The sequence below is a fragment of the Oryza glaberrima genome, chromosome 5, assembly GCF_000147395.1.
Source record: "Oryza glaberrima chromosome 5, OglaRS2, whole genome shotgun sequence".
NCBI lineage: Eukaryota > Viridiplantae > Streptophyta > Magnoliopsida > Poales > Poaceae > Oryza > Oryza glaberrima.
Window position 1 is genome coordinate 25,586,764 of NC_068330.1, and position 61,848 is coordinate 25,648,611.

Consider the following 61,848-nt stretch of genomic DNA (forward strand, 5'->3'; position numbering starts at 1 on the left):
CGTGTGGGCGTGGACGGGCAACCCAAGCTCCATACCCAAGCGCATCTGGCTGATCTTCACCAACAGTACTCATGGCAAAAAGCCTGACTTGGTGTCGGTCTCTGACAAGCCGCCGGAGCGGTGGCAACACGGTGTCAAGTACTGTGTGTATGTCCACCTTGAAGAAATCCACGACTACACTTCGGCCACGGTGACTCTTGATGAGAACACGGCTGTCACCCCAACGAAGCGTTGTCTTCCACCATGGCACCTTGGGGTGGCCGATGGTGAACCGGCGCCGGAGCGTGTGTTCCCGCAGTTCCCTCACCACCCGCCGCCGCCGCAAGGCCTCTTCCGCCCCGGAGCTGGTCGCGATGAGGGCGGCAAGATGGAGGAGGACCGTGGCAGCCGCAACAGGGGAGACCGGCGTAACGTCGACCGGCGCGACGTCGACCGTCATGGTCGTGATGACGACACACGCGAGAGGGACGACCGCGACAAGGATAGCCGGCGTCATTACAATGACGACCACCCCGACTTCGATCGGGGACTCGGCTGGCGTCGCCGAGACGACGACGACGACGAGCGTGACGACAGAGCCGGTCGCGGCCGGGATTCCGGGTGCGAGCGTAACGCGGCCAAAAGAACTGGCCTAAATGGCCAGCGAGAACGCGACCGCTCCCCAAGGCGGCGCAACTGGGGAGAAGGAGGCAGCCGCATTGTGCGGCGCCATGGCGCGTTCAACGACGACCAGCGCGAGGACCCGACGGCGCCGGCTTCGAGTCTGCATCCTCTCCGGCCGTCCACATCACCATCGCCACAGGTAGCTAACTTAAAGTTGCTTGTTGATTTAAATGGCTCGAACGTGCAGGCAGATGCCCAAAATCTCTAGTACATGTATGGGCTACAGTCGACGCCGATTGTTCAAGACAAGCTGCTGCCGGTGCTGGACGCCACCTTCCTGTCCAAGGCGCATGTCCTCGACAATGTGTTGCAGATCAACCATCCTTCGGTGCTCCTCGCAGCAAGCGCTGCCAGCACAGGGAAGGAAGCCTGGTCCGTGGAGGAGATGAGGCGCCGTGGCAAGGAACGGCTCGTCGACGCGTCAAGGCGCGGCGAGGTCGTCCCAATCCACCAGGTGTTCGACCGCATCCGTCAAGAGACACAAGTCACCGCGCCGGCAAGTGTCGTCGACGAGATCGACAAGGTGTTCAAGAAGCTGGAGCTCGCGGCCGCGACGACCTCCCTCGAGCGTTGGCCGGAGCTGCCATCTCCGCTCTCCCCGCTGGCCAACACCACGCCATCGGAGCTCCAACTGGACTTCATGACGGGCCACAAGAACCCGTTTCAGGTTGGATCGCAGGCCGTGGCGACCCAGCCAGGACCTGGCGAGCTCGTGTCCGGCCTGGCAAGCAAAGCCGCCTCGGGCGACCTGTTGGGGGCCTCAATTCTCGCGGCCCAGGACGGCGGGACGTCGCCAACACTGCCAGCCGTGTCATCGCCATCAGGCAGGGCGCTCCTGTCTACGTCGCCCTCGTTGCCGGCGCTGGAGCTGCCGCCTTCATCGCCGGCGCCAGAGCATTCGCCATCACTATTGCAGGTCGCGGCTCGGTCGCCGCCAACGCCGCCGCCGCTGGCACCGCGGCCGACACCGAACAAGCTGGATGCACTCTTCACGGAGGTCACGCCGCCGCTCCTGACCCATCCGGCTTCGCCGACGCCCCCGACGCGCCCAACGTCCCCGCTGCAAGTGAGGCGTCGTCTCTCGCTATCCAGGTTCGGCCGCATGACTCCCAAAACCAAGGAGAGTGAGTTCAGTCTCACTAATCCTCGTCGCAGCTCCAGATTTGCAGGGAAACCGACCATGCCGACGATGCAGAAGTGCAACGGTGTGTTGATGAAGCGGCTCGGACTGTTGCGCACGGACACCCCCCTAGACGAGGTGCTCGCGGAGTACGTTGCAATGTTTGATGGTCCGTTGCCGCCACAGACCATTGCGGCTCTCACCTCCATCTTCGAGTTCAACATCGATGATGATGGAGATCAAGAGCAGCCACCGGAGGAAGCCCTGCTCGCGGTGGTAGGAGAAGGCGTTGCGGACCTCGCCGATGAGGTCGAGGAAGCTGCGGCCTAACTGCTGGCCAGGGTCTGAGCAAGCTTTGCTTGCATGTATTGTCGTCGTCGTCGTCTTCTGCTTATGTCGTCTCTTAAGTTGAACTGCGTCATTGGCCGTCGTCGCCTTCTGCTTGTGTTTTCATGTATGTTGAACTGCGTTGTTGCTCTTCTTTTGCGGTGCCGTGTGATGCACTGGATGAACCAGAACCGTCAGGAAGCTTCGGTGGAAGTCGACTATCTTCTGATGTTTGGTCTGTACTGTGAAATGGGAACTTCTAAGACTACTACTTCGCTTCCTCTACGTGGAAATATGCATGCGTCAGGCTACAGCCCCATTGACTGCATTATTTTACTTCTTTTCTGCTTGCTTTACTTGAGACTTCATGCAACTGCTTCAGCGCCTCTGCCTCTGGGATTTATGTTGCATTGTGTTGCAAGCCGGGCAACATCTGAGAGCAAGCCACTTCTTCATGATTAATCAAAATATCGAACTCCTCAACTGGAACGTCTGCGGCCTAAATTCCCCTGCCAAATGCACGGCGCTACACGAACTAATGGTGGACACGGCCTGTAGTATCGCTTGTTTTCAAGAAACTAAACTGAGAGCAGTAGACGATGTTTTGGCGAGATACCTAGGAGGATATAAATTGGATAGTTACGCTATCAAGCCGGCGAGGGGAACTCGAGGGGGGATCCTCCTACTTTGGAACTCCAACTCGATCAACATCACAGAAGTGAGGCTGCGTCGCTACACGATGACGGCAAAAGTCAGCCTCCTTCATACGGCGGACACCTTCACCATTTCCGCGGTCTATGGGCCAACGAGACATAGAGAAAAAGAGATTTTCCTTCGGCAAATCAGACGCTTAAAGCCGGCTAACAACGAACCTCGGCTCCTAATTGGTGACTTCAACATGATCTACAGGGCATGTGACAAGAGCAACAGTAATATTAACTTAAGGCGTATGAGGCGGTTCCGCGCAGCCATTAATCATTGTGAGTTGAAGGAAATCCATCTCCAAAATAGAAAATTCACCTGGACCAATGAGAGACGCCATCCAACCTTGGTCAGACTAGACAGATTCTTCTGTAACGAGAATTGGGACCTCGCCTTTGGTCACCACATCCTTCATGCTCTCTCTTCGGGAACATCGGATCACTGCCCACTGCTTCTCTCAAACCCCCAAGGGCCGCGACGCCCAAGGACCTTCAAATTTGAAAACTTTTGGACAAAGCTTCCGGGATTCAGGACTGAGGTTCAATTGGCTTGGGAACGAACATCGACGCATCATGAGCCTCTCCACCGTCTGGCAGACAAACTGAGTCACACTGCCCTGGCCCTAAAGAAACGGGCGCGAGGAATCTACTCAGAAGTTAAACTCAAGTTCCACTTGGCATTGGATGTGATTCAACGCCTAGACGCGGCTCAGGAAAATAGAGATCTCACACAAGCAGAGTTTAAGCTACGGCTGGGCCTAAAATGAAGGCTGCTCGGGTATGCGGTCATTGAAAGGGCAAGGAAGAAGCAGGCATCGCGCATAACCAACATTAAAGAGGGGGACGCCAACACGAAGTACTTCCATCGCAAAGTAAATGCAAGGAAAAGAAGAAACCACATTTTCCGTTTAAGGAGGCAAAATGGATGGGCCGTTACACATGCAGAAAAGGAAGGGGTCATTGCCGACCATTTCGGACAAGTGATGGGGCGACCAGAACCTAGAACCGGTGACCTGAACTGGCCCTCCTTAGACGTTGCCCCGACAGACTTGACACGGCTAGAGGAGCCTTTCTCCGAGGCAGAGATACGCAAGGCGGTGAAAGAAATGCCAGGGGACAAGGCTCCAGGCCCCGATGGCTTCACTGGCAAATTCTTCAAGTCATGCTGGGACATCATCAAAGTTGACGTAATTGCGGCGTTCAATGCTCTTCATAACATGAGAAGTGTGCACCTTAACCTTCTAAATTCCGCCAACGTGGTTCTCATCCCCAAAAAGGATGGCGCCGAAGGAATCAATGATTTTAGGCCAATAAGCTTAATTCATGGCTTCGCCAAGCTCTTCTCCAAAGTGCTCGCCATTAGACTAAGGCAACTAATGCAGTCACTGATCTCGCCAAATCAAAGTGCCTTCATTCGCGGGCGAAGTATACACGACAACTTCATGTATGTGAGGAATATGGTGAGAAGATATCACAGGACTCGGCGCCCGATCCTCCTCTTCAAGTTGGACATCTCCAAGGCTTTTGACTCGGTCAGATGGGACTACCTACTTGCGCTCCTCCAAAATAGGGGTTTCCCGCAAAAATGGCGCGACTGGATATTCGGGCTGTTGTCCACTTCCACCTCAAAGATCACCCTGAATGGAATCCCGGGCGAAACAATCAGACACGGGAAGGGTTTGCGGCAGGGTGACCCCCTATCCCCCCTCCTCTTCATCTTGGCTATAGACCCCCTCCAGCGCCTGTTAGACAAGGCTACCGACATAGGAGTTCTAAGTAAGCTGCGAGGAAGAGCTGTGCGCTTCCGCACATCTATGTACGCGGATGATGCGGCCTTCTTCATTAATCCGACCAAAGAGGACGTGAGCGCCTTCGCCGATCTGCTAAATCGTTTTGGGAAGGTATCAGGATTATGCACGAACTTGCAAAAATCGCAAGTGGCGCCGGTCAGATGCGATAATCTAGACCTCGACGACATCCTGCATGACACGCCTGCAACTAGGGCAAGCTTCCCGATGAAGTATCTGGGGTTGCCTCTGTCCACTAGCCGTCTGCACAAAGTAGACCTTCAACCTCTCTACGACAAATCGATGAGTAGAGTAGCAAGCTAGCGAGGAAGACATATTGGCTTGGCAGGGCGATCAACGTTGGTTAAATTGGTGCTCACTTCACAACCTGTTTTTCTTCTGACGGGCCTAAAAACTTCAAATGAGTCCCTAGAGGTCATCAACAAGCAGAGAAGGAAATTCCTATGGGCAGGCGGTGAAGCTCTGACGGGGGGCAAGTGCAAAATAAATTGGACACGGACCTGCCTCCCTACAGCCTCAGGAGGATTGGGCATCCTGAACCTGGAGGAATTTGCAAGAGCTTTACGATTGCGGTGGCTTTGGAACGAGTGGAGATCACCGGAAAAAGCATGGGTGGGGTCGGGAACACCCTGTGACGACACGGATAGGTTACTTTTTGCAGCAGCAACAACCATAACTATAGGGGATGGAGCGAAAACAAGCTTTTGGGATTCAGCTTGGCTGGAAGGGAGAAGACTAAAGGATGTAGCTCCCCTGATCTACGTGACCTCCAAGAAAAAGAACAGCACACTACAACAGGCCTCAGCCACAGACCAGTGGCTGCTCGATCTGGACCTTCCTCCAGCCTCAGGCTGGACAACGGAGCCGGTCAGCCAGCTAATCAATGTCTGGAGTGCAGTGCACAACGTGCATTTCACAGAGAATGAAGAGGACAAGATAGTGTGGAAGCTCACTAGCCACGGTGAATATACGGCAACGTCGGCCTACAAAGCGCAGCTCCTAGGTACTACTGCCACCAACTTTAACATCCTAATATGGAAGCCGTGGGCACCGCGCAAGTGCAAGACCTTTGCCTGGTTGATCATCCAAAATAGAGTTTGGACCTCCGACAGACTGGCAACCAGGGGTTGGCAGAACAACTCTTTCTGCCCCTTATGCAGACACACCCAAGAAACTGCTCTCCACCTCCTCGCAGAATGCAAATACACCAGGAAAATTTGGGCGGCGTTATCTGATTGGACTGGGTGTGGTCAACTGAACCCTGGACAATGGCAACCAGCTCAATCGGTGTCAGAGTGGTGGGAGGCCACCGCCAACTTGAAGGAAGTCCCAAAGAAAGCACTCCGCACGTTAACACTTCTGGTCAACTGGGAAATCTGGAACGAGAGAAATCGTAGAATTTTCCAGCACAAAGAGCTATCTATAGGAAGTCTGTTGGCCAAAATTAAAGAGGAGGCCAAAACATGGTCTTGGGCGAGGGCGAGGCATCTTGGTAGCTGGCTTGCTTTTTATTTTTAGCTCAGTAGGACCGAAGGTCCTGGGCCTGGTTTTTCTTACTTGTAAAGTTTACTCCTTCTCTATTCAATGAAATTGGCAGCTTGCCGATTCGTTCAAAAAAAGAAAAGGGGAATGGAGGGGTACCAGAAATGGAGCTTGCTCAGAGGCATGCCCCGTTTGGTAGGGCTTCAAACTCCAACTCCAGCGGAAGCTAGCTCTAGTGGGAGCTAGAGCGAGCTGAAAAGTGTTTGGCTAGCTTTGTCAGCTCTAGAACTCCTGAAAGAGAGTATAGGAGGGAGGTTGACAATAGTACCCTTGTGATTTTTGCTGTTTTCGTGGTATATAACTGATAATTGTTTATTTTCTTTAGAATTTTAACAAAATTGCAAGTTAAATAATAATTGATAAAATAGTTGGCATAATTAGCAAATAATACAAATGTTCAGTACATTAACAATAGTAGCGTTGTCATCAAAACATAAAACAAAGGTCCAGTACATAACTCGCTCGATGGTATAGATCTAACATTAATAATATGCTCTGTCACGATCCCTTAATATTTCAGCAGCAAAGCATTGAGAGGTCTTTTGTTCACAACATACAATCAGTTCACAACATACAATTAGCTACCAGCTGGGTATCTTTAGGCAACAAAAGGTTCTTCCAGATAGAGGATTGACATAAATTCTTTTTTGTTGTCCTGTCAATTGGCATGACTTTGCTGCATGAAAAACAAGCAACACTCTGAATCAGTGGTGAATGAATCCAATAGAAAAAAGAACCTGCGGTGTCAAACTAAAATACAAATACATCTATTAGGATGAGATGAAAGCAGGGGAGTAGAATGACTAGCCATCAAGTGGAGCTCAAATATTCTCTAAACTTTTGAAGACATTCTAGTGGCAAACTCATAACTTGCGTTTTTTCTGACCTGGCTGCATATGTTTTACTTGTGAACATATAAACAGTCCAACCAAATTCAGACTTCAATCAATTCATCCTAGAGATCTATCTGACATTTGACAACCTTTTATTGGTCAATCTCATGCTAGAGATCTATAATAGAGGTTCATTGCAAGCATAACATATGGCATATCACAGATCCAAAACTGAAAGGCAACACATTTGTCATTTTCAATCAGAAACTGAAATTGAAATATGTTTTGAAACTGAAACGCAAATACATTCTGAATAGAGGTTACTAGTTCTCATATGATACATTCAGACACTCACATCACACTTGTGCTTATATATATGCAGCACGCATGGTTACATCCAAATATGCATCACAATGAACTTTAGACAACTGTATGCATCCATATATACATCCATAGTTATCGTAAGATTAAGTACATCCAAACATCCATATATGCATCCATAGTTAATTTTCTTGTTTCATTTTCTACCATACAGATCTGGACACCTTGCACACAGATTTGGAAACATGCACACCGATGTGAAAACCTTGCAAATATGAACAATCAATCCACATAGTAATGAACCAAATCACTAGGGTTTGGAAAATACCTTGCACACAAATCTGGAACCTTTTAAGCCACCGCCGTCCCCGTGCTCTGATTCCGCTACCATCGCCGTGCTGCATCACCCCGCTGCTGTGAGCTGTAACAACGCCGAAAGCCGCACCACGCCGCCGCCGTGCGCCTACGCCGCCGCCGTGCACCACTCCAACCGCCGCGTCGAGAGGACGAGGGAGGCCTCCGTCGCCGTGCGCCTACGCCACCGCTGTGCGCCGCCGCCGCCGCCGTCGTGTGCTTCCGCCGTCTCCTCTCACGGTATCGCCTCCCCTATCGCTCTCTCGAGAGAAGGGGCTGCGGCTCTAGGGGTGGAGGGAATGGGCGGTGCGGTTCGGGTGGGTCGGGGTAGGGCGATGGCATTTTCTTGTAATTTTGACGAAAGGGGATGGGTAGCTCTGTAATTAATTTTGGAGTAGAGCTGCGGAGCGACGTTTTTGCCGCTCCATCTCGGTAGTACAATTTTTAGGAGCGATTCATCCCGCTCCGCTCCATTTTTGGGTGAATCTAGACCGTTTGGCACAACTCCAGCTCTAGGTAAGTTGGAGTTGAGAGCTGGAGCTGTGCCAAACGAGTAAAAGCAAGGGTCTTGCTTGGAAGTTGGGCTTCAAGTCCAATTTAGATAGGCCGCATGGGCCATGGGACCTTGCAGACGATCTCTCCCCTTCTCTCCATCCTCGGAAGGAGTAAGTCCACTTTGACTCCCTTAAAAATGACCCGAATCTAATCCATGACCCTAAACCACAAAACCAGATATTTTGACCCCTAAACTGCTAAAACTGGTGCAAATTGACTCCCTCGGCGGTTTTGCTGACGTGGCGTCTACGTGGCAATGTTGACCTGGTCTGCTGTTGACGTGGCGCTTAGGTGGCATTAGAATTAAAAATATACATGTGGGACCCATTTGTCATTCGCACGGAAGAAAAATTTGTGGGGCCACATGTCAGTCTATCCCTTCCTCATCCTCCCCCTCTCTCTCCCTTATCTCTCTCTCTCCCTCCCCATTCGGCAAGCGGCAACCACAGCCATTTGTGCCACTGGATGAGCACTGCCATGGCCGTGCCTTACCGCGATTCCGTCTCGTCCTTCTCCATTCCCAGCAATGCAACCACAACCGTCGCCGCCGTTGTGCGGCCGACCTCGCGTGGTTTCGCTACCTCAACCCTCAGGGCACCGCCCACCACCGCACCACCATTCCCGACCACTCCGACCTCCAAGGTCCCTTCTGGGTGTGCAGCAAATGAAAGGGAAAACTTGATTCCTTTTGGGGAAACTTGATTCCGCCGCTCACACTTCTTGGTGTGCAGCAATTATTCCTTTTGGGAAAACTTGACTTTTTTTTATAAAAAAAAAGAAAATCGTCCGGCTGTGGAGTGTGAACATCAATGTTTTCTCCTTCCCTTTCATTTGCTGTGAATTCAATCCCCTCCTCACGAACACTCGAACACCATGAGGACTCTCTACAAGACTCAGACTCCATCGCCGCATTCTCGCATGGCTTAGCCGTATTCTCGTTTATCTCTAATGGGTCCTCCGTACACATGACCTAACCAAATTTTTCAACGAATTTTTTCCACTTTTCTGACTAGCCGATGCGTCCGTTCTTGATTCTTGTACGTATTCCTCATTCGTGCTGCATAGTGAGCAGTAGAGATTCAGACTTTTTTTTTGTTTAAGGATCAGAGAATTGAGGGGAGTAGAGATTGAGATCAGAGAATTCGGCGGCGACGGCAGGCCTCAGTCAGATTTGGGCGGCAGCGGAGGAGCTCCGGCGAGCTCCATCTCTCCCAGGTGGCCGTCGTCCCCGGCGCCGTGAGGTGGCCACCACTGAGGTGGAGGCCGAAGCCGCGGTCCGCCGGCGCGCGCCGCCCGTCATTTCGCCAAAGACAACCCCCGCCGGTCGACTTCCTCCACGACGCCGACCCTATCTCGCCGAGTGCTGCCTCGCCATCGTCGACTCCTCCACTCCGGGGACCGCCGCTCCAGCTAGCTCCTGTGTCAGCTCCCGCCACCGCCCGCCGCCACCACTCCGGCCCATGCCCGCCGCCGGCCGAAGGGGAGAGAGAGAAAGAAAGAGAGAAGGGAGGAAGAGGGGAGGAAGAAGAAAGAGAGAGATGACATGTGGGGCCCATATGTCAGTGGGCCCCACAATTTTTTTAATGTGTGTGAATGACTAACGGGTCCCGCATATATGTTTTTAATTCAAATGCCACCTAAGCGCCACGTCAACCCCATAGACTGGTCAATACCGCTATATCAGCGCCACGTCAGCAAAACTGCTCTATAAAACCACCAAGGGAGTCAAATTGCACCGGTTTCAATAGTTCGAGGGGTCGAGATATCCGGTTTTGCGGTTTAGGGTCATGAATTAGATTTGGGTCACTTTTCAGGGAGTCAAAGTGGACTTATTCCTCCTCGGAAACGGCCAACATTTCAAATCTGGGATTCTTCTCCACTGGTTGTGTTTGATTTTGTTGTGGTTCAATGTGATACTAAAGGGTGTGTTTAGTTCATGCCAAAATTGGAAGTTTGATTGAAATTGGAACGATGTGACAGAAAAGTTGGAAGTTTGTGTGTGTAGGAAAGTTTTGATGTGATGGAAAAGTTGAAAGTTCGAAGAAAAAATTGGGAACTAAACCAGGCCTTTGAGAAAGAACTCGTCGGCTCAGAAAGACACTCCAGCTCATCTGTCCTACTACATAAGATTGCTGCCAGTTCCTACAAGGGAATGAATAAAACAATTATGCACATGTGTTTCATGTTAACTCAGTTAAAAGGACCCAACACTACCAATATGGACCATGTAAACCAAGTAAACTTTGCACTATGAAATGCCTTTTCAATCGCAAGGCTGGGGTTTTAATTTTCAAAACAGCATACCTGCACCTTCAAAATTTGGTTGCATCCAAATTGGTCGTACACGCAAAGTTCTTGGTTAAATTTTCCAATTGAACACAAATGTCCACCAAGTTTTTTTTCTTTCATTTTTGAACAAGGGTAGAGCGTGCCTCATTCTTCAAAGATAATTCTTGTTCACCTTTGGCTTGTGCAGCACTGCAGCTTCTACTTGGTCCATAGGTTCAGGTGCCAAGTTAACCTCAAGACCTTTGTCATGAACAGAAACAATTTCCAAGCCCTTGTCACAGATAGAATCACTTTCCAGAGCTTGCCCCACTAAAGTAACGGCAGAACCATCAACTACAGATGTTTCATGTGAAGTTAGTGGCTTGGAAATTGGTAGTGTGGAGAGAGATAGTAAACCTGAGCAAGGGTTTTGCTCAAACCAAGTTTCACATAGCAGAGCCTCTGGCTGTGCAGGACGAGTCTGCTCGACCAGAGGGCGCTCAGACTATCTTTTCCTTGCCAGATTAGATTCTATTTCCCTGGCCAGCTGCTTTCATGTCGACAAATAACTTTGTAAAAATAGCTGAACATTTCTGAAATGTTCAGTAGCATAAAGGCACAGGATGCCAATAAGCACCGACCTTTATTTTGCAGAAAGTGCTCTGTGCATTTATCTTCCGTCTTTTTGCTGACTATCACTTTTGCTTGCAATGAAGTTCTGATGGTGCCCAGCAAATGACCGTACAGTTTCCTATGTTGCAATTCAATACATAGATATCAGCATACATCCATTTGAAGATGTGTTTCCTTGTGCACCATCTTTCGAAATTCTCAAGAGTCAAGATAGATATAATTTCACTAAGGCATGCCTTGCTACCTACACAAAAGAAACATTAGCAGAACCTCTCAATCTTGCCTTGGCATCCAATAATGCCTGGCAGATCGACTCACTTGTTTGCAAACCAGCACGCACCATGTCATCAAGCAGAGCCTCAGCTTCCTGACATTTATCATCCTTGCAAAGAACACGGATTGTCAAGCCGTAACTTGCAGAATTTGGAATCAAACCCTTCTGCCTCATCTCCATGATTAACTTCAGAGCCTTGTATGAGCTCCCTTCTCTCCCATAGCCATAAATCATCATGTCATAGATCACATTGCTTGGCTCAACACCTTTCTCTCCCATTGACTGAAACAGCTTTCTAGCATCCTTCATATTCCCTTCCATGCAGAGTGCACGGACCAGAACACCATAAGTGTGTGCATCCACCTCTAGACCTGCCTTTTCCATCCCTGCGAGAATCTCAAAAGCCTTATCCATGTGATTTTCTCTAGCAAATGAATCAATTAGTATCGTGTATGTCACTTTGGTCGGTTCCAAGCCTCGTTCCTTCATGTCAGATAAAGCCCTGTTTGCCCGGGTCATATCTCTAGCACGACAGAAGCCAGCAATAAGCATGTTGTATGTCACTGCACTTGGCTGGAAACCAGCCGCTTTCATCTGGTTGAAGAAATGCAAAGCATTGGACATCTTGCCAGCTTTGCCGTATCCATCAACAAGAAGATTAAATGTAATGATGCTCGGACGGGTACCCTCCGTGCGCATCATATCCAACAGCTTGGCAGCATCCCACAACTTGCCATGCCTACATAGGCCGGCAATGAGGGTGTTATAGCTGACAACATTGCGCACAATGCCCCTCACAGGCATTTCGTCGAACAAGCTACGAGCGCGCTCGAACTCCCCTGTCCTGCACCACTCCCCAATCAAGCAGTTGTAGGTGTAGAGATTTGGCTCGACTCCACCCCTCCTCATCTCCTCAAACAAGGCGAAACCCTTCTCCCTTTGTCCATGAGTGAAGTAGCCATGCATCAGAGCAGTGTAAGTGACCTCGTTAGGTGCAAGCCCCAGGAGCGGCATTTCATCGAACACCCTCCGGGCCTCCGCCACATCGCCGCCCTTGCAGCAGCCGTTGACGAGCGCCGTGCACGCGGTGACGTCCAGCGCCGCATCGCCCGACTTGGTCCCGCGGGCGAGCATCGCGAGCGCCGAGCGGACATCGCCGGCCGCGCAGAGCCGGCGCACGGCTGCGGCCGTGGTTCCCCACATCGGAGTTGAGGGAGGTCGGCGGCGGCGGCGGTTACGCGGGATGGGGAGGGCCGAAGCTAGTAGGCCGTAATAAATGGGCCATTGTATGGCACGGCCTCATTTAGGCCCATTTATCTCGGACATCACGCCTACTGGCTGATTTATTTGTGAAGAATCTGAAACGAGTCATCATTTGCCTTTACAGCTGATAAACAGTAAAAAAATAAATGAAGATAAAAATAATTTATCTAAAATTTATATATACGCATCTATCTATCTATCTATCTATCTATCTATCTATTATCTATCTATCTATTATATTATTAAAACAGCCTTGAAAGGAGGCACCACGTTCGCTGTGGGGGCTAGAAATTCCTACATTAATCGAAGAAAAAGAAAAAAAGAAAAAGAAGAGTCCAAGTAGAAGTCCAATTTAAAAATAGCTGAAATTCGGAATTAAAAATAAGCAATATTGAAAGAAATTTCCATATAAGAACCCAATACGAGATTAACCAAAAATAGCTGAAATTCGGAATTAAAAATAAGCAATATTGAAAGAAATTTCCATATAAGAACCCAATACGAGATTAACCAAAATTCGAAATAAAAATAAAATAAAATCCAAAATTAAAAAAGGAAAGGAGAGTCTAAGTAGAAGTCCAATTTAAAAATAGCTAAAATTCGGAATTTAAAATAAGGAATATCAAAAGAAGAGTCCATATAAGAACCCAATACGAGATTAATTAAAATTTAAAAAAAATAAAAATAAATCTGAAATTATAAAAGGAAAGGAGAGTCCAAGTAGAAATACAATTTAAAAATAGCTGAAATTCGGAATTAAAAATAAGCAATATTGAAAGAAGTTTCTATATAAGAACCCAATACGAGATTAACCAAAATTCGAAATAAAAATAAAATAAAATCCAAAATTAGAAAAGGAAAGGAGAGTTCAAGTAGGAATACAATTTAAAAATAGCTTAAATTCGGAATTAAAAATAAGGAATATTAAAAGAAGAGTCCATATAAGAACCCAATACGAGATTAACTAAAATTTGGAATAAAAATAAAAATAAATCAGAAATTAGCAAAAGAAAATAAAAGAAGAGTTCAAGTAGGAATACAATTTAAAATTAGCTGAAATTCGGAATTAAAAATAAGCAATATTGAAAGAAGAATCAGTATAAGAACCCAATACGAGATTAATTAAAATTTCAAATAAAAAATAAAATAATATCCAAAATTAGAAAAAAATAAAAGAGAGTTTAAGTAGGAATACAATTTTGAAACAACTGAAATTAAAAAAATTAAAAACATTAAAAGAACACAATACGGTATTAACTATTTTTTTAAAAAAAATAAATTCTGAAATTAGAAAAGGAAAAATAATATTTAAATTAGAAATACAATTTATAAATAACTAAAATTTGTGATAAAAATAAAGACTATTGAAAGAAAAAAACCATCTAAAACACATGACGAGATAAATTAAGTAACAGGCCTATAAAAGAGTAGAGTGATGGCGGTTGATACGCTATATAAAAATTGTTAATAAAACAACAAATAGAATCCTAATGACGATTATAAGGAGGGACGTCAGGCATGCTGTGAAGCAAACAAGTAATACAGTAGCCGGGACTTCTAGAAAGTAAAAAAATAAACCCATTGATAATCATATTCGATTTTTAAAATCTCAATGACAATAAAAAGGAGAAGAAGCGGGCGGGCGTATAAGAGTATGGTTGCAGAGCCGCCGACGGTTAACGGGACTTCTAGAAAATAAAAAATGAATTCCAACGATAGTTATGTTTGATTTTTAGAATCACAATGACAATAAAGAGTAGGCGACGGACGGGCTGTAGAGGGGCATAGTGGCATCGTTCAAATTTTAAAGGTTAGGAACTTCCAAAAAGTAAAAAAATCTAATGATAATCATATTCGATTTTAAAATCTCAATGACAATAAAGAAGGGAGGCAGCGAGCGAGCCGTAGAAGAGTACAATGGCAAAGCCGCTGACGGTTTGACGGGATTTAAAGTAAAAATGAACCCAAACGATAATTATGTTCGATTTTTAAAATCTCAATGACAATAAAGAGAAGAGACAGTGGACGGGTCGTAGAGGAGTATAATGGCAATGTTTGACGGGACATCTAAAAATTATAAAAACGAAACCCAATGTGACAATAAACTCTAAAACTATAAAATCCAAATTTTAAAGGTTCCAAAAAGAATGAATAGAAATAGTGATAGATCGAGTAAGCAAATAAAAGAGATGACATAAGGGGTAGCAATTGGTGTGACTTTTAAAAACTATATAATTAGAAACACGAGGATGATAATGGTGTGACTTTTAAAAACTATATAATTAGAAACACGAGGATGATAAGGTTTGGTCTTTCAAAGTCTTAAGAGAATAAGATAGCTATTTAATAAATTTTAAGTAAAATCATACTAAAAATATATTATTTTGTTTGGGTGCTAGCCGCGCAATTACGCGGGCCACCCAGCTAGTTGTTATGATTTAAAGGCCAATATCGGGAATTAAACAACAAGTGAAAACCCCTTAAAAATTAACCGTAACCTTATGTTTCAAAATTGAAAATTTCGGTTGCGGACTTGCGGTTGAAAAGTCAAAAGGCAAATGTGGTGGTTATATTAAGTCAAAGCCTGACGCCTTTAATAATGGAAGCGTATCGATCCATTGACCGGAGCAGTGTTTGACAAGAACGACACTACAGTGTCACGGACTCAGTTGAAGCCATGCGCATGTCAAGTGACGATAGTACTCGCACTCTCGATCGGCCCTGTTCCGATCAGAAACCGACGTCCCCAACCCAAAGTGAGAAAAACACAAACCATGTATAAAAATCTCTCGCGAATATAAATCGGCAGCGGCCTGGGACGACGCGTCGTTGCTAGACGTTTTCAAAATCGATTAAAGCCAAATTTTATCGCAAAATAGCCGCCGTGCGAGTCGGGCAAAATCCAAGTTGCACGCGCGTACAGACAGACACGGCACGCACATCTCACTCGAGCTAGCAGTGACCCGTCGCAAGTCTCTCTCTCGGTCGGTCCCAAATCTTAGCCAAACTGATGAGAAGGAACGCGACGGCGCCATCCTATATATGCTACGCTCCGATTCGCTCATTGGTGTCACGCGTGTTGCATCTGTACGTATCACCGCGATTTTTTTTAGCTCGCGGGTTGACCCGATCTTGCGTTCACAAAAGCCGGCGTGCCAAAACTGACCTTTAGAGCGAACTAACCATCGGCATCCCATCCACAGTAACTTCGCTGTATCCCCATTCGCTGTCAAAATTCAATTCACTGTCTTTTCCTATAAACAAACAGTGCGTCAAAAACTCAAACTGGAAACTGTTTCCTTTAATTTGACTCTGCAGCTAGCAAAGCCCGGTTGCTTGTGTCTCTCGTGTAGTACTACAAAAAAAACTTTTTTTTACAGGCGCGTGTCGGCATGCAGATACGGTGGGTAAGCCGGTAAAGGGAAAGAGTTGCCAAAACGGCAGAGGAGGATCGATCGTATCGGCGACGAGATCCTCCGTCTACGCGTCGGATCGATCGCACGATGGGTGCGTGCATGCATCGCCAAAATCCCCCCGAATCGACAGCTCGAGGCGCCCCAACCCAACCCAACCCAACTCCCACCACCACGCGGACACGCACACGCACGCGCGTTCGCCTGTAGCAAGCAACCACGCGCCGACGCATGCAGCGCACGGAAGAGCCAAAGCCGAGAGCGCACCACTACTACCTCCCATCGCTGCGGGTTCCCTGCCACTTTTGGAACTCCTCCTCCATAATACTAAAAAAAAATTGGCCAATAACCAAGTCGCAAAGATTCCGATCGAGACAGGGACATGTCTCACAAGGGTATATGCTAGTATCTTTATTTATTAAAAAGGCTTACGATAGGATCGATCGACGTTGTTTACTTGTTTGCACCTTATTACGGTTCTGCGCGCTCTCTCTCTCGTTTGACATTAACGGAAGTCAATCCAATAACAAATGGGATAATCGAGCTTGATGTCAATGTTGACATTTTTGCGCTTGTTAAAAAACTCACCAGCGTATGGCATAATTCCAGGTTTATTCCGTACTTCATGTAGCTGCGCCAGGTGTGCCAGATGGTTTCTCTGTTCCTCACCACAGCTCGGTTTTGCACATCCGGTTTTCTCTCTCTCTCTCTCTCTCTGTCCTTTGACATTTGGATGAAAGTCAGATAAAGAACAATAAGAAAGTGGTGGCCAGTGGCAAGCGCACACACCCCGGCCTCATAAACATGTCAGGCGCCCGCCTACTAATACTAAATACAACACGTGAAAACGGGATAAAATTAGGCTTAGAAAGCTTAAGACTGCTGGTTACGTGCAGATCCTGACGCGATCTACCTAGCATTCTCGCTAGCTTGGTTATCCTCAACGGCCAGTGCATGCACTACTGATCGATCCATCCATCGTCCGTCGATCAATCGCCGCCGCTTTTCGTGCCCACCACTTGCGCACAAAAAAGCGCCGTTGTGTTTGACTTTCTAGCTGGCTAGGCTACGACTTCCCTTCATCTCGCCGCTATAAGTATCCCGCTGCTCGTCGCAAAGTCAACCCCCTCCTCCTCTTCTCATGACCATCACACACGCTAGCTCTCTTTCTCGCTTTCACCCGCTCCTCAAGAAGCTGATCATGGAGTACTCCAACGATTGGGATCTCCAGGCACTGGTCAGGAGCTGTGGCACGGCCGTCGCCGACTCGGAGCCGGAGCCGCCGGCGGCGCCGTCGACGACGCGGCGGGCTGAAGCCGAAACCGTCGTCGTTGGCCGTGCTGGTGGGGTGCCGGAGTTCGTTGGGCAACCGGTGAGGTCGGCGGCGGCATCGTTTTACGACTTGGAGTACTTGGACCTGTACCACGAGCTGCCTCGGGCGCCGTTCTTGGTGACGGCGCCGTCGACGAGCCGCGAGCGTGGGGAGGGCGGCGAGCATGAGGTGCTCATCTCCTTCCCGGCGATTGCCTCGACGTCCGGGCAGGGTAGGAAGCAGCCTGGCCGGAAACCGGGCGTTCGTACTGCCAGGCCCAAAAGAAGGTACAAATATATATACACAGCCCATGCTGCACTGAGAAAAATGAATATATTTCATTGTTGATTTGATGAGATTATTAGCACTAACAGCTGTGGTTAATTTACATGCTCGATCGATGCAGCAAGAAGAGCCAGCTGAAGAAAGTGGTGTGCGAGGTGCCGGTTGCCGACGGCGGCGTCTCCACCGACCTTTGGGCATGGCGCAAGTATGGCCAGAAACCTATCAAGGGCTCGCCGTATCCTCGGTAATTAACTAGCTAGTCGCATTACCAGCAGTGCCACTGCCAATTGCCATTAGCGTTTGAGTTCAGTTGATTGATTGCATCGTGTATATGCATGCGTGTTCCTCTTGAACAGGGGATACTACAAGTGCAGTAGCCTCAAGGCGTGCATGGCGAGGAAGATGGTGGAGCGGTCGCCGGAGAAGCCCGGGGTGCTGGTCATCACCTACATCGCCGAGCACTGCCACGCCGTGCCCACGCAGCTCAACTCGCTGGCCGGCACCACGCGCAACAACAAGCCGGCGTCCCCTGACCACCAGCAGCAGCAGCAGCCGTCTCCCGGCGGCGCGTCGACGGACGAGGCGGCGGCGGCGGCGGCGGCCAAGACGGAGGACAGCGCCGACACTACGTGCTCCATGGCGGACGACGAGAACGACCTCTGGGCGCCGGTGGAGATGGATATGGACGATTTCTTTGGCCCCTTCGACGATGATCTCGACCACTTTTTGGATGACGACGCCGTTCTTGGACGCCGGCTGTCGCTCTAGTTGGTGGCCTGGAGCGCTAATTGACTACACACATGAACTGTCATGTTCTTCTCTTCCATTATACAGTATTGAGGAAGAATGGAAGATAGCTAGTAAGATATACACTGGTCAGGTCACACGTGTTGCCCGTAGGATGATCAAAATCTATGTTCTGTACAGCATTTTTGCTCGGTTTTGCACGATCTTTGCACTGATGATTTTTTATAAGCTTGTGCTTATTATTAGGTGGTCGGTCAAGATCTGTCACATTTGATACCTTCCGAATTCGGATGCCAGGATAGCTAACAATTGTAGGAGGTGTTCCCAAAATAAAAGAAGGGCGCAACTAAGGATCGGTCATCTGAATCTAGCCAGAATATATATCGAATGATATATATATATATATATCACTTGAAAAGAATGTCTGATCTCTTGGTTAAATGTTTCACTTTACTTGTTTATAAACTGAATTAAGAGATACAACATTTAAAAAATAATGGATGCAACACTAAGAAACAAATTAATATGTGCAATATCCAAGAAAACCAACTGCAACATGAACAGAACAGTTTTTTTTTCCCGGCACTTTCTAGACGGTTACTTGTTATAAAACCGGCCCCAAAATCACATCAAAAACCAAACGCGAAAAAAAACGTATCCAAACATGATGACGACACAGAGGCCCGATATTTGATAACGGAGTTCAACCGAGGCCTACATCTTCGGGGCACTGATTATGGGCCGCCGGCAGCCGCTCCCTCTCACTATGCTAAGTCGTCATGCGGTTTCAACAGGCACGCCCCTCTATTTACGAGAGATCCTAGGAGTTCAACCGAGGCCTACATCTCCGGGGCACTGATTACGGGCCACCGGCAGCTGCTCACTCTCGCTATGCTAAGTCGTCATGCGGTTTCAATAGGCATGCCCCTCTATTTATGAGAGATCCTAGGAGTTCAACCGAGGCCTACATCTCCGGGGCACTGATTACGGGCCGCCAGCAGCCGCTCCCTCTCGCTATGCTAAGTCGTCATGCAGTTACAACAGGCACGCCCCTCTATTTATGAGAGATCCTAGGACAGAGTCCGACTCTTACTCTAGTCCTACACCTAGTACAACTCCAAGTCCTAAACTGTAACCGACTACGTACACATATTCGACACAAACTCTAACAACTTGTTAGAGTGCGCAGCCCGGCCCACAACCGTGGGCCACCCATGTCACATTAGGCATGCTCCACCACAGGCCTAACCGAAGCCACAACTTTAGGTCCTGGGCCTACACAACCCAAAATACTAGTCTGATGGGTGAGGACCGCCCCCACCTTTTAGGTCATGCTCCCCTATCATCAATTACCGATGTAGGACTAAACCCAACAATCTCCCCCGGGCCCAACAATCTTCCCCGTCACATCAACCCATGTGACCCCGATGATTTGTTATCTAGCCTCAGACCCAACAATCTCCCCCGTCACATCAACCCATGTGACCCCGAAAACTTGTTACTGGGCCCTCTCCACCATGTGACCCATGGAAATTGTTCCGAGTTCCAAACCTTGGGCTCTGATACCACTTGTTATAAAACCGGCCCCAAAATCACATCGGAAACCAAACGCGGAAGAAAACGCCACAGGAGATCCAAATATGATGACGACAGCGAGACACGATATTTGATAACGGAGTTCAGCCGAGGCCTACATTTCCGGGGCACTGATTACGGGCGCTCCTCCCCGATCCAGCATATTACAACGTATCAGAGTTACAACGGCTCACGGCCGGTGGCCGCCGGCAGTCGCTCCCTCTCGCTATGCTAAGTCGTCATGCGGTTACAACAGGCACGTCCCTCTATTTATGAGAGATCCTAGGACAGAGTCCGACTCTTACTCTAGTCCTACACATAGTACAACTCCAAGTCCTAAATTGTAACCGACTACGTACACATATTCGACACAAAATCTAACATTACTCATACGACAAGATTGTGCAGTTACGTGCAACGTCCAATAAACAGGGAGTGAAACACTCAAATACAGCGAAGTGAATCGACATATGCAATGGAGCGCAAAAAAAAATGCCATAAATCTCCAATAATGACGTACCAGTTTAGATATGCTTTCTTCCTCTGGTCCGGTGCGCATGGTTAGTCTAGGCATCCATGGTTATGGGTGCATCTTGGGGGATCGGATGGCTGATATACACAGTTCAATTCCCAACAATGAAAACCGGCGCGGCTTGTGGGACGGTGGGACAGTTCAATTTCCTTTCACGCAGGGACGGAGCTAGAGCGAAACAGAGGGTGGTGCCACTTGTTTAATTTATTCTACTTTAAATCAAGTTTAAGCTGATACGGGTGTCTAAGTTTGTATTTAAGGGGTGCATATATGGTGAAAATAGATGATGTATAGCTAAAAAATTTAGGCACCCCCCTAACATATACTAGCTCCGCCCCTGCTTTCACGGCAGGCTGGAAGCTCAGAAAAAGGAAAAATCTGCCAAGGCATCTGCATGGGCCAAGCAAGGTATGGAGGCTGGGCTATAGGAATAAGTCTATTTTGCCTCCGTCAACTTATGTTAAATCATATCCCTCAAACATAAAACCGGATATAATATGTTCCTCCGCGTGCGGCCCAGCCAGCAAGATCCTCCCCCGCGCGCGGCCGTCGGCCGGCGAGGTCGAGGTCCTGCCCCGCGCGTGGTGCGGCCGGCCGGCATGGTCCTCCCCCACGCACGGCCGGTAGAGGGCAAGTTCCAACCCTGCGCATGGCCTGCTGGCAAGCGGGTCCCACCTATGACTCAGCGAGTCAACTGCCACGCCAAACGAAACCACCTACGAAAGTGAGAAACCGCTTGGGGAGTATATTTGCAATGGTTATATCCCCTTTTTCAGTTGAGGGATGTCATTCAACTAGGGACATGAGTTGAGGGACGTACAACAGACTTATTTCCTGGGCTATATGACCAGCTAGGGCCCTGGGCTTGGCCCATGTACCAAGCTCCGTGCTGCTTATCGGAAAGAGCCAACTCATCTCGTCAGCGCGTCCTGTTCTTCGTGTTGGAACCAAGTCACCAACCAACGGCGGCGTAACGTTGCGACTTGCAATCGATTGGCCGATGCATTCTGACTTCCTGAGCTAGCCAAATGCAACCGCTAACATGTAGACGCAAACAGTTCTTAATAGTGGTGTGTTTTCGCTGAATAAATCGTGCCAATGCGCTACAATTGAGTCATTTTGATCGCGAGACGGGTGCACTCACGAATTAAAATGCATCGCCTACATGATTAAGGTAGGATAGGGACACGACATAACCTGGCACAAAACGGGTACCATTTTCCCCAACGTTCACTGAACAATTCGGCCATGCCAATCACAAGCAATCCCACATAGCACATAAACAAGCAAAAGTTCAGTTCTCTAGCTTATTATTGCAACCATTAGGAATAGAGGTAATTTTTCAGCTGCTCATACAGCCATGCTATACTATGCAGGGCAAGAAGAACACAGGTGCAGAGCAGCTGCCATTATTCGCGAGACACATCACACATACAGAGAGTTCGATCGATCGGAGTTGGTTGATGAGATTAGAGATAAGATAATTAGAACATGTCCTTGAGTGTGGGGAGCTTCATCTCGCCGCTGGTGGAGAGCGGGATGGTGAAGTTGCCGACGATGGGGAGGTCGATGGTGAGGCCGACGTCGAGCTGGTAGTCGATGTCCCAGTCCCGGCCCACGTCCTTCACCAGCGAGATGAGGAAGTCGTAGGGGATCTTGGCCGGTATCTCCAGCTTCGTCGTGTCGCTCGCCGCGATCCACCCCGGATCGGGCATCGTGCCGGACGCCACAACGCTGATGATGACCAATCAATCCAAATCGACCAATACACAATTAGCACAATTCGATCGAGCGTGAGATGGATGGATCATCGATCGGACAAGCAAAAGCTAGCTGTGACACGTACTTGCCGGCGCACTTGAGGGTGTAGGTGAGCTCGCAGATGGGGAGGCGGTGGTCGTAGGGGTTGGAGACGTTGACGTTGCTGTGCACGGTGATGCACTCGCGGCTCATCCCCTTGAACGACAAGCTGTCCAGCGACGCCTCCGGCTTTGGGATGTGCGCGATCTTCTCCGCCACGAACCCTTTCGCCTTGTCCATCAAGCTCGACATGGCCGACGCACGCTGGAGTGAAATTATCTTGGATCGAGAGGAGCAGGAGGCCGTCGACTCTCGGGGGGAAAGCAAGCAGATGATGATATAGTAGCGGGTAAGATCAGGAGGAGGAAAGCGCGGTGCCGATCGATACGGGGGCGCGTCGTGGGCGCCCACGTGCAGTGGCTCGGCCGCGTGGAATCCGAGTGGATTTTTGCGCTTTTGGTACGTGAAACCTCGCGATTTCGCGTGGCCGCCTGAGCTGTAGTTTTGTTGATAGGCAAGTTTACGCTGAACTTTTGGGTTGCGTGGGGGCGCGGCGTAAATCTGCGTGGCTGCAAGGGGAATTTGATAACTGCAAAGGGGAGAAGCTTCGGCGCGGGGCCCACGCGGCACCACGTCCCGAAACGGACGGTGCTGAGTCGGCGGAGAGATCCTCCCTCCTTATCAGTTGCCTGCACCGAATCGCTCACTGATCGGCGATCCCATCTCTGCACTACGCCGCAGACGAACTGACGTGGTCGTATAAAACTGTGCGAGATGCTACTACAACTACTACTACTACTACTAGTACTAGTACTATTATTATTAGATCTGGAAAAGCTCGTTTCGTGTAAAATGTGTTAGTACTTGTGCTGGAAGTTGGATCCAACCGCTTTTCTACCACTCTAGAAAAGTCAACGGCGATAAGAGGAGCGAAGCGATCGATGGCATGTGATATGATGACCGCGACACTAGTGGTTCCGTGATGTTGGGCTTCGCGATGCCATGTCCTGCCGACGGCCCCGCATACTCGACAGACGTTACATTTCAGCCCAGTAACTAGAGGAACTCCTAAAAAGGCTCAGCCCGTAAGCGACTAGAAAACGAGCCTGGCCCATACCATACGCGTTTAACGTCAGGCCGTGGCCGTTGGCAGTTACATCGCGGGAGGCGTCTGTCCGTGTCACGCACTGACCGAATTTAAGCCCGACGTTCCCAAACAGCGACCCCGAACTCCCCAACTACCAAACCAAACTGTTGCATTTGCCGCTGCGACACCGACCCCGCCTTAATAACTCTTCCCCCCCAACGGCCAACCACCTTTTGGCGTTGCATTCCGCAAGGCCCCGCAAATTGCAAAATGCTGCCGACTCGGCCAACGCCACGCACACACACCACAAACACGATCGATTCATGGCGGAACCCGAGCCCAAGAAACCCAAAGCCAAAGATCATGTCGACCTCGTCTTTGACGCCGCCAAGGTGAAGGCCAAGGCCAAGGCCAAAGCCATCGACGGCGATGCTGACGTCGAGATCGCTAAGCCGGCGGAGCAGCACGGCCACGGCAGCCGGCTGCTGCGGCGCGCGTGCTGCGCCCTGGGCGTGGTCGCCGCGGTGGCCGCCGTGGCGATGCTGGTCCTGTCGCTCACCGTGCTCAAGGTGAGGGATCCCACCCTGTCCATGGACTCCGTCACGGTGGAGCGCTTCCATGTGGGGTTCGGCACGGAGGCCTCCCGGCCGCTGCGGATCAACGTGACGCTCGTCGCGGGCATCGTGATCAAGAACCCCAACTACGAGTCCATGAGGTTCGGCACGAGCACCACGGAGTTCTACGTCGACGGCGTGCCGGAGTACGTCGGGCTGGGGAGCGCGCCGCCGGGGGAGGTGGCGGCGCGGGGCACGAGCCGGGTGCGGGTCGGGATGGACGTGTTCGTGGACAGGGTGGGCGCGGCGGTGGTCGGGGAGGTGCTGTTCGGCCGCGGCGAGGTGCGGCTGGCGAGCCACACCGCCGTCGACGGCAGGGTGAGCGTGCTGGGCGGCCTGTACGGGCGCCGCGCGGTGCGCGTGGCGATGCGGTGCCGCGTCGTGCTGCGCGTGTCGACCGCGGTCGTCGTGGCCGGCTCGCCGTCGTGCGTCGCGGACTTCAGCGGCCACTGATCTCGCAACGGTGCAAGGCGCGACGCGATCGAGAGCGATCCGCCATAGTTTTCAAGTTTTTCTTTGCCTTACTGGAGACGAACGGATCGGACTAGTGAACCGTTCGCTAATTACTCTCCTCTCTAGTCTCTCCCTTGTCAAATTATTTCTGTTGATCATATCTTCTTTTTGTTTAATTAATTACTTTCGTTTTGTACCATAAGATGTACCACGTTCATCCTAACTTTGAAAGCTGAGTAAAGTACGCCGAGATTTTTCGTACAAAACGTGGGCAACTAAGTTTTGCTTACTTGTGATCAAGCTATTGATTGTTCATGGATCACGCAATGCTATGAATCTTTGCTGGCAACTAGCAGGCCATGTAGAATTAGCCAGTAGCATTGACTCCCGTCACAAATCTATAATTGCAGTAGGTTGCATGTACTACGTACCACAATGTCTTGCACGCTTGTTGAGACGAATGTTCGTTCCCCTTTCTTGTCCTACTGGATAGGGAAAAAAATATTTACCTCCTCAACTATAGTTCATGTATGATTTTCATCTATGAACTGGAAAACCGGACATGAAGGAGGTAATTGACCCAGTTTTAATAGTTGAAGGAAATTTTATATCCGTTATTTTAGTTGAGGATACAACTAAAATACTGGATATAGTTGAGGGATATCATATAGACTTTTCCCTACTATACTACACAGTTTTTGCGTATGCTGAATTTCCTGATCTACAAAGACCGGGCCATCAAACAAGCCTATATAGCATGTGGCACCAAGGGAGAGCTGGTTAGCGGAAGCCCCAGCCCACCAACCCAAAATACCCCACCGAGCTCACTAGCTAAGCCGCCTCTCATAGGTTACTACTGTTACTACTGTTGTGAAACAAATTCTTAGGAGATAAGTTTCTTGTAGGCCAATCCGAACCGGAGTATAGATAATATCTATCTCCTCCTAAGACCCCTATATACACGGGACAGGGTGTGACATCTAAAATTGGCTCGTACTTTAGATGAGATCTATAATAAAGAGAGAGTTTCACTCTATATCTGTGTTCATTGTCTACTTCTGCAATGTTCTTAAGGGCAAATGGATAGGCACGGGTATTCTACATTATCTCACGTCTCTACTGCTATGGAAGAGGGACAGGAAACGGATCTAGTGATCTGCTAATAGATACGTTGATTTACAACTACAAGTAACTAGTAGAAATTATAAGGAGACAGGCATATCTACTGGTGCTCAACATCTCGTCCGTCGAAATCCCAGGATGACTCAAAACGTGGCTCCTGAACCAGATAGATTTCAGGAGTAGCATAGTAGCAACACTCGCGTCCCAAAAATTTGGCCGAAATCCCAAAAATGACTCAAAACGTGGTTCATGAACCAGATAGATTTCAGGAGTAGCATAGTGGCAGCACTCTTGTGTAGACTATACTTAGGGTGTGTTTAGTTCACGAAAAGAAATTTTTTAGGTGTCACATCGGACGTTTGACTGGATATTGAAAAGGGTTTTTGAACACGAATGAAAAAACTAATTTCATAACTCGCCTAAAAATCATAAGACGAATTTATTAAGTCTAATTAATCCATCATTAGTACATGTGGGTTACTGTAACACTTATAGCTAATCATGGACTAATTAGGCTAAAAGATTTGTATCGCGATTTACATGCAAACTGTTCAATTAGTTTTTTTATCTATATTTAATAATATAATACTTATGCATGTGCCAAAGATTCGATGTGATATTTTTAGACAAAATTATTTTGGGAACTAAACAAGGCCTTATTCTCAGTTTGTGGTATAGTATCGCTGGAGTATACACGAACTTGCCGGAGCTTAGGGCCTGTTCAATTTAATGTCATTTTCAACCTTACCAAATCTTAATAAAGTTACTAAAAAAGTGGCTACATTTAGTTTGCTACCAAATTTTGGTAACTATATAAGAAATCATGTCAAAATTTTAGTAATGCCGAAATTTGGTAAGGTTTTTTTGGCATTAAAGTGAACAGTCCCTTAACCTCAGCAGTTGACCACCCCCTCCCATAGTCCCATGGACAAAACTAGCACTGTACTACTACTGTAGCATGCCCCAAGAGGAAAAGGAAACAAGCATGCATGCTTCCCTTTCTCCAGAGGGAAAAAAAAAAGATAGGCTCATGCAAAAATAGCACTGCGCTTTGGTAAAGCAAAAGCAACGAGAAAAAACTCTCTTTTTTTCCATGGCAAAGCTCAAAACTGAAAATGCATGCATGCTTCTTCCTGACCCAGCCCCTCATGTGGAGGAGAAAACAGCCATTCACCCTGTTTCCTCTTCCTCCTGCTGGCTGCTTGACCTTGGAAGGTATCCAATGCATCTGCACTGAACAATGGGATGCATGGAACAGAAATGCAACAGAGCTTGGAACAATCTCTTGGTTCTGTACAGATCAGATCTTCTCGTCCCTATCTGTAAACATAAGATCTACTCATAAACCAAGTGCAACTAGTGTACGTCCATGCACCTCTGAATCCTAAAAAACGGAACAGAAAATATGTACTAGTAGTACTCCATACGAAGGCACATCATATCCAGGGAGAAGGAGAATGCATATGCATATGCTCAGTGATCTCCAAGCAAGTTGGTGGTCGGTTAATTATACCAGCGGCAACAACAGTGTCCTTCGACCGCTGTCAAGAATCAAATATGCAGATTCATGCGGCGGAGCTTCACTCATCACCCAGTCGACGTGAGGCACCACGGCCTTGAGATTCTTGGCATCCTGCCGCACTGATAACTCCACATTTATTCTGCTCCATTTGTGCAGTAGTATATTCAATGGCCAGTTTATCCCTAGTACTACTACACATCCGGTTGCTGCAGCAGAATTTCACAGTGCAGCAGTAGCTAGCAGAGGCCATTTTTCTCTTGGCATGTTTATCTTGTTACAGTCAAATATACTCCTCCCTGTCTTGAGAACTGAACTATTCCAGCACTGAAGTGCACCGTTCGTCCAGCTAAGTCCCACCCACAAAACAAAACATTGTCGGTCGCTTTTGTTTTTGGGCGGCTACGAGCAGATTAAGGGCCCTTTAAATCGTAGGAATAAGAAAATATAGGAATAGAAAAAACGCAGGATTTTAATAGTAATGTAAGTGTAAAATAGAGGATTGCAAAACACAGGAAAAACAGAGGAATAGTCGTTTGATTGGACCGCAGGAAAAACGCATGAATTAGAGGAGAGATAAAGACTCAAAGGAAAGTTTCCAAGAGGTTTTACTTCATGTTAGAATTCCTCCAAAACTTACATGGCATTAGCCAATCCATAGGAATTTCATAGGATTCCATAAGATCCATTCCTTTTATTCAAAGGACTATATAGAAAAAAATCCTATATGAATGAAATCCTCTAAAATTCCTATTAATTTTCTTTTAATCAAATAGGGCTAACGAGATTCACAGGAGTCACAGGATCAGAGCGAGGGCCCGCGCAACGCTCCATAGTCCACCATCATTGCAGCCGCGAGCCTCTGCAGGGGTATGCAGTTTTGTCATCGGTAAAAGCAAGCAAAAAAACTGAAAAACATACTCCTACTACTCACTTGAAGAACGATAACCCAAGCAATCATCTCAACAACATATATGTACACTTGACTGAGTAGCGAGTGCTGGCAAATAGTAGCAGCATTGGCCCATTTGAGCCTCGCAATGAAACCACTGACACTGCACTGGAAAAATCTGTAATAACCGCAATCAGAGCTGAGCACCACCTCGGGGTCACCGCTAAATGCTGACGGCAGGGCAGGGCCAGGGCACACTTAACTTTTGATAGCTTTGCTCATCTCATCCCCTACCTTTCCGTCAGAATTAGGCCGGATTAGGGCGAGGTAATTAAAGAAAGGCGGTATATATAAAAGTAAAGCGAAACGTAACCCGTGGTCAGATTAAACAAGTAAAGTCTTTCCTTTCCCCCGCTGCGTGCTGGCTGGCGCGCAGTCGTCAAAGCTTCGGTCTCGTTGCATTCCATGCAAGATGCAACTTTTGCCTGTGGCCAGACGACGAGAGAGAAGAAGGTAAACGAAAGGGACATACTTACTCCGTCTCAAAATGAAGTTATTTCTAAGGTTGGTACGAATATTAAGAAAGTAGATAAAAATGATTAAAGAAAATGTGTGATTGGTTGAAAAGAGAAAGTATGTGAAGAAGAATGGTTGTGATTGGTTGAGAGGAGGAGGTAGGTGAAAAAATAACTTTATTTTGAAACAAGACACTGTACTAAAAATAGCTATATTAGCTATTTTAAGAGGGAGGGAGTACATACATATCCCCGAGAACAGCAGCAAACGGAGGAGGAGGAGGTCACGGAGAACAAAAGCAAAGGCTGCACTCGTAAGATCAAGTTCCCACTACTTTTTAAATTATTTAAATTATTTATAGTCAATTTATATAATAGTTTTTTTAAACAATTTATATAATAGTTACCTATAAATATATGATACCCTATTAGTATATGATCCAACTTGTCATATATATATATATATATATATATATATATATATATATATATATATATATATATATTATATTTTGGAGTCCTCTCTCATATTTTAATTTCTCGAAATGTGTTTATTGGGGTGGTTAGATTTATGGGTGTAAATTTTAGCATGTCACATCGGATATATGGACACATATTTAAAGTATTATACGTAGACTAATAACAAAATAAATTATACATTCCGCCTGTAAACTACGAGACAAATTTATTAAGCCGAATTAATTAGTCATTAGCAAATGTTTACTGTAACAAAACATTGTCAAATCATGAAGCAATTAGAGACAAATTTATTAAGCCGAATTAATTAGTCATTAGCAAATGTTTACTGTAACAAAACATTGTCAAATCATGAAGCAATTAGGCTTAAAAGATTCGTCTCACAATTTAGATAGTTATTTTTTTCGTTTATATTTAATACTTTATACATGTGTCAAACATTCGATAGAAGGGTGAAAAATTTTGCCAGCTGTGTAAACATGCGCATAGTCTACGGGGCGGCACGATTCCCGAGGGGCACACCACCCTCGGAATCACGCACAGATCTTTGTCTTCTCTCCGGCCACCCCGCGTCGTCGTACGAGCGAACCGCGCGTTTCGCTTTTCTTTTCTCGCTCTCTTCTCCTCTCATCATGGCGCTACGCCATCAAGGCCCCCCGAGCTTTTCCTCAGCTTTTCCCCCACTACTACCCACATGAACGCCTCCTCAGCTTTTCAGAAAAAAAAAAGAAGAAGGGCATCAGATTACTCTGCTCATTAACACAATGAGCTTGATCGATGTGTTACGTGGTTAAGCATAGGGTGATTGATTTGCACTTGCACACATTAGGTTTGAGTGGATAGACGGTTCTGAAAAAGGGCGACGAGAGAGACATCGGTGAAAGCCAGAACTAGCCAGTCAAATGGCAAGAATGTACGTAATTACATGTCGTGTTGCGAGTCACTTGTACAAAAGCAAACTAGAAAGACGAGAAAAAAAATCACGGAAAGAGCGCGAGCACACAAAACAATCCACGCTTCTACACTAGATGAGGGATAAAGAAGCCTAAAAAGAGCACTTTTCCCACTCTCCTATAACAAAGAAAAATGAAAAAAATAAACATTCACCAAGGCTTAAAGCCTTAAACTAAAATTAAGGACGTGAAACACACACACTCACCCACACCCATAAAACAAAAGAGATGAGAAATCTTTAGCAACCTCAAGCGCCGCATGTTCATCAAACTTCAATAATTTGTACTAGTGCTTTGAATTCTTCTCCGTCTTTTCTGAAATTTAGGTGGAAGCTTCGGCCGTTCGACCACAATTTCATTGAGACTTGTGATGGGTCGTTCGTTAGTCTTGGTAACCATCAGGATTAGTAGTAAGCTAATGGCAACTCTGATCAGCTTCGCGTTTTCCTGGGTCACTTCTTGACCGTGACAGCGACGAGTCGCACTCTGACACGGACGCTGAAAAATGGAAGAAATTTTTTGCCAAATTAGCGCATACAAATCGGGCATAATTTAGAAACAGTGTTTGGTTTAACGAACTGTTTGAATGAATGATGACACGTACGCACCTCGGTGCAGAGACTCCTTGCAGTGGGCGATGGCGCTGGCAATGCCGTCCTGCTTCTCGAGAAGGGAGTCGTCTCGCCCGGACGGCGCCGAGCTGGACGCCGACAGGCTCGTCGCCGCCGACGCTGACCGGCTCTTCCGTAGAAGGCGGAGCCCCCTCGCCTCGCCGGCGGCGCGGGGAGCCGTCCTCCTGAACCGTCTGGAGATCTTGGTCAGGTACCGCCGGATGACGTCCCTCGACGGCGGCGCTCTCCTCGGCTCGTCGACCTCCTCGCCGTCGTCGTCCGCCGGTGACTCCATGAACAGACGTAGAGACCGCGCGCTGCATGAGCTCCGGGCGAAGCTGTGGCGGCCGCCGTAGAACGCGGCCTTCTTGGCGCCGAAGCTCAGCGTCCGGAGGCCGCCGCCGCCGCCGCCGCCGCGGCGTTTAGCGCAGAAGTGATGCGACGGCTGGAAGCTGGCCTTGGTGCTGGGCTCCGACGCGGCGGCGGCAAAGAAGAGCGTGTCGTAGGAGGGCGAGGCGGAGCGGCTGCGGTGGAGGGAGATGATGAAGTCGAGGTCCGTGCAGTCGTCGTCGGAGTCGTCGGAGCCGGACATGCTGCCGGAGCTGGAGGAGGCCCCCCGGACGGAGGAGAAGTCGAGGTCGAAGAATGGGCCCTCGTCCTCGCTGTCCCGGCCGGCGTCGGACGACGCCGCCGGCGCAGCGGCAGCAGCAGCCGTGATGGTCGACACGGCGCGGCGCCGCGCCGCCAGGAGGCGGAAGATGTGCATGGTGTAGCAATGGCAAGAGGCGCGCGGTCGGGGGGACGAGACACGGACACGGGCACGGGACGGGTGGGTTTTAAACTGGTTTGTGTTCAGAATGTTAGGAAACGATAAGCAAATAACCGATAAAAACTAATAGTTCAATCATACAATCATACAAGACACGAGATTTAATGTGGAAAATGCTTTTAAATTAGGAAGAAAAAAACACAGGCGTCAGCCAGTAAACATTTTTACTATATCGGAGGGTAAACGCTGAACGACGGCTTACAAGAAATATATATGAAGGTGGAATCTTAAAAAAAATAACGATAAGCTGGTCTTTATATGTGGGTAAATGAATTTGGACGACGACTCAACACGAGGAAGTGGAGTAGCGGAGTGCGTAACACTTGAGCCCTATTTCTTTCAGCTTGGGATTATTATAATCTAGATTATTGAGTCAGATTAATATAAGCTAGATTGTTATAATCTGTAGTATAATAAACGGTTAGTTGTTTATTTACTAGATTATTAGAATCTAGATTATTGGGTTTGCCAGTCTAAAGAGGGAGTGGGGTGGCAATGGTGGGTAATTTTTTACCCAATAATCTGAAAAAAGCTCACCTAAATGAGTTTATCAGATTATAATAAGCTGGGCTCCAGATTATAATAAGTTACATCAATAAGTTGACTGTTTCTTTCAGCTTACTCTCAATAATCTGAATTATAATAATCCTAAACTGAAAGAAACATGCCTTAGGCGTTTGGTAGCGGCGCGGAGATGTGCACTGCTTGGTTCGGGTGGTTGAGTTCGGCGTGGCAGGTGTTGGGCCGCGCGGGTAATTTTTGCGAGCGATTTTTGTGGCGCGGGCGGCAGGGAATCATCAATCGGCAGCGCATCCAGGGTACTTGGGTGGTGTTGGGTCCGGACCAACCACGATGGCCATTGGATTGGATTTTCTGCCATTCCTGCCTTTTATGCCAGGATACAGTACTCCTATTTTTAAAGTCTCCCGTGGTTTTATGCTAACGATGTCAAAATGGTGAGATTTTGTGATAGTACTGAAACTGACAAAACGTGTTTGGTTTCGTCAACTAATGCTGGTAAACCGAAAAGAAAGACTTCAGGTAGTACTGCTAGTAGTAGAATTTCTTCCTGTCCAGAGCCCAGGTGCACACTCGCATTACATGCAAACGATGGAAAAAGACTAACCCAGCAGGGTCCCAACCCAAACACATGCGGTAGGAAACAGAAGCTTCATAAAAGTCAGGAAAATGACGGTGGAAATGGGCTCGTTGGCAGAGAAAGCGAGCAGAGTCATGGGCGGCTGGCTAATGCTAATGCTGCTCAGCTTTACCAGCTATCACCACTTCACCACACCACCCACCCTGTGCCTGTGCTGCTCTGCTGGGATCTCAGTTAATCGAGTGAAGGCTGGAGTGGAGCTGCAGTGCAGAGGTGCAAGACGCAATTGATGAGTCCAAATACATTTTGCAAAGCTTTTACAGCTTTCCTTCTGGTTTTGTAGTTACCTCTGTTCATCTCCTTCTCTCCTGTGTTTTACACTTGCGGTCAATTCAAAATGCAGACAGTGTTTGTGACGGACAACATATATAGTGCTACTATTGTAATGTTGTTAATCACATTTCCCTGTGTCACGCATCTGTTAAACTTCTAGTAGTATTGTTAAACTAAGTCATGGAAACACAAGAAGAACAAGAAATGTTGGGAGTTGGTAGAGCTGCATCTTCCTTCTGCAGTCATTCAAAGACACGATCAATCTGACGGTACAAAACATTTGACTGCTGTGTTCTGTCTCCCTCTGGTTCCAGGACATGATCAGTGAGTTGGTACAGAGTTTTGACTGCCGTACTAGGGCAACCTCATCTCGTTTGCGAGAGTGCGTGCTGTCACGACTCACGAGCACACGAACAGAACAAAACACAAGGCCTCTCTCTCATGCATCTTTTCAGCGCGACAGTGAACAGTGCAGCCAAGGACACACGCCTACCACGACCGTTCAAAGCTCGTCATCTCGTCTCATGCCAGGGAAAAGAGATTGAGGGAACGTACTGGAATAACAGTAAAATGTTGCGGTTTTTTTGAAAACAAAATGTTGCGGTTACGCAGGGCAATAAGTAGCAGGGCTAAGTAGTAGGCCTTTGTAAAGTGGGTTCCATGAGAAAAAAAATATTGTTTTTTAGTTGCTTTTTTGTCCAACTCAGTATGCAGTAGTAGCACATCTTGTGTTGGAAGGAGAGAGTGAGAGAGATTTTAATGTTTTTTTATTCTTATGAGTGGGTCATAAGCTTACTACCTAGCATTAGTTACTACCCACTTCCACAATGCTTATTACTAAGTCATAGGAATAGTATATTGCCTAATACCTGCTTTTTCCTAACATTGTGGATGCCCTGAGATCAAATGAGTCTAAGTTAATTGATAAGTTAGGTTAAGCCAACTCATGTTATATGTAATAAATAGAGTGGTTACACTAGTTAATAATTTTGGATTATCAGACAATCGGCCTACCAGATAATTCGATAGAAATATCATATACTATATCCGCACCATCCTATTCACATCCGCATTCATATGCACTGGATTTGTGAAACCCATACCATATCCTTAATTTGGATAGGTTCAAAGCGAATCAGATCAGATATAATTCGATCCGGTTTCAGCCCTATAACTGAGAGCGCCAGGTAAAGTACTGGGCGTTTTTAGGCAAAGTGTTTGAGTAAGAATGATGGGAAGGGTCCAAAATGTGTCCCCAGCGGCCATCCCGTCAGTTAGCTCAAGGTGTTTGGATAATGACCTCGGCTAGCTCAAGGTGACAGCATCCTACGCCGATGAACATCATTCAGCAACACTATCAGCCTCATCGTTTGGCCTATTTTCTGAATATATCAAATGGCATATTCGCAAACGTAAATCAATTTGTAGATAAAACTTTTATATATGTGTGTTTTTAGCGATCTAAAAGCAAAGGCTGAAAAATAAACTTCGATGAAAAAACCCCAAAATCAGCTTCAAATTTAACGTTGAAAATTCAATTTTTGACTGATAAGCATATAAATATATCAACGATGAGGCCCTCTCCATCTGGACCCCGCTCAAATAGTGGGAATCGGTTCCAACAATCGACACACTTCTTATCATTTCCTTAGTTTGTCTTGGAAACGTGCAATCACACTGGCTTTACACTGCGGCTCGGTGCAAACTTAACTGAAAGATTGACTAAGTAGCTCAAAATGATAAAAAATAGGAGTTGTTGATAAAACTATTACGGGCAAAATTAAAGAAACAACTAGACGAGTTAGGTAGGGAGGCAGTCAGTAGCAAAACAAAAGAGAAACTCAGCAGCAACATCGTCTAGTCAAATTTTGTGGCTTTCAGTTAACCGCTGCCTATCTGACACCCGTGTAGCGCATTTGCGCATGCATGCATTTGGGAAGATATGCAGGAGAGCGTAGATCAAGGCCGATTTTAGTTCCAAACTTTTTCTTCAAATTTCTAACTTTTTTATCCCATCGAAACTTTTCTACATACACAATCTTATAACTTTTTCGTCACATCGTTTTAATTTTAAACAAACTTTTAATTTTAGAACTGAACACACTCAAACATGAAAATTCAGCGAGGGACAAATTGTAAGTGAAATGGCAGATGATGTGACCGCTCCTTGAAACGCCAACGAGCTTTTTACCATCGATACCGACTGATACAGGACTGGTTTGTACTACAATTTGTTACTACATCCGTCACGGAATATAACATAATTATTAAAAAAATAGATAAAATTAAATGTGAAAAGGTTGTGATTAATGGAGAAATGAAAGTCGGTGAAAAAATTGAATAGTGAAGGTCCGTAATTGGTTAGAAAGAAAATATTATTGGATAAACTGTTATATTTTAAATAAATTCTAAATGTTGCTTCCTCTATCCTAATATATAAGAAAGTTTGGTTGCGTAAGACACATCCTAATACTATAAATCTAGACAGATCTTTAGATATATAGTACTAGAATGTGTTCCATCTAACTAAATTTTTTTTCCTAAATATATTTGACCGTTAGTCTTATTCATATATGTATATATAAAAGTATATTTAAAAATGAATCAAATGATAGAAAAAAAGTTAATAATTATTTTAATTTTTTTAATAAGATAAACGATCAAACATGTTTAAAAAAGTCAACGAGATCAAATATATTTTAGGACGGAGGGAGGTGGCAAAAACATGTTGAAAGGAAGGAAGCATCAGACCGCAGATAGTACTGTAGCTTCTTTTCCGTGAGACGACGTCTAGTCGCAGTGTCTTGGGCTCTTGTTCGCATTGTCGCGCAAGATACCGTAGCAGCAGCCCACGCACCGCGCTGGGGCAGTCACTGTGACATTCGCGTTGCGGCAGAAGCAGCTCGTACGCGGGCTGAACGCTTGTCGATCCAATAGTAGTAGGCCTTCTTACCGGAGCGCAACACAACAACAAACCGGCCCATCTGATCTAGCGGGCCGCGTTCCCCTTTCTGCGCTCCCGTCATCCCCTTCCTCTATTTATAGGATCCACCCCCAACTCCCAAACCCTAGATCCCAAGCCCGTAGCGCCATCGCCGCCGCCGCCGTCGCCGTCTTCATCTCTTCCCTTCCGCGTTTCGGTTTTTTAGCTCTCTGTCTCTCCGTGGGTCTATGATATTTTGGGTGCGATGAAGAGAGTTTGGTTCTTATATCGATCGCCGCTGATGGTGATATGATGTTTACCTTTACCATTGGTTCGTATTCGCTGAGCATCCGTTCAAGTCTCTCTCTCTCTCTCTGTGTTTGTTTGTTTTTTTTTTTGCCAAATCTGATTCTGTTTTCTCTTCATTTGGGCGATTTGGTTTGGTTAACGAGGGACCTGGGGATGAACTGCTTTCCTACGTGCGGTATTGTCCAAGTTTACCCCTCGGATACCCATCTGCATATGGCTCCCAAATCCTTTGCATCGCTATGTCACTAGTGTTGCAGATCGGGATCTCGTTTGCGACATCATCTAATCGAAAAGATTCGAATGTTATTCTTTTTTGGGGTTGATCTCGCGAAGATCCCAGCAGAGAGGTGTGTGCACTCCATGGTTGAGGCCTCTCTAACAAATCTTTATCTTCGCATAGGAAGGAACAGAGGCCGTGAATTCGTGGATGTGTGATTGGTTTATGGTTCCATTACATCTGTAGCCACGGTTACATCTTTCTTGACATGAGCGAGATCTCTCTCGTCTGGTTTATGAATGAAGTAATTGATGATTGCTCCTCCCTGCGAGAGCATCAAGCAAACGAGGGACCTATGGATGGACAGCTTTTCCCCGTGCTGTTCAGACCAAGTTTGCCCTCGGAAAGAATCATGCAATCTGGTTACCAATCTTGCAAAAACCAAACTTTTTTGTAAGACGGACTTCTTTTGCGACATTAGCAAGTAGAAGTACATGCCATCCTGGGAGGAGCATATTGCACTTAGTTATAGATTTCTATTCATTTGCCATCTTGGGTTGTGTGTTTTGTGGTGATCAGGTGATTCATGATTCCATTGCATCCGTTATTAATAAAATCACTGTATTAATAATCGCACTCAAAATGAATGTTAAAGATCAGAGACTGGTTAATCCTAATGAATTATAATACACGAAAAGTGAAAAATCAAACCTAATGGCTTGACATTCTCGTCAAACCTAATGGCTACTGGGAGAACTTTGAACTGAACCATATCGGAGGTATTTCCCAGTGATTGACTATAAAAATTTACTATACTACGCATCGAACATATGTAAGAATTTACATCACAGCGGCTATGGCTAAACTAACTGAAGCTTTACATCGCAACAGCCAAGCTAAAATTACTTATAGATGAATGATTACAATATAAACCGCTTAATCAATCCAAGTACAGACTAACAAACGAAGAGAATGACAACCTAGGGTGTATATAAATACACGTTCTGTATATAAAAGAATCGTACATGGTAATCCTTTCCCACTACCAAACTCATGCTCTACTCACACTGAATTCCTCTTCTCCACAGCCGCAGGCAATCCTGGCCTTCCTGGGACCAAGCTTGCATGATTTCTACAAGAAGTACGTCAGCTGCTGCTTCTTCCTGGAGCCACCTTCTCCGTATAGGTCGTTCCATTGCTTCAGCTCATTCATTACAGCACCCTCGGTGGCGAAGCTCGCAGCAACCTGCATCGTCGAACAAACGTTCATTGTCACTAATTCTATGTAATTATACATGTTAGTCAGGACAGGACTGCAGCAAACTCACTTGATTCTTTGCCTGCCTCAAGTCTTCCATCGTCAGTGGCCTGAGGTCAATTGTCGCTTCAGTTCCACCTTCAGCCTTTGAGTTATCCTGCTTGTTTTCTGTTTTCTCTTCTTTGTTTTCTGAATTCTCCTTCCTCTCCTCCTCCTTCTCCTTACTTTCTGGATTTTCTGAATTCTCCTTCTCCTTTTTACTTTCAGGACTTTCTGAATTCTCTGCCGTAGCCGCCTTCTCTTTTGCCTCGTTTGCCCTTCTTTCCTGAGGAATGAAAAGATGTATTATTAGACAAGTATGCTCAAGTTGAGCACGAGGTGATTGTTCAGAATCGACTATTGAGCAGTCAAGTCCAAACTTCAAATTTGAGCATTAGGGGAGTTACAATCTTACCATCTCCTTTTCTCGTTCTCTCTTGAGGAGCTCCCTAACAGGGCGGTAAGCAGCTGTCACACAAAGATTCTGGTACCCAAAAAAAGGCACAAAATTTCAGTCATACATTCAGATTCTATCAACACAGAAGCTTACTACGAACTCAGGTTCAAAGCAATCCACAAACCTTAAGGTCGCTGCCACTGTATCCTTCGGTCATTGTTGCAAGCTCCTTGTAATCAATATCTTCAGCAACCTTCTCTTTTGACAATAGTGTCCTTAAGATCAGCTCTCTGCTATCTAGAGTTGGAAGGCCAACCATGATTCTGTTCAACCAAATAAGGGAAACGAATTAGCATCTCATCATGCAACAGCAGGTTATATCTATTATTCCTTGAAATAATGGAGCATCCGAACAAACCTGCGCTCAAATCTCCTAATGATGGCTTCATCAAGATCAAAGGGTCTATTTGTAGCAGCAAGAACAAGGATTCTTTCACCCGATTTTGACAGGAGACCATCCCAGTGACTCATGAACTCATTCTTGATCTTCCGCATCGCCTCATGTTCACCGCATCGAGCGCGCTGTCCTAACATACTGTCCACCTCATCCACAAAAATGATTGTAGGAGCAACCTTAGCAGCCAAACTGAACAATGCTCGGACGTTTTTCTCGTCCTCCCCGAACCACTTCGATGTGATGGTGGACATCGAGACATTGATGAAGCTGGCACCAGCGTCATTTGCTATAGCCTTTGCAAGCATTGTCTTCCCTGTTCCCGGTGGCCCGAACAACAATATTCCCCGGCAAGGCTTAAGAAGTCCTCCTTTAAAAAGATCGGGCCGTCGAAGAGGTAGCATGACCAGCTCCTGAAGCGACTCTTTGATGTCAGCCAGGGCTCCAATGTCATCAAAAGTCACTCCTATCTCACTGGCTGGTATAACCTCTGGCCTGATGCGCTTCTCAAACTCGTTATCTGGAATTTCCTGTTCAGTAAGAAGAACTGACAGGGTTAAAACTTTAGACTTTGCAATGGTCACAAAGAACAAATAGTAGCTTTACAGTCTTGGTAGCAAGCTATGAATTCGTAGAACAAAGGGCACAAGGAACTGAAATACTGAATACTAAACTTACCGGTTTTGGTGGTGGTAATGGACCATCACCATCTTTAAGTGGCACTGTGGCTGATTTCTCTGTCTCGCTCTTTTTGGGTCCAGTGGCACCTTTCAGATCATCCTTTGCAAACAGGTGAATTGTACTTAGTCTCATTAATAATTTGGCACACTATTTATTTAGCTGCACAATATGCTTGCAACCTTATATACACAATTTACCTCTAATTTCAGAGTCTCTTTCCCACCAAAGCCACTTTCTTGGAAAATGCTTAGCCCATGGGACAAACTGTAAAATAGTTGTACTGAGAAAATAAGAACAGAAAGTAATTATTTACTGAATATCAACTTATCAAGACAAATTTGATCGAACCTTTTAGATGATAGAACAAGCTTCCCATTTTTGTATTCAGGATCCTTGTTGTGAATCATATGATACGAGACTGCCGAGACAATAATTTCCTCTATGTAATTGCTGAGAACCATAGTATCAGCTTGGCAGATTGAGCTCAAATCATCACAGTCTAGATCATTCGCTGACAGTACCTCTATGATGTGGTTTCTATTGTCTTGAATCTGGATTTTCTTTGTGTCTTCTTCCATTTGAGTTTTCCAACTGTCGAGATGGGTCTCCTCTTCCGGTGGTTTAATATCAACATGAAAAGGGAATAGGCTACTAACTCTCTCATCAACATCCGTGTGATCACTATCTGAATCAAGTAATCTGGAGCCAAGTATCAACACTTGTCCAGTTAACTTGGCTAACATTTTCTGGAACAAAGAATAAGTCCTCTGCGATCTATGAAGGAGCTGGTCAACATCCCTTATGTAAAGAATAACCGGATTATTTTCAGCCACAGAAACCATGACCTACAAAAGTGGGCATAGTATAAGTAAATCATAATCTGAGACAATCTGACAAGTTCAGTCAGGGTGTATAATTACCTTGTAAAGTGACTGTATCAGAACTTTCTCATCGAAACACCAGCTACTGGTTCGCCTAGCTGAAACTGCATCAGTTGGAAAATAAAGGGGGAAACACACATAAGAAATTTCTTCAGCATATTATTATTCTCCTGTTCTACTATATTAAGGTGCCAAAGAGGAATAATATATCTACTGAAGATGATCCTATTTTTTCTGAAACGCAGATCCAAATATAGTAGGAAGGCCATACATACGTCTGAATTTCATTTTGATGGACTGCACATGCGCAAAATTAACATGAATAAAACAGAAGCAGAAGACATGGCCAAACAAAGTTCACCTGAATGTGCAGAACACTGTGAGGAAACGTCGCTCATATCAGAAGACATTGAAGCATTTTTCCGAAGTGGAGGTGCATTGCTGGAAGCTTCAGATCCTCTGAAGAAAATACAAGGGTGGATAAATGATACCGTATACTTTCAGCAAATCCCAGATTTGATCAGTTAAAAACCATGTATATACCTGGACCTCACATCTGCACTGCTTGTCTGACGTTGCAATGATTCTGCATAAGTGTTTCATGCACAACAGAACAAGAAATGTCAGAAATCTTTAAAAGAACAAGAACAAGTTGCACATGGTAGGGAATTTTCATTTCTTTAGTTAGACACTAGAGCAATACTGAAATAATTTATTTTAATAAAAACAAAGTAGCACGAAATAATTTAATGTACTGATACCTCTAGGTTCAGCACTCTTTGGAAATATTGTGAAAGATCCAATCAAATCAGACATCCTCCCAAATGTGGTCTCAGAAATGGACTGGCTTTGAGCCTGTAGAAACATGTCAAACAGCATATCCATGAGCATCATCCGATTAAAAAGAAACATATGTATAATGAGCTATGCTAGTATACACGAGTGTGTGATCATGATGTATTGATCTGCGCCTATTTTCCTGGATCAATCAGATGGGCAACAGGCGAGATCAACCTGGAACCCTGTTTTCAATATCTTCATTTGCCAAAGTAAAAATTACTCCAACCAACAGAACAGAGGGTAGCCACTGAGATGTTGGAATTCTATTCCTTACTAAAAACATGAGACTACAACCATAACATCCTGTGTAAATTATCCACGCTTCTCAGTTCCATCACAAAGGAAAGAAGTATGGACGTTGTAAGTTGTCACTCACCAAGCCTTTGCTGGAGCTCCCATATTTGCTTTGGATCTGCAACAGTATTCAGAAACGGGAAATTCAGAATGCAAACATCACATGTATCATATCAAGCGTCCAAGTCTGTAACAGTTTTCAGATTATTACCCGGAGAGAGAAGTCGGTGACATCCAGGATTAGCAACTGTGCCTTGTAATAGTGCGACAGAGCTCTCGCTAGGGACTGCAGGTAGGGCTCTGCACGCACATTGCAGACAGATTCAGTCAACAGCAGCTAGCAAGGTGACAGTGTCCACGAGAAGAAACGGAGATCAATGTGATCCAGTCTGAAGTGCAGTGCAAGCAGCGAACATCCACGAACCTGTTGGGCCAGAGAGCAGTATCGCGCGGCTTGCGGCGCAGAGGTTGCGGATGTGCTTGGACAAATCCGCTTGCTTCAGGTGAACGAACGCCGCGCTGATGAGCACCTCCTTGGTCCGCTCGCTGCAAAATCAAACACTTGTACCTCTTCAGTGGCTATCCATACAGAGCAGAGCAGAGCAGAAACAGAGGCAGAAATCTTGAACAAAATTTACAAGCTAGTAAACTATTCAACTTTAAACTTTTTCTTAGAACACGAGACGCCAAGTCACCAAATGATGCATCGACCTGTAAAGCATACGCATCTAGTGGTGGTAGCAGTAGAGAGTTGCAGCAAAAAAGCCATCAGATGAGGAAGTGTCCAACCAAATCATTCTCGTAATAACGACAACCCAAAAAGGCGATCGAGATCGAGAAAGAAAAAAAAGAGAAAAGAAAAATCAAACGCCACAACTTTCCGCGATGGATCGCACGAAACACCAGCCCCGCGAAGCGAAGCCAACCAAACTCATCCTCGCCGTACCAACCTGAGGTAGTAGCGGAATTCGTCGAAGGTGACGTCGCCCTCGCGGCCGTCCACCACCAGCCGCCTCAGCTCCGCCTCCAGCTCGGCCACGCCGATCCCCGCGCCGCCGCCGCCGCCGCCGCCCTCGCCGCTCCCCGGAGCTGCCCACCTCGCCGACGCGAGCCCGAGCCCCACGCCGACCCCGACGCTGAGCGCCGACACGAACAGGTTCCTCTGCTCCATGGCCGCGAAACCCTAGCCCCCCACGCGATCCAACGCTCGAAGAAACTTGGCTACTACTAGTATCACTACGCGAAGGCGAGTGGGAAGCGGAGGAGAGGAGATGAGATTTTGAGTGCGAAGGAAATGAGGCATGGGGGAAAGGGTTGGTGGGGTTTATATAGGGGAAGGCCCATGGCGGAGCCGAACATGGTATTTGTTTAAACAGTGGAATTTGTAAATCTTCATAAATTTGTACTTCCTCCGTTTCACAATGTAAGTCATTCTAGCATTTTCCATATCCATATTGATGTTAATGAATGTGAAAATGCTAGAATGACTTACATTGTGAAACGGAGGGTGTCTAGATTCATTAACATTAATATAAATGTGGAAAATACTAGAATCACTTACATTGTGAAACATAGGGAGTAGTAATTTGTAAATTTTATAAAGGGATGAGTTAATAGCTATTATTGGGTTTTTTTTATCTGTTAAAAGGAAAAAGGCTAGTGTTTGAATATGGAGACAGCTCATTTCTGGTAGATGGAGTGTTGTATGGAGGGGAATTTGTAGTGGAGAAAAATCCAATTTGTAGTATAATTTTTGTACATTGCCTCAAGGCAAGTGATCTAAAACGGCCACTTTGAGTGTGAGGTGAGTCATGCACTTTGAGATGTCCATGGCATGTGAATTGTCTTGGTTAGGGTATCTTTTGTCTACCCAGAGCAGGTAACGCCTTAAAATGGTTTTGCCAAGTGTACACATAATAGATTAACCAGTGACAGTTCTAGGGGTGTTCCACGGATCACCTCAATTTTTGCCTAGAAGGATCCATTTCATTAGCACGGCCCATTCAACCACTTGTATTGCATTTTTGTAATTTTTGGGCATAAATGCTAGTTTTAATATGTATATGTAATATTATGATATATTTGTGTCATATTTTGCGAAATGGCTTACTCTATACTATTTCCATCTAAAACAACTTCATTTTCCAATATGTATCTCAATACATCATCGGAAATGAAAATTTTTTCGAACGGAGGTAGTACCTAGCTATATCGAATCAGTTTTCATATTTTAAGTATGACAAAAATTGGCCGGTGGAATTATGAACCACACTCTGTCCTTTTTTTTTTTCTAATCAATTTGTTACTTTCTACATTACATGCAAGTGTTGTTTTCCACTTACACTACCACACTTTGCATTTTTTTTCTCCCCAATGCATTTGACTGTTTTTATTAACATTGTTGCTTTCACGCCTTTATCGATCGACAGGTAATGTCTTTTATTTATTTATTTTGGGGTGGTAAGCGACTTTAGTACGTGCAGGTAGCGAGGGGTGACCTGAATTGCTGAGTGTAGTTTGGTTGTCGCCTAGCTTGCACTGATATTGGGAAACGGACGAGCACGCTTTATATAAAATTGAAGCTAGCCAAGCATATGTATATACTCCATTGATGAATTGGAGAGTGAGAGAGAGTGGTCGGCGTCGTGTGTGTGATGGGCCTGACGTGTCTGGGTCGGACTTTGACGTGGATCCGACACGGCAACCGGTCCACTTTTGCACTCATCAGAGACTCAATCAAAGATTCGGTCCATCGGTGATCGTCTACGTTGCCATCGCCAAATCACACTCGAATAATATTGATGCTTTGTGTACAATGCATAGACACGGCCACCTAATTAACTTTACTAGCCATCAAACCATACATTGCACGGCTGTAATTATTGATATTTTTTTAAAAAATAATATGTTTTTATTTAATAATTTTGTATAATATGTACATATCAAGTTTTACTCTGTTTCGAGTCTTCTTAGTGCGCGGTAGCTTTTTCATCTTTTGAAAATTTGCAATTAAAAAAATGAGTTGGAGTCGGTTTGCGGAATCTTAATTTTCTACAATATCACTCACTATATGAGATTTTTCTGGTTCACGTGAGAGTAAGAGATATCAAATTAGATATAGGTAGATATATGCTCATGAGTACAACCTTAAGCTAGCAAGTTAATCACTAATTAATTAGCAAAGGAACATTCATGTCATGTGCGATCGACTTAAGCTGGCTTGCCTAGTCTCCATCTATCACCAACACAGGTCCACAAGACCACAACCTAGCTATTAGCTAGCTAAGCTAACATTATAATTCCAAACTTAAAGACATTGTTCTGCGTCTCTCATATATGCTTATACTCCTAGTTGATCTTAGTTTATTAAGTCCGTACAAACAAAACAACTTTTTATTGAGTGCATGCATGCATGTGTGCACTATATATGGTTGAGTGATACATCCAACAAATTGAGCTTCTCGATTGGTCGCTGTGTTAGGTCAAGTTCTTAAAAAAAAAAAGTTAGATGGCGCCCTAGCTTGTCAGCAAGTGCCAGCCATGAGCTGAAAGTACAGATAGATTGTTTGTTAATTGATCTGAGAAAAGTACACCTAGGTTCATTCATTATTTCATTTCCAACATTACATCCCATTTTAGCTGGAGAATTATGTACGTCAATCATATTGTTTTCATTAATCTCCCAAATTTTGTTTTGTACCTATACTAATTTGCCAGAACGGCACATGCATGCATGATGATTATATATTTTGTGCATGATTAATTGGCACATTATTCATCAATGCCCTAGCTACACGTACAAACAAAGAAATTAATTGGGAAAAAAACTAAGATTTAATTTTGTTTATACCAAGGGATAAAAACGAATTTTAGCAGGACAATTAACCTTTTCAAAGGAAAGTATATAGGAGTAATTAGAACATTTGTCCCACTGTTTGATTGAAATTAAATGACAGTAGTGTGGGAAGCGCTAATGGTACGGGGTAGAGTCGTGAGTGCATGACATTATTCACTAAGGTTTAAACTGTGATAACCATGAAAGTATATACATATGCTTTTAATGAGATTTTGGCGATGCTAGGGAATCGTGTGTTAGGGGGGTACACTCACGGTTGTGCGAGTGTGGTTTGCTTGCGTGGTTGTGTGTATTTATGGCCATGTTTAGTTCGCACCAAACTTTCCCCTAACTCCCAATTTTCCATCACATCACATCACATCCAAAACTTTCCTACACACATAAACTCCTAACTTTTTTTTTTCCAAACCACCAACTTTCCTCAAACTTCTTCCCAATTTCAAGAACTAAGGGCCTGTTTGGCACAGCTCTAGCTCCAGCTCCACCCTTCATGGAGCTGGAGATCAGCCAAACAGTTTCAGCTCCACCAAAACTGGGAGTGGAGTTGGGTGAAACTCTCTCACAAAATGTACTAGAGTTGTGGAGCTGGGTTTAGGCAGCTCCACAACTCCACTCCAGACTCAACTCTTGGAGTTATATTTAGGAGCTCGAGCTGTACCAAACAGGCCCTAAACACATCCTATGTGTCTTTTATTAATAAAAAAAAGGAAACGACGGTGCAGAATTGTACGACCCACTCACTTATGAAATGACAAGCAGGAGAAAGGTGTGATGTGAGTTAGACGACTAAAAACAAATTAAGAAGGTAAAAGTTGTGAACGTGCAAAAGGCAAAAGCTAACACACAATTCATCAGTTTAGTGCTAAACGCACGGTAGGATCCAACTTCCAGCTGGTAGTAGCTAATAAGTTACTTTGCAGTTGCATGGTACTTTGCTTTAATGCGGTACAGAATCTTTGCTTGTCTGGAAAAACAACATTTTTGTCATCAAAAGATTCTTTGATGTTCATGGTTAATTAAGGGATCTCAAAGTACTTAAGCAAAATATATATGGTTTATTAGTTTGCTAGCTAATGAAGAATGGACACTATGTATACAAAGATTAAGGATCATTTGGAGGCTAAAAATAATTAAACCTAATTTATCTTGAAAAAAAATCTTCAGGTGTTTCATTAAACACCACTGTGTGTATATGAGAGAGAGAGAGAGAGAGAGAGAGAGAGAGAGAGAGAGAGAGAGAGAGATTGCTGGTCGGAAAAGTATGAGCACCAGAAGTTATATATATATAATTGGTGGGCACTCTCCCTTTTTAATCAAAATCAACATTCTTTTGTTGTTAATTTACCATCCACGCAGAATTAAACAAGAGTCAATTGACAACTGGAGAGGCTGACTAGCTATTGGTGCCTCCATTTCGGCAAAGTTGGCACTTGATCTGCCACCTAACTTTTCTTAAACAAAACACAAATCCTAATGTCTAAAACAAACTACCACTTGTTGGGTTGTACGTTCGTGAAAGATGAAAAGGTCAAACAAAGTTGCATGCACTAGCTATAGTTAATTGCTTGATCTATCACTAGCTGCAAATGCAATGTATAAGAAGCAGCTCTTTCTGCAGGGTTAATTAGCGACCAAGTCATCTCATCAGTGTGTGGGTGGGTGATGCGACCTTAATTTGTAAAATTTACCTTTTAGTTAATTTTCTCGATCGATCGGCCCTCAACTGCAGTGTCGCTCTCCTGCTTTTTGGCTATCTTTTGTTTGATATGGCAACTTTCAAATGGTTGCTTTCGAGTGGCACATTGAACGACCCTGCAACAATATTCGTTACTTGAAGGAATCCACTTGGGACTTTTGAGCCAGCCGGCGCAGAATAGGATCGGAGTGTAGCTGCAGTTTTGCTTGGGGAGGAAGAGTACTCTTAATTGCTCTCCTCTACTCGATTACTAGTAAACCACCTTACGAAAAAAAGGTTGAATTACCTACTCAGTTATACCGATTGTCCAAATTAGTACCATATAAACTATATATAAAATCAAACATTCCCCTTGACTCATTAAAAGAGTATATGTAGGTAGTTCAACATATTTTTTCCTATTGTATATATTATATAGGAATGCTTTCTAAAACTATGTTCATCATTTAAAAAATGGTACACATACATTTTTAATATATATATATACATATATTTATGTACAACAAACTTATGAATACTATAATTACACAATAAATTTTATACTTCCAACGATATAGTTTATAAATTTCTACATATCCCTCATATATTGAAGGGTAGAACTGACTTTTCTATACATGTTGAATGATCAACTAACGGTCAATTGACGGCAAAGGTATGAAAAAGATCCAAATCAAAATTTAAAGGTATATAAGAGAGAAAAAAGTTTAGGGACATAGAAGAGATCGGCTAACATTTTAGGGGTATGGAAGGAATTTGCTCTACCCCATGTGTGAGAGGGCCGGGGGGGGGGGGGGGGGGGGGGGGGTTGAGCTGGTGAGTGGGTACTAGGTGCAGCAGAGCAGGTGCAAATTTGCAGCTTGGCTCTGAAACTTGGTACTACGGTCCTCTATACGTGTCGACGGGCAGTTCGATCAATCGATATATATGGTGGTGTCCCTCCATCTTTACTCCATGCATGCATTTTTCCTTGGATCCATCGTGCGTGACTGCGCGCATGTGCATATGCGGCTTGTCCTGTCCACCACCCATGGGCGTCTCCAGTCCCTCCGCCTTCACACACAGATCGACACAGCAGCTTCATTCTCTTATGAGTACGTACGTGCGTGCTGCCTGGAATGAATGCAATAATTCGGTGTCCATAAACGTACGTACGTCTGCACCACATCATAGCTGTGTTTAGATCCAAACTTTCAACTTTTTCCATCACATCAATCTGTCATACACACACAACTTTTCAGTCACATCGTACCAATTTCAACCCAAACTTTCAACTTTGGAAGGAACTAAACACAGCCCATATGTTTATACTACTTCGTCTGTCCTGTAATAAGTTATTTTAGTTTATTTCATTTGTTACAAAATAAATTTATTTTTAAAGTAATTATTGCATCGGAGTTTATATATGAAAGTAGAAAATAATTGTATTGCGAGTAGATGAAATAACAAATAACTATATATGGAGTAAATAAAATAGGGATATTCTAGTACCTCGTTTTTTGAGTTTATATTGGTATATATGAGATGGATGAAAATTGAGCTTATTTTGAGATAAAGGTAGTATATCCGACGTCGGCATTTGCTACCTCCAATAATCATATATACTGTACCACACCAGCCGTAACTGTACAATCAAACTAAAGCTAGCACTGATACGATCGAATATATGATCCATCCATCCATATCTGGCCGGCCACTAGGGTGACTTGTACTGTTACATGCATGTAGGCCATGGCAAATTGGCAATGCAGTTCCCATAACCTGTGAGGATAAGATGATACTACAGCTTATTGTCCGACTGTACTCTCTCTGCACTCTGCATATGCATCTGCATCTGCATCTTTGATCGATGTTGGGAATATTCGTAGTGCGTACTCCTGTTCCACTGCGTGCATTTCTGATTAATTGAAAGAATTAATAGATCAATTCATCGTGTACTAGCTGTACCGCTATGTCACTCTGTCGTCTCAGTAAAGTATAGCTACTAGCTAGTAGGAGTATATACATGTTGGTGCAGTTGTTAGGTCCTGAGAATACTCTATGTATACGATCGAGAGTGCCTTTTAATTCTGCTCCAATGATCGATCATCTTAGTTCAAATTAATTAAAGAGTAGCTAGGTCGATCTACCAGATAGCATATGTTTCTCTGGTTGGCGCACTATTAATTTCTCATCGATTCTCTAGCGCTACTCAGATTGGTCCATTGTTACTGGTTGAGGTAAATTAATCCAACAGTACGTAATCACCCTCTTACTCCATTTTTTAAGGCTAATCCTCTCTCCTCCTGAGATGTAAACCAATTTCATCCTCTTGCACTCAGAATATGTCACACATATATATCCCCTTTTTTTTTAAGAAATTTGTAAGAATCATTTTGTACCCATATCATTTTCCTTTATTTCTATAATGATCACTATCAACCACATCTCTAATATTCAGCCACCACCTACATACAAACCCAAAATTCGGCTCACTATTTATTTCTATCTATATACTGCTACTAGTTAGAGACAAATGCCAAGCACGAAACACCAAAAATTAGGTCAGAGACTACAGCAAGCTGATTGCTGAGGCCGCCGGGCCCTGACAAAAGTAAAGAGAAAGACCACCCTCATACCATGAACCTTCCATGGTATGGAAACAAGGTATATAGTAATTTTAAGCTAGCCTTTTTCACTTTTCAGCTTCGAAATGGAATGGAATACAAAGTGACTAAATTAAGCTAAAGGAGTGGCGAGAGTGTAAAGGCTGCAATCGATTTATAAGTTTTGAAAGGCTAGCCATTCGATCTGCTATGTAGATAGTGCGTGTCCTATTAGGCCATTACATCCAAACACATGCATAAAGGCACTTTTGCCACCCTGGACTAGCGTGCAACACACAAGCGGCTATCTATCAGCACTAGTTTCTGCACCGGCCGGCCCGGGATTGGAATCCATGTTTGACAGGGACCGGGATCGTGTGTCGTGTCAAAAAGATACAAATTTTCTTTCCAATCGAGTTGATACCACACTTGGACCTTTTTCATTTAATCCCCATGTAGAAAGGATTGGAGAGAAATGAGAGGGATTAATTCCACACCACAATAGATGTGGAATTATTCCTCTTCAACCCCCCTCGATCTTCTTGTTGGTGGGATTAACCGAACAAGCTCTTAGGGTTGGTAACGGGGAATTCCCCGTCAGGGATACGTCCCGATACCCTCCCCGTGGAGCCCAAATCCCCCCTCTCCTCCACCTTGAAATGTGACATGCAACATTTTTTCCCCATCCCTGACCTCCGCGCGGGAATTTATTCCCGTGGAGCTTTCGTCCGCTATCAGTTCATCACCAGCGCATCCAAAGCGTGCAGAGCATCATGCAACAGTGTTGCAGCAGGTTTAGCCAACACGTGCATCGTACCATAGCATCGGTGCGTTACCCTTCCTTAGATGCGGAGGCAACGACTCTGGCTAGGCGCTTGGCGCGGGCAACGATGGCAGCTCCGGGCGGAGCAAGATGTTGGGTGATGTATGGCGCTGAATCGATGTGATTGTGTTAACGTTTGGGGTATACAAAAGGAAACATGAGTCTTATATACTCCACCGATTAGGCCTGCTTGTTATGGGCCACTTGGGCCAAATATATTGGAAGTGAAGCCTCCTACTATTTTAATCGGGTATCTATGGAGAGTGGGGATAGGGACGGCGAATCATACTCACCCCCGCCGGACCTGATGGAGGCTATTTCCTCTCCATTTGATTCTCCATGGAGACACTCAAAACCATCCTTGCCTTCTAATAGGAAAATTCCCCATGGAAAAACAAGAAACGAGGCACCATTGCCATCTCTAATACCACTGGCCATGGCATGGGATGTTTCTTTTTAGAGGGGTAAGCATATGAACAATCAAATATATTGATTATCGTGATTCAACTATAGTTCCATTATCTTGAACTTTTAAGCAATTTAGTCATAGGTTTTGTTGAAATTTATCGGGGTATGTTGATTCTATCTCTTTTATTATAGCCGGAACATGGGTTCTTTGATATAAGTGTACACTTGACGTGGTCACTGATATATAGAACCCATCACCGACATGCCTATATGTGAGCCACAATGTGACATTATGTTAGAAGATCTGGTTCCAATTGTAGTCTCTGATTAGATGTGCACGTATGTATCTTCCCTAAATTGGTAGACACCGACAGTAAATCTAGGGTTTAAATCTTGATGTGGGTCAAACACCTAAGCAATTTGGCCATATATTTTTTTCCACCAATATTTTGGTTAATGGGGTGCGTGCATCATGCTTTCTCCATATATAGTTGACAAGAGAATTAGAGCTATTCAGCTAGTGGGGCAACTTGTGCTAGTCTGCATGCTCTGTGTTCCCATGATATGTGCATGTCGCCCTCCAAGGGAAAGCCCACCGCATCGCGCGCGGCCACTTCTCATTGGAAACTATAGTTAATTAATATCGTAGGATGGGGACAGATCGGTATATATTACTTGTATGAGGAATTAAATAACAAAGATTGATGAGGGAATTAGGCCGAAGAAGCGAGCAGCCAATCGGATCAGCTGATCCTCGATCGTTCGATTGGCTATAAGCTGTCTGATCAGTAATCTAATAATCTCATAATACTAGTAGTCGTATAAGGGATTAATTAGGATATTTTGTATTGTGCGTGCTGGAGAGACGACATGGATATGATATAGTATATATATGCTGTTTGATCAGTACTTTGATACACTATAGTGAGTGGTTCTATATATTATGTGGAGGTCGCACATGCAAGGCTCCAATGGCAACTACTGATGATCATCGATAAAGTAATTAAGCTGAGATCGAAATATATGCTAGCTGCAGTGTGCATTGCATGCGTCCATAGCCACATGTACTCCATATAGCTTAGCTAGGCTGGTCCTCGATCTCGTCGTCCTCGGACGACGACGAGTGTACTAGCTATACCTTACTCCAGTACTAGCTACTAGCATGCGTAAGCATAATATATATATTAATATTGCTTTTGGAGTTGTGGTTGATATGAATCGATCATCACATGGTGATCGATCGATGGATGGATATGGATCATATATAGTGCAGTACTGCAGGCACCATACCTACAACTTGCATATACTAGAGTGTACGGTAAGATCGATCAGAGACCAGATCAACACTTCTGTGGAATCCGATCGAACATATATGCATGATGGAATGGAATGGATCCGGCGCCGCCGCCCTCTCGATCTGCTTTGTCGTCCAGACACCGACATATATGCACCGGCGACATATACTACAGTAGCTAGCTAAGCTGTACTATATAATACTCACTCTGTTTCATAATGTAAGTCATTCTAGCATTGCCACATTCGTATAGGTGCTAATGAATCTAGCCACACCTATATGTCTAGATTCATTAACAACTATATAAACGTGGGCAATGCTAGAATGATTTAAATTATGAAACGGAGGAAGTAATATATATATATATATATATATATATAATAACTCGATCGGAGCTTAGCTCTAGCTCACTATATATGTATGTAGTGCAATGATACGATCCTAAGTGATGGATTATTGGAACGAACGGAGATGTATGCGTGTGTGTGGTCCTGAATGCGCATGCATATCAGCTAGCTAGTAGCGTAGCGGCGCCACAGTGTTGCATATATCATCTGATCGATCGATATTGTGATGTTGGTCCCTACCATGCATGCATATATACACCGTTCGTTATTTCAGTCATCTATTGGCCGGCGGCAGGCCAGCCAGATCCATCGGTTAATTCCTTCTTCCGTCGATGAGAAATTCTAGCTAAAAACTCTTATCTAATTCGACGTCGGCCCATATATATATGGACACATGGGCCATTTATATAGTGACAGGCCCGCCGGAGTGTTGGTTGGGCTAACTCGGCCTGCTGAAAAGTTGATGGCCGGAGTACAACCGCACCCACAGTGCTATATATATGCAAACAGATCACCCACCGTGTTAGAAATCAATTTAAAATAATGTAGTAATTAAACATATTGTAATCACAAACCGATGAACAAAGAACCGCTGATAATATGTCTAATCTCAAGCATGCGTGCGCCAGTGTTTGCGTAGCAGCCCTTTCGTTTTTTTTTTATGAGCTTCTAGCTTATACATATATACTTGTTAAAAAGCCAAAAACCAATATACATACAACATTTTTTTTACCCTCATGTAAGTGAAAACATACGGCTTATGAGTATCACGAGTAACCAGTTTTCAAATTATTTTATTTTTTTTAAAAAAATATTTTTAAATTTCTCGCTGCAAAGTATAGGGTTATTTTATACAAATACAAATTAAAAACCTGACCTAAACAAACCGACGGCATTTCTGGTCTGCTCCTCCGATCCTATAGGGTGAAAACGTGTGATATACCAGTCGGATTTATTTTATTTTTAAACACGTGATTTATTTTACACACCATACGTGCAGTAAAAGTGTAGTTTGTATATACATGTAGTGTGATGATATGATCTTAAGCGAACGAAGATGCATGTGGTCCTGTAATCAGATGAAAAAGTCTTCCTCTTCTTTTGGAAGAGAGTTTGTCGTACGAGCGAGTGGGTATATGTTGCTCTCAAAGAGACGGCCCATGCATCTCTATGGATGTAGGCCACACTGATAGGCCGTCAGGAATGTTGGGCTGGAATGAGGCCTCAAAAGTTAATTATCAAATGTATTCAATGTTAATTCTCAATTGTTTTTGTTCTTTGGATGATTGATAAGGGTGTAAATTGCCTCTCCTCTTCCAAAAAATCACACCATATATCTCAAATATTTACTCTTTGTATATTGATGAGAGGTGCAAAATACAATATTTGTACTTCTCCCACCGAGCATAGATAGTTGACGCGGTTAACTTTAACCATTAAATTTAGACGATCGTCTTATCAAAAAATTTAGTGAAAATCTGCAAAAATATAAGTCACGCAAGTACCTCTAATAACAAGATAAACCACAACAAAATAAAAAAGTAGATGAATGGTCAAACTATATACTCAAAGTCAAAACTGTGTCAAAATATTTATGGCCAAAGGAAAAAAAATACCAAAAGCATATGAAATGAAATAGCATAACAACAGGGGAAAATAGGTTGATTTATCTGTTGTGACAACAAACATAATTTTTGCCAATGCAATTTTTCCACAGCAACTCATAGCTTAGGATTCTCATCATTCACCGTGAACGTCTTGACGAGCAAGCTTATACATAGCCGATTCAACATTCAAGTCGACCACCTTTTGTCTAAAAAAGACAACAAATTAAAACCAACGAACAAAAAAATCAATTAGTCGACCACCTTGCGACGGCCGTCTCAGATTCTACGCACGTACGGTAGACCGGTAAGTACATCCATCTTTTTAACGACGTACGACCTGGATTTTTGATCGAGATGGATCACACGGCCTTTTGACGACGGACTCAGTCATATATGGCATGCTAATTAAGACAATGCAACCGTGCAACAACTGATCATGCCGTGCCTGTGCTTAATTAATTCCGATGAAATATGATCCCCAATGAAAGCTACCTTGCTCTCTACATTCCTTCCCCTAGTCATATGACTAATTAATAGTAGATGACCAGACTATTAACTGTAATTACTGGACGCCTGCCTCTTTCCCCGCAGGCTGCAGCACGTACGCATATATGCCTCCTTCATTATTAAGGACACGCAAGAGATATTTCCTAACACATTCCAAAGAGAAGTTATTTTCAGTGATAATTATATATATAATATCTTAAACTAATGACTTTGTTGTACTACATTCATATATATAACATTAGAAGAGTTGTCGAGTCATTTAATGCTCTCAAGACACAGAAATGCCCATGTTAAATGATATAGAGAAATCATAAACCGTTGATTATGAGTGGTTCCACAATATAATGATGTATATTAAACAAAAGAATCCATGTAGAAACATAATTCATTTTTCAATAGAAGCAGGGCCTTTGGCCTTTTCTCTAAAAAAATGTAGAAACATAATTTATAGACACTGAGATTAGGATTGAAAAATAAATTAAACAAAAGAAAAGTCCATGAAAAACATAATACTTCCTCTGTTTTGTATTACAAATCATTAGACTTTTTTTTTCTAATCAAACTTCTTCAAGTTTGACCAAGTTTATATAATAGTATTTTTAACATAAAACAAACATATTATTACAAATATATTCAATATTAGATTTAATTAAACTAATTTGATATTTTATATGTTGTTAAATTTTTCTATAAACTTGGTCAAACTTAATAAAGTTTGACTAAGAAAAAGGTCAAATGACTTATAATATGAAACGAAGGGAGTACAAGATAAATTAAAATTTAGAAGAAAAGTTGAAAAAATGACTACATGTTTTAAAAGCACGTATACACTTAGTAAATTTGTTAGGAAAACTAAAACAATCTATATACAAAATTAGTTTACTACTCCTGTTATGCCATTCACAATGTCGTAGTAGTATGATGTATATGACCTGGCCAATTGTTCAGCTAGGAGACTTCTTTTTATTGAGAGGACAGGAGATTCCCTTTCAGCTTGGCTTCTGTCATGCCCGCACGAAGCCTCTCGTACCTTGGCGAGGCCACTCTGCGCAAGGAACGGTTCGCATGACCATGTTGGGGAGGTTTTATCCTGCCCCATGGCCCCGTGGCACGCCCCTCCAACCCTACCCTACCTTTGGTGCAGAGCTTCGAGTGGTGGTGGCAAGAAGACGGGGAACAGGATTGTGGAAGGGAAAATGAGTACGACGAGGAGAGCGAAGTGGCCTACTGGCGACAATAACCTCGATGACCATGGACGTTGCCACAAGGCAATTCACGGAGCCCATTAACTGAGCTCAATCTATGTCGCCGGAGGAGAGGGGATGGGATGGGACAATGGGAGGTGACGAGGTGACGAGGAGAGGGGTTGGCGCAAGCGGAGATAGAGAGGGGAGAGGTGTCATTGGCGAAGGGAAAAGCTAGGACGGTGCTGCCGGAGAGGGGAAGGGGGAGGCGTTGTCAGTGGAGATGAATAGGAGGGAGTGTGGGTTATCCGAGAGAGGGTGGGGTTTTTTTTTTTCTGGTTTTGGGGTGCTTAGTGTAAAATTTTAGACTTTTACATAAATTGAAAAACATGAGAAAAAAATAAAATAAAAGAGCTAACATCACAAATTGAAGTCTTCTCTAAGGCCATTTTTACATTGTGACAAAAACTCATTTATAATGTATGGCATTCGCCTATATGACAGTCAAATAGCATATATATACGAGACCATTTATATGAGTGGCTTGTACTTCTGAGACCCTTAGGAACCAGCAAAGCGCTGTCCGTTCCAAAGGAAGAAGAAATTAACACGCTACGCAGCATTGCCTATTTACACTATCGTCCCGTAATATATACTCTTTCAAAATGTTTGACACCGTTAACTTTTTAGCACATATTTAACCGTTGGTCTTATTCAAAAAAATTTGTGAAATATGTAAAACTATATGTGTACATGAAAGTATATTTAACAATGAATCAAATGATATGAAAGAAATAAATAATTACTTAAATTTTTTGAATAAGACGAATGGTCAAACACGTACTAAAAAGTCAACGGTGTCAAATATTTTGAAACGGAGGGAGTATAAGAGATTTTTATATCATAGTATTGGAGGCTACTTAAAAAGTTTAGATCATCACCAACTAAAGGGATACAGATTTTCTGTAGTAGTGCATGTACAATATCACTCATTGATGTGGGGGGTTGGATGGGACTAAATTTTTAGTACCTATCACATCGGATATTTGGACACTAATTAGAAGTATTAAACGTAGATTATTGACAAAACTCATTCCATAACTCTAGTCTAATTCGCGAGACGAATCTATTAAGCCTAATTAATCCATGATTAGCCTATGTGATGCTACAGCAAACATGTGTTAATTATGGATTAATTAGGCTTAAAAAAATTATCACACAAATTAGCTCTTATTTATATAATTAGTTTTGTAAGTAATATATATTTAATACTTTAAATTAGTATCAAATATATAATGTGATAGGGACTCAACTAACTATTCAAACACCCCTTGAGGACCAGCTACCTAGTTCTGTAGGTCGTTCCCGAGGCCTCCCGAAAGAGAGCTGAGGAATGTTGACAACAAGGATGACTGGAGAATTGAATTGAAGAAGCTGTGTCCTGGACACAAGTCAAGTCTTCCTAACCTGCATAGTCAAGTCCTAACCCGCACATGCATTTGGTGGCTCAATTCGAATACATTCTCTTTTTTCAAAAGTTCTTTTTCTAGGGAACTTTTTTTTCCAAAGTTGACATACTTTTTTTGTGTACAGATCGTTCAATTCAATTCCGATGTGCAAGGACTTTCACAAGATGCGCAAGCGCAAGCGCCATCACCTAACATATTTTGTCCAATTTCCAACAGGCCGGTCTCTCCTCTAGAAGCTGACGTTTACACTTAACAGTGCAACCATGCATATGCCCGACCGGCAGCCTCTCTTAGCATAGCTTATGTATGTACATTGTATATACATACAGTCCAAAATTAAATTCCTTTTTATATATAGATTTGAACATAGACTATGCCTACATCCATATATAAAAAAGAAACTTATTTTGAGATAGATTGTATAGATATTTTATAATGGTAGCAATTGATAGGAAATGACTTGCGCTCCTTTGAGCAACTATACTGATATGTGCTTGGTCTTGTCGCCGCCTCGGACTCAGTAATGGACATCACTTCATATTGGTAGACTCAAGCCATCCCCAACCCTCCATGTCATCTAGCGTCCATATCATTAAATATATTGTCACATAAGTAAAAAATCTGATATGGCAAGAGAGTTAATGAGAATAGAGGTAAAAAGATGAAGAAACCACCTCTACACAAGAATCAAGAATGAAAATAAGGGGATAGGTGGATAAAAAGAGAGAGAAGAGAGATGATTAGCTGATAATTTAATTTGAAGACACCATCCTTTGGATATATAGTTTCTATAAACAATGTCTATATGACATGGTAAGTATGGAAACTACTAATATTTCGTGGTTGGGGATGGCCTCAGCTAGCGATGACACATCAAACTTGATGACATTGATTCCATGATCGAGACGATGATCGCACGATGCGCCTGCCTGATGCCATCGATCAGTACACATTGACGAGGGAATGCTGCACAGCGACACCAGTAGCAAAGTAGCATATCCATATTCCGATACCACTTGTTATGAAAATAGATACTATACGAACATACAGGAGACCAAATCAACTAATAATGGTATATGGTTACATGTATAGAAGGGTGGCTCATATTTATAAACACGTATTAATTGATCCAATCTATTTGAATTATTATCCAACATATTTTTTAAATACAATAGATTACATATTTATACTACCATATCAGTTATTCTAGCAGAATTCTTTTCTATTGGCAATTAATATAATTTCTAAATTAATATATTAACAGTTAAGACTATTTCTTTGATATAATATAATAGTAGTAAAATATTATGAGTAGTGATCACCATACAGTTTCTCGACTTAATTAGCAAACTTGCCCACAAGTGTAATGTTGCTATATATATATTTATGATGCCTTTTTTACTTGCAGGATATATATCCATCGATCCTAGCTGCTAGTAGTTGATCGATCAGATTCCACATTGTTCTAAAAAAAATAGATTCCAACATTTCTGGGGAAAAAAAATAAGTTTAAGTGTTCGAGTTTTCTTGCTTGTGCTGCTAGGCTGCTAGCTGCAGCATATATGCAATGTAGTCATCGATCGATCGATCGATAGGAAGTGTGTGGTTGCATTTTTGGTCGGCATTCATGTACTAGGACGATACGTGGAAATAAAGCAGCAGCTAGCCGCCTCGTACTGCACATTGCTAGCTAGGAGTATCTCCCGATCGCACCGTCGTCGACTCGATCGACGGCGAATTATTCCGTGAAAATTGATCGTGTTGGCTTAGCTTTGCGTGCTTGGACTTTGACGCGTGTGATACCAATGACGATCGGTTACGCATCAACGTGCACGGCAATTTTTAGCTGCTTCTTCATTTTAGCCAATTGGACCATATATATCTTTTTCTTTAGACCAAGAGACCATATACCCCCTCTGTTTTTAAATATTTAATCATCTTATTCAAAAACTTTTGTGAAATATGTAAAACTATATGTATACATAAAAGTATATTGTAATCAAATGATAGGAAAAGAGTTAATAATTACTTAAATTTTTTGAATAAGACGAACATTCAAACATGTTTTAAAAAAGTCAACATCGTCAAATATTTTGGGACGGAGGGAGTATATCTTTACACACACATGACTTTGTTGTATAGTGTATATATATAGTTAAATTAGATAAGTATCATGTATTGTGTGTACACACATATAGTACTACTATAGGGCAAGTTATATATATATTGTCAATTGTCTGATTTGTTGTCATTTTGTTTGATGTCATTTATCTATCAAAATCGTCATCTCTCAGGTGTGTCCACACCACAAGGAAAAAAAATACACACGCACAATATTCAACTAGAAAATTGTATTAATTGTATACTTCCAACGTTTTCGAGAAGTAACACATGATATGTCTGTTGCTTGGGCACAGTTAGAGTATTATATATAATCTGTCATTTTGTTAAGTGCAGCTGTACATTCTGTTTACTTAAACTCTCTTGATCGGATCCGGTGTAGTACTATCTCACGGCAACATTAATTACCCCATAGGTCAATATATTACGCAGCTTAATTAGTTGTGTACAACTGGCGCCGCTGTGTCGCGCTGATACACTGCATAATTAAGCTGCTTCTAGACTGCGACTAACATATAAATATATATCGATCGTTTCTTTGATCAGAGCAGATGATCGATGTATCGATCGAAACCCAGTCAATTAATCGGTTGATTTCATCTTCTTGAAACAATTAATGATCGCTGTATTTCTTTTTTCCAACGACCAAGTTGGGTGTCTTGGATATATATGTATATATCGATATCGCCCATCGATCATCACGGAAAATATGGATGATATGTTCGGTATATATATAGAAAGAGCAAATTTCTTTTTACCAAATTCTTCTCTCTTAACCAAAAAATGCTTAAGAGAGAAGAATTAAGTTACATTGATCATGGGCTGGGAGACAAAATATCAGGATGGCGCATGTAATATATATAATTTAATGAAATTAATGTTAGTCAAGCTTATTTCTGGGAGGGAGTATGGAATTAAGGATTTAGGAAGGAAGGAATTTACCTTATGGGAGACAAAATCTAGACGACACACGTAAGTGTGATGTAATGAAAGACTAAACTTGTTACAGAACACTGAAAAAGGATTTTGCTGAGAGACATCTTTAAAAAATTTATTTTCTCAAGAACACCTAAAAAATTAAATATGGTAATAGTATGATAACGTGAGTATTAAAATACAACATATACTTATAATTGAGGAGAAAAATAACCATGTAAAATATCCAACCCAGCCCTCTGCCTCACTCGAAGCGGGCTAGGCAGTGGCAATAACGACGAACATACTCCGAGTGGCTAGTACCACTACCCCCTCCCACCTCAAGTAGTTAATGGATGGAGCTTGCCCCACAGCTCGGTCGTCAAACAGGAGGGCATGATCTTATCCCACTACAAGTGCTTTCTCGGTTATCACTAGAACCAACGACAGTGCTCAGGATCGGTGATGCAACAGAAGCCAGAATTATAGAGGTGGACTAGATCTTGTAGTTGTTATTCCAAGGTAGTGAAGCAAATCTAGTAATGTCCCTAGATCAATTGGGCCAGATCTAACGATGGCGAAGGGATTCATGCATTGATATGAAGATAACACCGAAATGCTTACTTTGACCCATGAAGATAGCTCCATGCCACATGTCTTTTTTGTCCCTATCGGTCATCGCACGTAAATCAATGAAATGACATGTGGGGCTAGTTTGTATGGAGCAAAGTCGTTGAGATAAAATTCTCTCTCTATCCCAACGAGAAGTAATAATTTTAATGGCCTTAATGATCTCTAGCACAATACTGCAATATCTCAGTGTGTCTTGACAAATGTAAGCTTTTTACAGTGTCTGTCAACAAAAATATTGTTTTTATTGTTTTGTAGTAGTAATTTTTGTCTGAATGAAAGTAAAGTTAGTCAAGCTTATTTCAAGAGGGAGTACGTAATTAAAGTATGTAATTAATGAAACTACATCATGGGAGACAAAATCATGTGGTGTGGTTTAGACTTTTAGTGAAATTAAAGGTTAGTCAAGGAGATTGACCTCGACGTTTAATTCAGGCACGAGATCATAGGCCGGCTGTGCCTGACTGGCATGAACTTTTGACTCCTCTCCCTGGCTCCTTCCGCAGCTTCCCGTTTTTACAAGCTACTAGCATCAATACCAAAGTCTTGATCCTGTACGTACTAGGCATCATCAAAACCAAAGTCTTGATGATGCATGGTCTGTTTCCCGTCGTCCAAGTTAGGTGTGCACTACTGTAGTAGTGTATCTCTCTTTTTTTTCCCTTTTGCTCTCTCATCTCTATATACTCCCTTCGTTTTAAAATGTTTGACACCGTTGACTTTTTAGTACGTGTTTGACCATTCATCTTATTTAAAAAATTTAATTAATTAATTATTTTTTTTCATATCATTTGATTCATTGTTAAATATACTTTTATGTACACATATAGTTTTACATATTTCATAAATTTTTTTTAATAAGACGAACGGTCAAACATGTGCTAAAAAGTCAACGGTATCAAACATTTTGAAATGGAGGGAGTATATGCCTACATATCGATCAATGGATTCAAGCAAACTTAATTAGTTGGCGATCGAGTTGAAGAGAGAGAGAGAGAGAGAGAGAGAGAGAGAGAGATCAGAGCGAGCTAGCTTAACTTAATTTGAGGCCGGGTACACAATAGACACGCATTATGTTTTCTGGCCATTAGCTAGCTACTAGTTCTTACCGGCCGAGTAGTAGCTTCGTCTACCTCTCCGGCCACCATTATATATACTTCTCTCACTTGGAGTGTGGAGGCGCCGTCGTCCGACAGATTACTGAAAGAAAGCAAAGGTATATTATACCACTGATCTACTGCTAACTGCTGTGTAAATACTATAAGTGCATGGATCATGTACGCTTT

The 61,848-nt window shown here is 44.0% G+C and overlaps 6 protein-coding genes and 1 non-coding gene across 8 annotated transcripts; 3 read left to right on the plus strand and 4 right to left on the minus strand.

The window, feature by feature from the left end:
* Nucleotides 1-6,504: 6,504 nt before the first annotated feature.
* On the minus strand, nt 6,505-12,627 carry LOC127772863 (pentatricopeptide repeat-containing protein At4g11690-like). 2 transcript variants are annotated; one of them, XM_052298847.1, is made up of 3 exons: nt 10,529-12,627; nt 7,644-10,366; nt 6,505-6,832 (listed from the first exon to the last, which is right to left on the minus strand). In XM_052298847.1, the coding sequence occupies exon 1, from the start codon at nt 12,600-12,602 to the stop codon at nt 11,370-11,372; it is 1,233 nt and encodes a 410-aa protein (XP_052154807.1). In that variant the 5' UTR covers nt 12,603-12,627; the 3' UTR covers nt 6,505-6,832; nt 7,644-10,366; nt 10,529-11,369. The 2 variants fall into 2 exon arrangements, with proteins under 2 accessions (XP_052154807.1, XP_052154806.1); XM_052298846.1 differs by having other exon boundaries at nt 6,505-6,837.
* A 4,462-nt stretch (nt 12,628-17,089) lies between these two features.
* LOC127774484 (WRKY transcription factor 22-like) lies at nt 17,090-18,813 on the plus strand. The gene is made up of 3 exons (XM_052300743.1): nt 17,090-17,674; nt 17,794-17,916; nt 18,029-18,813. Exons 1-3 carry the CDS (start codon nt 17,217-17,219, stop codon nt 18,438-18,440), a joined length of 993 nt encoding a protein of 330 aa, XP_052156703.1. The 5' UTR covers nt 17,090-17,216; the 3' UTR covers nt 18,441-18,813.
* A 2,992-nt stretch (nt 18,814-21,805) lies between these two features.
* On the minus strand, nt 21,806-22,660 carry LOC127772879 (late embryogenesis abundant protein Lea14-A-like). Its single transcript, XM_052298865.1, has 2 exons — nt 22,373-22,660; nt 21,806-22,260 (listed from the first exon to the last, which is right to left on the minus strand). Exons 1-2 carry the CDS (start codon nt 22,576-22,578, stop codon nt 22,011-22,013), a joined length of 456 nt encoding a protein of 151 aa, XP_052154825.1. The 5' UTR covers nt 22,579-22,660; the 3' UTR covers nt 21,806-22,010.
* A 993-nt stretch (nt 22,661-23,653) lies between these two features.
* On the plus strand, nt 23,654-24,912 carry LOC127774402 (uncharacterized). The gene has a single exon (XM_052300640.1). It carries the CDS (start codon nt 23,737-23,739, stop codon nt 24,478-24,480), a length of 744 nt encoding a protein of 247 aa, XP_052156600.1. The 5' UTR covers nt 23,654-23,736; the 3' UTR covers nt 24,481-24,912.
* Nucleotides 24,913-29,411: 4,499 nt separating this feature from the next.
* LOC127774078 (uncharacterized) lies at nt 29,412-31,359 on the minus strand. Its single transcript, XM_052300350.1, has 2 exons — nt 30,567-31,359; nt 29,412-30,456 (listed from the first exon to the last, which is right to left on the minus strand). Exons 1-2 carry the CDS (start codon nt 31,333-31,335, stop codon nt 30,374-30,376), a joined length of 852 nt encoding a protein of 283 aa, XP_052156310.1. The 5' UTR covers nt 31,336-31,359; the 3' UTR covers nt 29,412-30,373.
* Nucleotides 31,360-36,387: 5,028 nt separating this feature from the next.
* On the plus strand, nt 36,388-36,541 carry LOC127775236 (small nucleolar RNA snoR145). The gene has a single exon (XR_008017912.1). It is a non-coding gene; the product is annotated as a small nucleolar RNA snoR145 (small nucleolar RNA).
* Nucleotides 36,542-36,943: 402 nt separating this feature from the next.
* LOC127773746 (uncharacterized AAA domain-containing protein C16E9.10c-like) lies at nt 36,944-42,406 on the minus strand. The gene is made up of 16 exons (XM_052299913.1): nt 42,074-42,406; nt 41,548-41,669; nt 41,335-41,423; nt 41,206-41,241; nt 40,751-40,844; nt 40,533-40,575; nt 40,351-40,448; nt 40,029-40,093; nt 39,457-39,953; nt 39,306-39,372; nt 39,106-39,207; nt 38,392-38,957; nt 38,158-38,296; nt 37,992-38,060; nt 37,608-37,862; nt 36,944-37,525 (listed from the first exon to the last, which is right to left on the minus strand). The coding sequence occupies exons 1-16, from the start codon at nt 42,292-42,294 to the stop codon at nt 37,412-37,414; spliced, it is 2,577 nt and encodes an 858-aa protein (XP_052155873.1). The 5' UTR covers nt 42,295-42,406; the 3' UTR covers nt 36,944-37,411.
* Nucleotides 42,407-61,848: the final 19,442 nt, after the last annotated feature.

Excerpts from the sequence above, each read along its gene's own strand:
- LOC127774484 (XM_052300743.1), top strand. The coding sequence starts at position 17,217 with ATGACCATCACACACGCTAGCTCTCTTTCTCGCTTTCACCCGCTCCTC. Across the intron at positions 17,675-17,793 it reads ACTGCCAGGCCCAAAAGAAG|CAAGAAGAGCCAGCTGAAGA; the intron begins GTACAAATATAT and ends CGATCGATGCAG. Across the intron at positions 17,917-18,028 it reads AAGGGCTCGCCGTATCCTCG|GGGATACTACAAGTGCAGTA; the intron begins GTAATTAACTAG and ends CCTCTTGAACAG.
- LOC127772879 (XM_052298865.1), bottom strand. The coding sequence starts at position 22,578 with ATGTCGAGCTTGATGGACAAGGCGAAAGGGTTCGTGGCGGAGAAGATC. Across the intron at positions 22,261-22,372 it reads ACCCTCAAGTGCGCCGGCAA|CGTTGTGGCGTCCGGCACGA; the intron begins GTACGTGTCACA and ends GGTCATCATCAG.
- LOC127774078 (XM_052300350.1), bottom strand. The coding sequence starts at position 31,335 with ATGCACATCTTCCGCCTCCTGGCGGCGCGGCGCCGCGCCGTGTCGACC. Across the intron at positions 30,457-30,566 it reads CAAGGAGTCTCTGCACCGAG|CGTCCGTGTCAGAGTGCGAC; the intron begins GTGCGTACGTGT and ends TCCATTTTTCAG.
- LOC127772863 (XM_052298847.1), bottom strand. The coding sequence starts at position 12,602 with ATGTGGGGAACCACGGCCGCAGCCGTGCGCCGGCTCTGCGCGGCCGGC.
- LOC127773746 (XM_052299913.1), bottom strand. The coding sequence starts at position 42,294 with ATGGAGCAGAGGAACCTGTTCGTGTCGGCGCTCAGCGTCGGGGTCGGC. Across the intron at positions 39,954-40,028 it reads TGATACAGTCACTTTACAAG|GTCATGGTTTCTGTGGCTGA; the intron begins GTAATTATACAC and ends CCACTTTTGTAG. Across the intron at positions 38,061-38,157 it reads ACAGTGGCAGCGACCTTAAG|AATCTTTGTGTGACAGCTGC; the intron begins GTTTGTGGATTG and ends TTTGGGTACCAG.
- LOC127774402 (XM_052300640.1), top strand. The coding sequence starts at position 23,737 with ATGGCGGAACCCGAGCCCAAGAAACCCAAAGCCAAAGATCATGTCGAC.